This window comes from Amblyomma maculatum, chromosome 7 (genome assembly GCF_055883805.1).
Source record: "Amblyomma maculatum isolate TAMU_Amacu chromosome 7, ASM5588380v1, whole genome shotgun sequence".
NCBI classification, from domain to species: domain Eukaryota; kingdom Metazoa; phylum Arthropoda; class Arachnida; order Ixodida; family Ixodidae; genus Amblyomma; species Amblyomma maculatum.
Window position 1 is genome coordinate 118779324 of NC_139350.1, and position 72089 is coordinate 118851412.

The 72089-nt window shown below is 44.8% G+C and overlaps 2 protein-coding genes across 3 annotated transcripts; one reads left to right on the forward strand and one right to left on the reverse strand.

Annotated features, from left to right (window-relative positions):
- Window positions 1-21987: 21987 nt before the first annotated feature.
- Window positions 21988-25780, reverse strand: LOC146184549 (BEN domain-containing protein 5-like). The gene is made up of 9 exons (XM_084609421.1): window positions 25404-25780; window positions 24481-24584; window positions 24134-24386; window positions 23948-24040; window positions 23685-23854; window positions 23395-23533; window positions 23249-23323; window positions 22632-22752; window positions 21988-22380 (listed from the first exon to the last, which is right to left on the reverse strand). The coding sequence occupies exons 1-9, from the start codon at window positions 25579-25581 to the stop codon at window positions 22365-22367; spliced, it is 1149 nt and encodes a 382-aa protein (XP_084465547.1). The 5' UTR covers window positions 25582-25780; the 3' UTR covers window positions 21988-22364.
- Window positions 25781-25815: 35 nt separating this feature from the next.
- Window positions 25816-29883, forward strand: LOC146184550 (uncharacterized). 2 transcript variants are annotated; one of them, XM_084609419.1, is made up of 4 exons: window positions 25816-26267; window positions 26355-26534; window positions 26773-26934; window positions 27335-29883. In XM_084609419.1, exons 1-4 carry the CDS (start codon window positions 26157-26159, stop codon window positions 29513-29515), a joined length of 2634 nt encoding a protein of 877 aa, XP_084465545.1. In that variant the 5' UTR covers window positions 25816-26156; the 3' UTR covers window positions 29516-29883. The 2 variants fall into 2 exon arrangements, with proteins under 2 accessions (XP_084465545.1, XP_084465546.1); XM_084609420.1 differs by lacking the exon at window positions 25816-26267 and adding an exon at window positions 26279-26289.
- The last annotated feature ends 42206 nt before the right edge of the window (window positions 29884-72089 follow it).

The following is a 72089-nucleotide window of genomic DNA, read 5'->3' on the forward strand; positions in this document are numbered from 1 at the left end:
GATCCCTCACAAAAGCCGAAGTCAATTACTCGACGACCGAGAAGGAGTGCCTTGCGATCATCTGGGCTACTTCTAAGTTTCGTCCATACCTATACGGCCGACCATTCAAGGTGGTAAGCGACCATCACGCGCTCTGCTGGCTGGCTAATTTGAAAGATCCTTCCGGCCGCCTTGCCAGATGGAGCCTACGACTTCAAGAATTTGACATGACTGTAGTCTATAAGTCGGGCCGGAAGCATTCCGACGCAGACTGCTTATCCCGCGCTCCGGTCGATGCTCCCCCGAAGGACGATGACGACGACGCCTTTTTGGGACCGGTAAGCGCCAGCAGTTTCGCAGAACAACAGCGATCAGACCCTGAGCTGAAAGCGCTAGCCGATTACTTGGAAGGAAAGACCGCTTCCCCTCCTGGTGTGTTCAGGCGACATTTATCATCCTTCACGTTAAGCAATGGCCTCCTCGTGAAGAACTTCGCACCCAACAAGACCGCGCAGCTACTCGTAGTGCCTAAAAACCCTTCGGCAAGAAATTCTGCAGGCGTTGCACGATGAGCCCACAGCAGGCCACCTCGGATTTGCGCGCACGTTGCGTCGAATCCAGGAGAAGTATTACTGGCCGCGACTGCCTGCCGAAGTTGCCCACTACGTGAAGACGTGTCGTGAGTGCCAACGACGCAAGACGCCGCCGAACAGACCAGCAGGACTACTAAACCCGATTCCGCCCCCAATCCTGCCCTTTAGACAAATTGGGATGGATCTCCTCGGCCCCTTTCCATCTTCGTCTATGGGTAACAAGTGGATCATCGTGGCCACTGACTACCTTACCCGTTACGCCGAAGCAAGAGCACTACCAAATGGTACCGCGGCAGAAGTCGCCAAATTTTTTGTCGAACAAATTCTCTTGCGACACGGCGCCCCAGAAGTGCTCATCACGGACAGGGGAACGGCGTTTACGGCAGAGTTGACGCAAGCCATCCTGGAATACAGTCACACAAGCCATCGACGAACAACTGCGTACCAGCCCCAGACCAATGGCCTTACGGAGCGCCTGAACAAAACGATCGCGGACATGATCGCTATGTACGTCGACGCTGAACACAAGACATGGGACGCCATCTTGCCATACGTGATCTTCGCGTATAACACGGCAGTCCAGGAGACGACCAGAGCGACCCCGTTTAAGCTTGTGTACGGCAGGGAGCCCACGACGACGCTCGACGCAATGCTGCCGCACGTAACCAGCGAAGACAACCTTGACGTCGCCGCCTACCTGCAGCGTGCAGAGGAAGCCCGACGACTCGCACGGCTGCGTATTAAAGACCAACAGCGCACCGACAGCCGACGATACAATTTACGACGACGCCACGCAGAGTACAATCCAGGAGACCAAGTGTGGGTTTGGACACCAATTCGCCGTCGCGGATTAAGTGAAAAGTTGTTGCGTCGATACTTTGGGCCATACAAAATCCTTCGCCGCGTCGGACCACTGGACTATGAAGTCATTCCCGACGGAACGTCAGCATCACAACGGCGACGTGCACGCCCAGAAATTGTACATGTTGTACGACTGAAGCCATATTACGCGCGTTAAATAATCTGTGGTGTTTAAACTTTGCAGTGTTGATGCTTAAGTTTCTTTGTTTTGGAACATCGAGGCGATGTTTTTTTAAGGGGGGAGTAATGCCGCGAAACCTTCAAAACAGTATTTGTTGTTTTTGAACAGCCGCCGGCATACAAGCTTATCACTATGATTCTGGACCGCGTATCAGTTCCGTAAACTTTGTTTGTTACTGCTCGATGTCGCGAGTCACAACTTTATCAGTTTTTGTTGTAGCGCAAGACGCACCGAGATCTGTCTCGAAGGTTCCGGCCACTCGGGTGTCTTTCCACAATGTTCCAGCCCGTGCTGGTAGCTGTTTGCGACGTTATCTAGATTGTTCTGTGCAGCCTTTAAATTGAGCGTTGCCGAGTGTGACGAGCATTCTTTGTTCGACGACCGACGAGCGCGTTTTGTTGCTATCGCCGCCGCCGAGTTGCTTAGTTCTTTTGCGGGCGCAAGTCAGCCCAAATAAAAGGTTTCTTTAGTGCAATCATCGACCCCCCTTCATTTGTGTCGTCGACCTCGTCACCACTACGTGACATCTATAAATCTGATTTTATGAACACAGCCATTTGCACAAAGCACAAACACTTCGCAGTGATGTGAGTTGACTTTTCAAATTTCTTTTCGTTTCAGCCGAGCTCCTCCTCCTCTGAGTTCCTCGAAGCTTCCAATGTCAGCGCTTTCATATGAGATTACGGCTTCAAATGTTTACTTTATGTCAAAGGCAATAAACAAGAAATCGACATTTTAAAAATTTCAGTGAATTTCAGGTAGCTGTGAATTAGCGAACCATAGGGTGACTCGAAAAAAAACACAAAAGTGAAGCGCAAGCTTCGTTATTTTATCGGCTGCGCTGGCAGGTATAAAACCTGAGCTGCGCGCTCAGGACGTGGACCGATCGAAACGGGCTGCACGTGAGCATGTTACAACACACTAGTGGGATGTCATCTTTTCCTGCTTTTCTAGACGCCGCTGGTTTGGCAGCCGCTTGGTTTTGCAGCGTGAAACACGCATCTCGGGCGCACTAGACAACCGTATTGCTCTCTGCACTAAGCACTACCATTTCGTACGACTGTGAAAAGTAGTTTCGGTAATCATGTCCGTGTCTTAAATCCAATACACAATGGTAAATGCAACCTACGTACAAAATGTTTCAAAGAAAGTATTGGCACAATAGCGTTCGTTATGCATGCATTGCTCCTTCTCCCGTGTCCTCCATCGCAGCATAAGCTTATCCTTCAAGTTCACAAGGCTCCATAACGCGCAAAACAACCTTGCTGTTTTAGGTGATAGCACATTCTGTGAGCTAACTCCCAGTCAGAGAGACGTACAGTAATGCTTTACATAATGCAAATGACCCTTGTAAAGCCGATTAGGACTGCAAACGAACGGTCGCATACACGCGTATACCTTGATTCCGTGCGTGTCTACGACGGTACGCTGGCTGCAGAATAAGGCATGCAACAACATGCTGGCATCATTCCGAATAGAGCTTGGAGCTAACAGCGACTGCTGTGATGCTAAAAAACTGAAACAATCGCTTGTGAGTATTCCAATGCACCTTTCGGTGCATGCACGGGTTCTATGAAGGCGCACGTTGACAGCGTACTCGATGGGAGGCGCGGGCGGACTGAGCAAAACATGGCCGCCGCACCCAGTTTCTGTTTCTTTCACTAGATGGCGCTAACTTTTGTAAAGCCTCTATTGCAGATTGGAATGACTCGCTGTTGCCTGTTTCCATTGATTGATGTATTGTTCATTTGTAATATCGTTGTATTTTACCACCCTGCTTGGACCTGAGCAAGGTCTGCAGTATCTAATAAATAATAAATAAATAAATAAATTGTTCATTACAACGATATTTCAAAATACCTAATGATTTTTGCGGTCCCGCGGGAATCGTTATATCGAGATCTGACTGTAGCTTCTTGTTTGCTGTGTTGCTCTTTTAAATTTCACAGCCTTTCAGTGTTGTAATACTTGTTTGGAGTTACCTTCAAAACGTTCCTGCATTTACAAATAAACAAACAAACAAACAAAAGATTCCTGCAAGCAAACGCGAATATTTGTCACAAAAAGTGAGCTTCGGACCTGGTGCTAAACCAGGCGAGGCATGGACACGTGCCTTGCGGCTTCTCCGTTGGTCGTAATATTTGGTAGCAATATGCTGGTCGTCGAACAAGGCAGTCAGCTACTGGGCGCGTATCGCGTAGTATGTTAGGCAGAGGATGCAAGGCTGAACGAAGAATGTGTGGGCTAGCTAAGACAGGAAACATCAGGTGGCGGCTACAGGGGCGTTTCTGAGAAAGCGCCGCTTAGCGTTGCGTTTAGCGACACCGACAGGTACGGGCGGCATCCTGCGATAGAATTTCGTCCGCTTCCCTTGCCACTCCGCTGAACAGGATGCCCAAAGCACGGGCGCATATACAGTGGCGCTGCCGAAGACCGGAACGATAATCTTTGTTCTTGGATTGTGTCCGTATGTTCATTTTTGATGGAGACAGAGTAAACGTCGGATCAGGAGGGGATGGTAGCAACGTACAGGACTGCTCATATGTTCAGTGGTGCCAGAGATTGAGTTCGAAGACGAGTTCTATTCATGCGAAGTGTTTGCAAACTGCCAAGCTATCAGCAATGCTCAAACCACGAAATGAACAATGCGCGCCTGTATTCAATATATCTTCCACTCGATATTAATAAGCTAATTTTTTGCCGCAAATAGTCTGTTTTGAATTGTTGTAAAAGGAGTGGGGCTATATTTTGGTTCTCTTGGCACTCACGATTGCCTACGAACGAGGCACCCTTCCATGCCAGAATCTGGCAACCAGGTAAAATATGCAACTCTTCACATAAGTATTGGCCATATTCAGTGTTCCTTTGCCGTCACAGAAGATCAATACATGTGTTGGCAATGTCATCGATGGCGTTCCTTAATTCTCCTCGCACCCCCGATCCAGGTAAAAAGGAGGGTGATTAAAAAAGAAATAAAAAATAGTAAAAGGGCAGGGATGGGAGCGAAGTAGGTGGCGGCGCGAGCATAGTGAAAGGAGAGACGTGCCGCAGCTACTACGTCGACACTCCCCCTCCCCTTCCTCTTCTCTCCTTTCACTACTCGCGCGCCGCCACCGCCCCGCTCCCATCCCTGCCCTTTTACTATTCTTTTATTTCTTTCTTAACCACACTCTTTTTACCCGGATCATCCCCTTGCCAGCTTCGTCTTTCCCTTTTAATTTTTTTCGGCGGCGGGTCAGCGTGGTACGCCTCTGCGCTTGCACTCACGATCTGGAAGGCCGCAGGTCGTTTGGCCTGGTAGGCTTTCCATAATAGTGTAAGCGAAACTGCGCGCACGCACGAGCTTTATACTGCTTCTAAATTTAAAGAAGACCTCTGCGAGGTGATTTTGAATCTCGGATAGTCTTCTACAACGCGTCGCTTTATGCAGGAAAGAAGACTTCGGTATTCGCATTTGTACTACCTTCTCCAAAAGCTTCCCGTGCCCGGCGTAATTGCAAGGTTGGCCACAAATTATTGATGTTCTCCTCCTTTGCATGCTTGCGTCTAAAACTGACATCTGCTGTCTTCCACAACCTAAGTAACTGTCCACTTCACCAGTACTCCTTAATGTATGGCATGTTCAAGCACTTGCCGATTAAGAATATTTATTTTTGTATTTAGTTATTCGTTTATGTAGACATAATTCTAAGTCCATTAAAGATTGTAGCAGATGGTAAGCATATAAACAGCATGTTAGGAACGCATAATGATATGACCATGTATGCAAAGCACTTCGATAATATAAAACGCATAAACTGCAAAACTGGTGACCACTACTAAATAAATAATAAAATATGAAGCGATTGTTTTTTTTATAACTGGCACAGAAAGGAATTGTACAGATATTACAAAAAACAAACATGGATGTACTGTTATCATATTGTGCGCTTAAGTTACTAAGACTAGGAGCAACAGAACCCAACGGGTGACATATTGGCGGAACATGACCATAGAAGAAATCATATCATGCAAGACATTCTATAATAACAAAAAGACGCCCTCACGTTAACTTCCCTCCCACGGCTAGCAAGTAGGAGTTTATGAAGACAGTAAAAACGTACTATTCTGATCAGACTGTTGATTAAAGGAGCACATTTTAACGCATTTGTAAGGGTAGTAACCCCCCCCCCTCATATTGTCGCACTTCAACATTGAATTTGTAAGGACGAAGATGATAGCGCCGAAGCTAACGACGACGTAGATGCCGAACAGCTGGCGCGCGAACTGAGAGCTAGTTATTATTATTATTATGAGAAGCATATTGCTAGAGGTAAACCACAGCCCTTCGTGACGGTTGCAAGCCGTGCAAAGAATGTGGAATGCTACGTCACACCACATGATACGCTGACGTCACGACAGAGGAGAGGCGGGGGTCCAGCTCGCGCCGTCGGCTGCGGTTGCACGCCGTGCGGACCACGTGGTATGGTGACGTCAAACCACGTGATACGCTGACGTCACGACAGGGGAGAGACGGGGGACCGGCTCGCGCCATCGACTGCGGTTGCAAGCCGTGCGGACCACGTGGTATGGTGACGTCACACCACGTGATACGCTGACGTCACGACAGAGGAGAGACGGGGGACCGGTTCGCGCTGTCGGCTGCGGTTGCACGCCGTGTGTACCACGTGGTATGTTGACGTCAAACCACGTGATACGCTGACGTCACGAAAGAGGAGAGACGGGGGACCGCCTCGCGCCATCGGCAGCGGTTGCAAGCCGTGCGGACCACGTGGTATGGTGACGTCACACCACGTGATACGCTTACGTCACGACAGAGGAGAGACGGGGACCGGCTCGCGCCGTCGGCTGCGGTTGCACCCTGTGCGGACCACGTGGTATAGCGCAGGCTCATATATAAATGGGAGACGACTGCGCTCGCCTCATGTAGACCCTCACAAAAGATGACGATGCCTCCAGGGAGTGCAGCCGAGCGGTGGAATGAAAAGCGAAGGCTGCGGAGTGCTGCAGAGAGCCCAGAAGAGCAGGAAGAACGTTTGGCCAAGGAGCGTGCTCGGCATGCGGCTCGGCGACAACGATGCTCCACTGATACGAGCAACGTAAAAGCACGTGTAACCAAGGAAAGAAAAGTTTAGCCAAGTGTAACCTTATAAAGCCGAGTTTAGCAATCAATATGCTTCGCATCTGACCAGGCTTAACCAAGCTAAGCCTCAGCCATTTTATTATTATTATTATTATTATTATTATTATTATTATTATTATTATTATTATTATTATTATTATTATTATTATTATTATTATTATTAATAATCAATCAATCTTTAAATAATATGCGCAGGAACAACCATGTGGTCTTCGTGCTGTAGCACAAAAAAGTGCACACACAAGCTTTACACACCAAGATAGAGCACAAAACAACTAACAAATACCGCACAAAATGAAATTGAGACGAAATGAGTCACGGAGAGCAAGAAATCAATGAATAGCATGTCTTGTATACACGGTGAGAGTATTGTAGAGCACATCACGAAAAAAGAAAATCGATAGATAGAAGGGAAAAAAAGAAATAAATGCCATTGACTATAGTAATAAAGAAGTATACATAAAAAAACACTGGAGGCGCAACAAGTGTTTGGTATCTAAAACACAGGCTAGCAATAGAGGAAAGTACAATAAAGGAATTAAATTGAACGCGGAACAGTAAGATTCGAATATACAGATTAAACCTAAAATATAAATAGGAAACGGATAAAAAGCAGTTCAAGATACTGACAGCATTGAACAGGATAAAAAGCAAGTGAAGTAAATACAATTATTAGGCTAGAAAGCGGAAGTTATATGTGATAAAGTACTCTTTAGAATACAACGCTACGAACATCCAATATAAATAAACAGATCGAGTTTTGGTAGATGTCAAGGTGAGGACAAAAAGAGTTAAACAACCACGGCATTCTGTCCAGGGAGCAATGGGAATGAAGAGACGGAAACCAAAGCTGGAGCCGTGCCTATGCCACCGCCGGTCTCGAGGGAGAGCGCGCGCTCTTTCTTATGGCCTTCTCAATCGCCGCGGGAACAATGGGAACGTTTCTTCTTGAGTTACGCTCTCCGCCGCCGCAAGTGGCGCGACCTGCTCACTGTTCGCTCCGCGTCTGCTTCAGCGTCGGCGGGTGGCTTTTGCCTGGTTTCGCGCTGTCGCTCGCGAGTTTCGTGACCAGTGCAGCCCCGAAATGAAAGAACACAGAAGTTAGATGCTGCAGCGGCATGTCGTCAACGTACTACACACGTGAACGGATGTAAAAAACGTTCGACAAGCATGACATACATTGCGGCATGGTAGCTACTTTTCTCCATTTTAATCCGAATTTCTCCGAAGCCTGTACAAGAATAGGAACAAAAAAAAACTGAATGAGCAGTGATCACATCAAAGCTTCTTCAAGGCTTACATGACAGCAACTCGTCTGCAACAGCGAAACCGCCTTCCAGCGCTAGATGCGAAACCACCCATGTAGCACCCAAGAGGAAAAGAATTTCATAAAAATGTAATGTAAATTGCAAAATGCTTGCATGATATAAAGTATTAGTAAAACAGTCAAAGTAAATGTTTTAGGGTTGAGTTTTAAGAGTTATTACAATTCATATATTAGCCAATGTGTTGTATTTTAAACATTATTTTAATTTCGCAGATAAAAACAGTTTTAATTAAATTTTTACATGCTATTAAGCTTATTATGAAAACAATCAGAATGGTTTGATATTCATGACACCACTTGTGCTCAAAGCGGTAACAAAAGGCCAATAAATGATGAAGCTGATACTCGATGCAGTGACTTACAAATGAGTTCACCCCGCTGCTATATCGAAAGTATGCAAGAAACTTCTAAAGCGTTAAAGAAGGACACTCTCACAGAAGACTCATTTCAAGCCCTATATAGCGACCCATTAAGACTCTCTTCGGGCAAGTAAGGTTAATGAGCGGAAGGGAATGACATATGCTAGACGCGGCGGCTGTAACAGCTAGCGGCACATGACTACACTGTCAAGACGGACGTTTCATCTGAGAGCAAAATCAAGGCACTGAAGAAAGTGATAGCATTTCCTACCATCCCATTTCCCACTGTGATATTCCGGTTTACCTTACGCCGCTGGATATATAGTTTAGTTAATCAACTTCGGGTGTGATGCTTGCGCTATTCTTGAAACTAGCGAAAGAAGCAGCCCCATATAGCACACTCTTCGAGGACAATATTCTAGTGGACTGCATTATCCGAAACCAGAGCTTATTGCCCTATTGGACAAGCTTTTTTTTTCGAAAAAGCTGCCGTGCATCTACTACACAAATGTTCTCAAAGTACTTAAGATCCTGATTCAGTCAGCATTTCAGAATTCAACTCTGAGTTGCCCGAAAGGAATTGACAACAGCTATGTTATTATGTCCGCTTCTTTGATATTTGAAAAATTTCTCAGAATTCTTCTCAATTATACCAGGAATGTGACAGAGAAGACCGAGAGGCCAACTCCTTGTGTGCACACGCCGTGCAGGAAAATTTTGAGACTGAATTTTCTAGACGCAGGTCGCATTTTGATGAATTAATGAATATGTAGTGCAATGTGTAACTCTAAAGGACAACTTTTTTATTGTTTGCCGCTCTTTTCGATTCTGCTTAATTGTTTTTGCCCGTTTACTTGAATAAAAGTAGTCGCGAGACTATATATACATCTTCGGTCTTTCAACCGACTGATATGTTTTGAACGAAGCTAGAACAGCCCACTCCACTAGAGAAGTGAACTTTTTACTATATGAGTAAATGTTTGTTCTTGACTCTGAATCTGAGACGCGCCATGAATTTTTGCCGGTGCCTCCTCTGATCTAAACGGAAACGGTAGCGGTTGACAGAATCTCCACCCAACACTTCACCATGTACTCACGTCAGGTCGCGCTACACCTGCTTAAAACATTCAAAGGCACATTGCATAGCCTGTTAAATTTGTTTTTGTGCAAAACATAGGGGTAAAAAATGTTGAAGTGTACCCGAAACTTCATTCGACCGTGCACGGCCGCACTGACGAAGGTGCGCGCTCGCGTGAGCGGATTGTTGACTGTATTTTATTCCTCATACACGATAAATGTTCGATGTTGATGACGGACTTTGTATAAACCATAAGAGGCGAAATGTCAGGACCCGCCGGTTGCAACTGACGCGGGCGAAGCTAAAAGCGAGCGCGCGTTTCCCTTGCGCGTGAACGGCTGTAGCGGAGGAGCAGCAGTGGGGCTGTGGCGACCCCACCGAGGCGCGGCGGGCGGTGGAAACAGACCCCATTGGAGAGGCCGTAAGACTAGTCTCTTGATAATCAAGGGGCTGTACGTAAGAGAAGAGAAGCGCGCTCTCCCTCGAGACCGGCAGTGCCTATGCGCATCCGCGCTGCGCACGGCTGTCTACGAAGTCTGCGCAGCCCGCTCGCTCGGGAGCTCGTGCTACAGGCAGCCGCACGTGCACGCGGAGCGGGAGAAGGAGAGTGAGGACGAGGGGAATGGTCGCGCGTCTGCGCGCTCAAAGCCGGCGCTCTTTGCCAGTGGGGTTTCTTATTTTTACTTTTTTCTGTGCCCTGGCTGACATGGAGGCTGCCTGGAGGCACGTTTTTTATCGGTGCTTTCGAAAGTGAGAAATTATTATTAATCGCCGCGGACATTGTTTTCGGAGAGTGCTTGTTGGCAGGCTCAGACATTTAAAAAAAGAACATGAACGCGAATTCGCTACTCGAAGGCAGAAGCAAGCGACAGGTATTTTGAAGGACTTGAGGCGGCACCTCTTGATTCTGTTCATGTTGTTCAGAGTATGAAGGGTCCAGCCTTCTCGTTGAGAAATGATACGCGTGTACACAGCGACAAGTCTCCGGCCGCTGGTTGGGGAGCTTCCTTTCTATTTGTGACTGCTCACTTCCAAAAGGCCTATTCAACTCTTTGGGGACAGACTTTTTAGGCGGTGCTACCGGCGCCGTGGTACCTGTTTTCGGCACGTTTAGGACGCGTTCCCTACAAAGACACAAAGCATGCTGCCTTACCCTTTGGTTCCTGCTGACAGCGGTCAGGTGGCGTTCACTCTTGCGGCGCTGCCATCCGAAATCAATGACCTATCTACGTTTAAGGATGAGGGGTTTCTTAACGACCTAGGTAACTGACGAGAAGCCGAGGCATGCCATTTTTGTGGCAGTTTTCTCTCTCCACGAGACGAAGAGCCAGGAAAAGCCTGACGACTTTCCATGTAGGCGGGGGCATCTCTCCATGGAAACCTTTGTCGTCTTAATTTCACAGCTACGCTGTGCAATTCCTAGTTCAGTTATCTCCTCTAGCGAATGCGTAGTTTTGAGCTCCCGAAGCAGGATCGCGTATGAGGATAGAATGATTGACGTATGTGTTTTTCCTTTATAAGCTCCAAGTGATGGCATTAATGACGTATATCTATTTCTTGAGGCCGACTTGGTTCCACGATGGTTGCTGCGACACCACCAGTTACAAACAGAGGTGCGAGATACGAACCTAAAAAAAAAGCCGCCAACCATCCCGTTACCGTTTCAACACGCGTTTTATATAAAGCGCGCCGTCACTTTTCATTCCAGTTCTTTTCGTCTTCTTTTTTTTTTTTTTTTTTGCCCCGTTTGTTGGAGCGCGACGGCGTCCAGAACGCGGCCGGAGAAGGGGAGAAACTATTGAGCGCGCGCGCGCAAACACATTTTGGAAAGCAGCTCGGAGCAGACGACAGCATGCTTTTCGATGCGGCGGGTAGTAGTCGACGCGGCCGCGCTGCGCGGAGGTTTTGACGGGGTCTCCATGGAGGGCGCTGACGCACTGTAAAATCTAAAGTCCCTTGGGGCTTTAGTAAAATCTTGGGTGCCTCGATGCGCGCCCGCTCTCCGGAGAGCGGGCGCGCATCGAGGCACCCTAGTAAAATCCCTTGATAATACGAAAGTAGCGACTTTCTGTGAACTTTGCCGCCGCTCCGCGCCCCCTCACAGATCCTCCTCTCTCAACTCACCCATCGGCGCTCTTCTCAACGGTGATTGGCTCCGCGGGCCGTCGCCGGGAGAAGCGCGCGAAAAGTTTGCTCATTTTGTGTTTTCATTTTTAGCCGGCGCCATTTTTTAGGCAGCCGCCGTTTGTAGGAGTGAGCTCTAGCATTCCGTGCTTGCACTTCGCGCTATTCGCGCTGTTTTAATGCAGGGCTATGCCCAGCTGCTGCATATTTAATTACACAAGCTGTCGTGAAAAAGGCTTCATTCTTTTCGCAATTCCGAGCGGGAAGAAGGACACCATTCGAATAAAAAAGTGGTTCAACAAAATCGGCCACAAGAACATCACCGCGACGAAGACAAGTCACCTCTGCTGCCTCTGCGACGCACTGTGCATTTGTTCCAAGCGACATGAAACTGCTTGCAAGCGCATCACAAAACTGTTAATTACACTTAATTCACTGATCATTTTGCGCCGTTATGCGCGTTATTGTTTTGACTTCATGATTCCGCTCAACGTGCAATATAATAGCGGCTGCTGATGCATATAATGCGCATACAACAGCCGCTTTAATTTCTGAACTAAAGGTCTCGCTTTTCAACGCTAACGCGTGCAATGAGGGAGATTGTTAATTCATTAATAGGCTTATGTCGCAGGAGCGTGTAGAGGACTCTTCCGCAGAACTTGTCCACAGAGTGTATATATATCCGCACATCAAAATTTTGTCTCTTTAGACCCTCGAAATTAGACCTCGTCCTAATCTGGCAAAAATTGGTGTCCAACCTAATTTTAATATTGCGAATTTACTGGTTATGTCCAAATTTCGGTGGGCCTCCCACAGAATGTAGCCGAAACCCCTTAAATTTGACCTCATACAAAGGTGGCAAAATTGGTGACCAACCTCATTTGCGTATGGCGAATTCAAGGGTTAGCTCCAAACCTAGGTGGGCCATTGTCAAAATTTAGCTCTCTGGACCCCTGAAATTTGACCTTGTCCGAATTTGACCAACGTTGGTATCCAATCTAATTTGCGTATTGCGAATGGAGTGGTGACCTCCAAACCTAGGTTGCCTATTCCCAAAAGTTAGCTCTCTAGACCCGCGAAATTCGTCCTCGTCCAAATTTGACCAAAATTGATGTCCGACCTATTTGATTATGGGGAATTCTGGGGTAATCTCCAAATTTAAGAGGACCACCCCCGAAATGTGGCCCTCTGAATCCCCAAAATTTGACCTGGTCCGAGTTTGACTGGAAATTGGTGTCTATAACCTAATTTGGGTATGGGCAACGCCGTATTCTCAAACGGGCCTCATACTTAGGCCACAAGTGGCACTTTCATAAGTGTACGTAAGTAAAAGATTTAGGCAAAGATGAAGTGCGTTTCGAAAACCCGCCTTTACGTACCAAAAGAAACCCATATGAAAGTTCCACTTATCGTGGTGGAAAATAGGCCTGGGAACGAGGGTACAACAAATTTTCACGCTACGTACATTGCAAGTTTTTTGATAAATAAACAACTTCTAGCAACTGTAAACATGAAAGAAGTTTTGAATCTCGCGTTTATGGAAGTTTGACGCAAAATTTCGAAGCACTATTGCTATTTTTAGCCAATCGTCATTTTCAGTCTGGACACATTGTTGCTTCTGTTCTTTCCCGTTTCTGTATAGTTTCTGTTCTTGCTTTTTGACTTCGCGCATGTTTTTGCTGCTCTCCTTTTGTTTTTCTTCCTCCTCGAAGTCAGCTGATTTCGCCGAGTATTTGTTTTTTTTCTGCAATGGCATTAAAAAGAAGAAAGATTAACTTTACTGTAGAAGAGCGAGCGCTATTAATTGATCTGGCGACACAAAAGAAAGACATAATTGAGAACAAGCACACCGACGCGATTTCTGTGCACAAGAAAAAAAAAGTGGGAGGAGATCGCCCTTCACTTCAACAGCCGGCACGGTGTGCAGTCTCGCAGCAGCCAGCAGCTCCGGAAATGCTCGGAGAACCTCAAATAAAAGTGGCGTAGAGCTAAGGCCAAGGACACAAAGGAGTTGTTCCGTACAGGTAAGCTGCCTTCTCATCACATGCTAATAACGCCACAGTTAACTTGCTTCTCTCTAGTGTGTCCATATATCTTAACGGCTACGCATTCGAGTGCAGTTGTCAGAAAAAATGTATCCAGCTGACCTGACGTTAATGAAATTTGTTCTTGATTTTTCAGGTGGTGGCTCAGTGGTACCGTCATCTCTGACGGAGGAGTTAGAAAGGGTTGGCGCGGTGGCGTCGCATATGTCTGTGAGGATGGAAAATATTTTTTACAGCGACCGCGCGCGACACGCCGGTGCCGGCGGTACCATGTGGAGCCGACAGAGCCGAAGCAGCCTCCGCGGACGAATGTACGGCAGCTGTGGCAAGGCTGTTGGCTCCAATGCAAACCGCAGCAATCGCTGCATTCAATGGAAGCGAAGCTTGTGAGGGTTTGCTCGTGCATTGTGTATTATGCGCACTTACCCATATATGTTCTGCATTGGGTACGTCTGGCTGACAAAATTAAAGCATTATAATAAATCAGGGCAGGATAAAAACCTGCACTGTTTCTGTATATTCCCTATACTTGGTCTTCCGAGACTGCAGTATCTTCAAATATATAAAATAAAAAAATAACGTCTAGCCTTCTGTAAATTCTGCACCACTGTTGCAGAGCGTGCGAGTGAGGCGAGAAGTGGCTCCTAAATTAGTGTAGTGATAGCAGTTGCTGGCAAAGCTGGTCTCGCTCTTTTGGCCTAGGTTCAAAACCGACTGGATTTTTTTTTCTTGAAGGAACCATCCAGGCAAAATTCCAAGAATGCAGATAGTACTGCTTCTCAATGAAAAGATCAGGTAGCATAAACACATTTTTATTTAAGGATACCATGTGTAACCCACACCAAGCAGGCACTGCAGAGCAATAAAATCATTTCAGGCAGCAACCGAAGAGTCGGTTTTGATTCATCAACCGTGCAGGGAACATAGCAACTGCATCCAGTTGTAAATGAGGATCAATTCTAAATGTTCAGTTTCTTATACATTGACTTGAGTATCAAAATGAGCAAAATCAAATACCACACTGTGGCATTATTTGCATATGCACTGGCAATGCATCTACTGACAGCGTGTGGGTGTTCTATACTAGACCCAACACCCTGCACTACTTGACTGAGAACAAATTTCTCGGCAGTTTCCTAAAGTATTAAAACCAGAAATACCTAAAAAGGCTACCATACACCACACCAACTTGTTCTCTATCTTTGTCATTCTGCATATCAGCATAAATAGACTTTTAATGGGATGGTGTTGCATATAGCTGCTAATACAATTTCTAGGAAAATGTAACTCATGTTTCAAAAATTTCACAGGCATGGCCTCGTGCTCGTTAGCCAAAAGGTAACAAATTGAAGTGTATTAGGCTGAAGTAAATAGTGCATTTGCATTAAAATACCTTTATAATGCTGTTATCTGCATGAAAGATAAGCATGTGACTGGCCTTTGAAACACATATGCAGCTCCAGTATTGAAAAAAATGGAAATGACGAATGCTGCAGTGCAAGTTGCTGCACAGCTATCATTCTGTCATGGCATTACACTGTGTTGTTTTTGTGTTATATATCATGTAAAATTATCCCTAAAAAAAAGACTGCTCATGGCACCATGCTTTATTATGCACTATCCACAGCAAGGAGCAAGAACAAAAAAGTCCTCATAGCAAGATATTCTTTTCCAGATGCTGATGAAGCAGGCTTCCTCTATGAGGGAAATACAGAGATATGCCTCAACAACAAAAACCCAACAGACGGACCGGGACTGCAACCAACACGGCATTCCTCTCCACAACCGATTGCTCCGACCACGGCGTTACGACAAAATGCTGGCTCCAGCATCCCGAGCGCTAGCACAGCCCCACCCAGCAAAGCCAACAGATGCTGAACAGCTCTCGAAGAAGAGCTTGAAGCATGGCTGCAAGCTCTTTCGGATGAAAAGCAGCAAAGGCAAAAAGAGCACCTTCTTCGCATGCAGATGATGCGTGCCGAAAAGAAGGAAAAAAAGCAATCAACAAACAAAAGTTGGTTAATGCACAAACAAAAGCTGCCATTTTGCAGCTCCAGTTGCAGTTGCAGCAAAATAAAATAGAATAAATGACTGGCTAAGCAAAAAGTCAAGTTCAGGTTATTTGATCTGAGTACATCTTGATTTTGCGGCAGCAAGCAAAGATCCGTCTGTTTTAATCCAACCTCATTCTTTGCAGGAGCCTTCGTCACGAGAAACTTGCAATAACATACATTATACAATGAAACCCTGTGATACTTCAAGACGTTGGGTATGGTAACTTTTTGTCAATCAAGGATCAAACAAATCCAAAGAATCACTAAATGAAAAAGTTTACTGTAAGCTTGTCTCACCCTAGATCGATGATATTGAAAACCAAATTACCGTCCTTTACAACATGTTGCATCCGAAGGGTTACAATATATATTCTGAGTTTTTTGTGAGGATGTCTTCCCATAAAGTGTTTGACTAATAAGTGAATAGAGATGGTATGTAGCAAGCAATATTCCTTGCCATACATATACCCTGGCCCTCTATGGAAATAGACACACAAACTTCAGATGACCCTTATGGGGACGAAAGGTGCTGCCGAACAATCCGGTCATAGACTCTGAATCCAATTTGGGTGTCCTGTGGCTGTGGCTATGCAGCTGTCCCCACAGTTGGCCCAGCAGGATGCAGAGCAGGAAAGGGCAGTGTGATAGTGGATGACTGGACATTGGGATGGATTGGATCCTCCAGGTGCAGGCTCGAGTTGTGGAGAGCGGCACATGATGTTATTACCAGCGCAGAAGTGGATGTTTTGATCTGATATTTCATATCACGGCATGAAAAGCACCTTTTCCAAGTACTGAAAACCCTCTCTACACTGTTTCGGATCCTCTTCTGAGAGGTGTTGTACTTAAAAAAATATGCGTTGTCTGAAATACTACAGTGGTCAATATAGCATCAATGTTCCACACAATGCTATTTAGTTGCAGCTTACCTTTGCTCTGCACTGTTCTTAGGTGCCTTAATTGGAGTCATAAGATAGTGGCGACACGCATATCCAGAGTCTCCTAGCAAGATTCCTGGCCCAGTACCATCTTCGAGCAGGGCTCTAGCATGGCTGTTGTCAAAAATGCGGCTGTCGTGGGCTGAGCCAGGCCAGCTAGCGACGTCTAGGAATTGTAACCGAGGCCCTGTAATTGCCTGTAACATGGAAAGTGCCAATGTGGTCAGTCTTTTTCTAGCCTAGAACAAGGGCAAGCAGCCCACCTCAACACTGCTACAAGCAACAAGCCACTCTCAAACAGGCAATATATGACAACGTCTTTATCAATACCATTCACAATAGTACTACGTGATCTGAACACTTGTTTGCAAGCTAGTTAACCCAAGTCGAGCTATAATTTCTGAAGTTATACAAATGTCTGACGCTAGGTTTCCCAAAAACAAAGTGAAGGAACTGTTGTCAGTGTCCAGTGGCTGCTTATGAAACAAAGATGCCCTTGCTGTTGGCCTGTTTCTAGCCTTTATTTAGGTTAGGAGACACATCTCGACACGGCTAAAAGCAACAAGACACTCTCAACACAGACAATATATGACATCTTATCACTAGCATTCGCAATAGTACTGCGTGATCTGAACACTTGTTTGCAAGCTGGCTAACCCCCGTCGAGTTATCATTTCTAAAGTTATACAAATGTCTGACACTTAGTTTGCCAAAAACAACGTGAAGGAACTGTTGTCGATGCCCAGTGGCTGCTTGTGAAACAAAGATGCCCTTGCTGTTGACCTGTTTCTAGCCTTTATTTAGGTTAAAAGACACATGTCAACACAGCTTAAAGCAAAAAAACACCCTCAACACAGACAATATATGACAACATCTTTATCAATAGCATTCAGAATAGTACTGCATGATCTGAACACTTGTTTGCAAGCTGGCTAACCCCCGTCGAGTTATAATTTCTAAAGTTATACGAACGTCTAACGCTTGGTTTGCCAAAAACAAAGCGAAGGAACTGTTGTCGATGCCCAGTGGCTGCTTGTGAAACAAAGATGCCCTTGCTGTTGGCCTGTTTCTAGCCTTTATTTAAGTTGAGATAAAGCTCGACATGGCTAAAAGCAACAAGACACTCTCAACACAGACAATATATGACAACATCTTTATCAATAGCATTCACAATAGTACTGCGTGATCTGAACACTTGTTTAAAGCTGGCTAACCCCCGTCGAGTTATAATTTCTAAAGTTATACAAATGTCTGACTCTAGGTTTGCCAAAAACAAAGTGAAGGAACTGTTGTCAATGTCCAATGGCTGCTTATGAAACAAAGATGTCCTTGCTGTTGGCCTGTTTCTAGCCTTTATTTAGGTTAAGAGACACATCTCGACACGGCTAAAAGCAACAAGACACTCCCAACACAGACAATATATGACAACTTCTTTATCACTAGCATTCACAATAGTACTGTGTGATCTGAACACTTGTTTGCAAGCTGGCTAACCCCCATCGAGTTATAGTTTCTAAAGTTATACAAATGTCTGATGCTTGGTTTACCAAAAACAAAGTGAAGGATCTGTTATCGATGCCCAGTGGCTGCTTGTGAAACAAAGATGCCCTTGCTGTTGGCCTGTTTCTAGCCATTATTTAAGTTAAGAGACACATCTCGACACGGCTAAAAGCATCAAAACACGCTCAACACAGACAATATATGACAACATCTTTATCAATAGCATTCACAATAGTACTGCGTGATTCGAACACTTGTTTGCAAGCTGGCTAACCCCCGTCGGGTTATAATGTCTAAAGTTATATAAATGTCTGACGCTTGTTTTGCAAAAAACAAAGTGAAGGAACTGTTGTCGACGCCCAGTGGCTGCTTGTGAAACAAAGATGCCCTTGCTGTCGGCCTGTTTCTAGCCTTTATTTAGGTTAAGAGACACATCTCGACACGGCTAAAAGCAACAAGACACTCTCAACACAGACAATATATGACATCTTTATCAATAGCATTCACAATTCTACTGTGTGACGTGAACACTTGTTTGCAACCTGGTTAGCCCACGTCGAGCTATAGTTTTTGAAGTTATACAAATGTCTGGCTCCTGGCTCTAGGTTTTCCAAAAACAAAGTGGTCATACTGCGGTTGACGTCCAGTGGTTGCTTGTGAAACAAAGATGCCCTTGCTGTTGACCTGTTTCTAGCCTTTATTTAAGTTAAAAGACACATGTCAACACAGCTAAAAGCAACAAAACACTCTCAACACAGACAATATATGACAACATCTTTATCAATAGCATTCAGAATAGTACTGCATGATCTGAACACTTGTTTGCAGCTGGCTAACCCCCGTCGAGTTATAATTTCTAAAGTTATACGAATGTCTAACGCTTGGTTTGCCAAAAACAAAGCGAAGGAACTGTTGTCGATGCCCAGTGGCTGCTTGTGAAACAAAGATGCCCTTGCTGTTGGCCTGTTTCTAGCCTTTATTTAAGTTGAGATAAAGCTCGACATGGCTAAAAGCAACAAGACACTCTCAACACAGACAAAATATGACAACATCTTTATCAATAGCATTCACAATAGTAGTGCGTCATCTGAACACTTGTTTAAAGCTGGCTAACCCCCGTCGAGTTATAATTTCTAAAGTTATACAAATGACTGACGCTAGGTTTGCCAAAAACAAAGTGAAGGAACTGTTGTCAATGTCCAGTGGCTGCTTATGAAACAAAGATGTCCTTGCTGTTGGCCTGTTTCTAGCCTTTATTTAGGTTAAGAGACACATCTCGACACGGCTAAAAGCAACAGGACACTCCCAACAAAGACAATATATGACAACTTCTTTATCATTAGCATTCACAATGGTACTGCGTGATCTGAACACTTGTTTGCAAGCTGGCTAACCCCCGTTGAGTTATAGTTTCTAAAGTTATACAAATGTCTGATGCTTGGTTTACCAAAAACAAAGTGAAGGATCTGTTGTCGACGCCCAGTGGCTGCTTGTGAAACAAAGATGCCCTTGCTGTTGGCCTGTTTCTAGCCGTTATTTAGGTTAAGAGACACATCTCGACACGGCTAAAAGCAACAAGACACTCTCAACACAGACAATATATGACATCTTTATCAATAGCATTCACAATTGTACTGCGTGATCTGAACACTTGTTTAAAGCTGGCTAACCCCCGTCGAGTTATAATTTCTAAAGTTATACAAATGTCTGACGCTAGGTTTGCCAAAAGCAAAGTGAAGGAACTGTTGTCAATGTCCAGTGGCTGCTTATGAAGCAAAGATGTCCTTGCTGTTGGCCTGTTTCTAGCCTTTATTTAGGTTAAGACACACATCTCGACACGGCTAAAAGCAACAAGACACTCCCAACACAGACAATATATGACAACTTCTTTATCACTAGCATTCACAATAGTACTGCATGATCTGAACACTTGTTTGCAAGCTGACTAACCCCGTCGAGTTATAATTTCTAAAGTTATACGAATGTCTAACGCTTGGTTTGCCAAAAACAAAGCGAAGGAACTGTTGTCGATGCCCAGTGGCTGCTTGTGAAACAAAGATGCCCTTGCTGTTGGCCTGTTTCTAGCCTTTATTTAAGTTGAGATGAAGCTCGACATGGCTAAAAGCAACAAGACACTCTCAACACAGACAATATATGACAACATCTTTATCAATAGCATTCACAATAGTACTGCGTGATTTGAACACTTGTCTGCAAGCTGGCTAACCCCCGTCGAGTTATAATTTCTAAAGTTATACAAATGTCTGACGCTAGGTTTGCCAAAAACAAAGTGAAGGAACTATTGTCGACGCCCAGTGGCTGCTTGTGAAACAAAGATGCCCTTGCTGTTGGCCTGTTTCTAGCCTTTATTTAGGTTAAGAGACACATCTCGACACGGCTAAAAGCAACAAGACACTCTCAACACAGACAATATATGACATCTTTATCAATAGCATTCAGAATTGTACTGTGTGATGTGAACACTTGTTTGCAACCTGGTTAACCCACATCGAGCTATAATTTCTGAAGTTATACAAATGTCTGGCTCTAGGTTTTCCAAAAACAAAGTGGTCATACTGCTGTTGACGTCCAGTGGTTGCTTGTGAAAAAAAGATGCCCTTGCTGTTGACCTGTTTCTAGCCTTTATTTAAGTTAAAAGACACATGTCAACACAGCTAAAAGCAACAAAACACTCTCAACACAGACAATATATGACAACATCTTTATCAATAGCATTCAGAATAGTACTGCATGATCTGAACACTTGTTTGCAAGCTGGCTAACCCCCGTCGAGTTATAATTTCTAAAGTTATACAAATGTCTGACGCTTGGTTTGCCAAAGACAAAGCGAAGGAACTGTTGTCAACGCCCAGTGGCTGCTTGTGAAACAAAGATGCCCTTGCTGTTGGCCTGTTTCTAGCCTTTATTTAAGTTGAGATAAAGCTCGACATGGCTAAAAGCAACCAGATACTCTCAACACAGACAAAATATGACATCTTTATCAATAGCATTCACAATAGTACTGCGTGATCTGAACACTTGTTTAAAGCTGGCTAACCCCCGTCGAGTTATAATTTCTAAGGTATACAAATGACTGACGCTAGGTTTGCCAAAAACAAAGTGAAGGAACTGTTGTCAATGTCCAGTGGCTGCTTATGAAACAAAGATGTCCTTGCTGTTGGCCTGTTTCTAGCCTTTATTTAGGTTAAGAGACACATCTCGACACGGCTAAAAGCAACAAGACACTCCCAACACAGACAATATATGACAACTTCTTTATCATTAGCATTCACAATGGTACTGCTTGATCTGAAAACTTGTTTGCAAGCTGGCTAACACCCGTCGAGTTATAATTTCTAAAGTTATACAAATGACTGACGCTAGGTTTGCCAAAAACAAAGTGAAGGAACTGTTGTCAATGTCCAGTGGCTGCTTATGAAACAAAGATGTCCTTGCTGTTGGCCTGTTTCTAGCCTTTATTTAGGTTAAGAGACACATCTCGACACGGCTAAAAGCAACAAGACACTCCCAACACAGACAATATATGACAACTTCTTTATCATTAGCATTCACAATGGTACTGCTTGATCTGAAAACTTGTTTGCAAGCTGGCTAACCCCCGTCGAGTTATCATTTCTAAAGTTATACAAACGTCTGACACTTAGTTTGCCAAAAACAACGTGAAGGAACTGTTGTCGATGCCCAGTGGCTGCTTGTGAAACAAAGATGCCCTTGCTGTTGACCTGTTTCTAGCCTTTATTTAGGTTAAAAGACACATGTCAACACAGCTAAAAGCAACCCCAGTCAAAAAAAACAATTGCAAAATTCCCAATTGGAAACGATTGAATTTTCCAATTGGAAATTGGCCCCCATTTGGAAAATATCCAATTGGCCCAATTGGGAAATATCCATTTGGCCCAATTGGGAATTATCCATTTGGCCCAATTGGGGATATCCAATTGGCCCAATGGGAAAAATACCCAGTTGGAAATTCGTGCTGCAATTAGTAGGTTGCCGTGACCCTGCCAAACCAGAATGAAAAGGATTGAGTTTGACCCAACAGGACTAACCCAGACAAGGCTATCTGAAGGGGGCATGTAGGCAGTAAAAAAATACTAGTTGCTTGATTGAGGTATATGCAGATTTTATTGCATAAATGTGAGCAAAAAATCTCAGCTGGCTTTACTTGTTTTCTGCCCTGGAAAGATAAGAAAAGATACATGTGATGACACAAGGAAAGATAGCTCTGTCAGGTCTTTTGGTGCAACTGTTTAACAAACAGAATAGTAGTAGCAAACAGCTACAACTGCTGAAACAAATGAAAATTTCTTAGTTCAACAGTCTGCACTGACAATACATATGACTATAGCTTTAATTACATTATGCTACAGTTACAGAGTTGTGTTAGCTTAAGTTTATTCCTACAGGTATGTGAATTCAAATACATACTTCTTGTACATCCTGTCGATGTCTGCCAGCTTCTCTACCACATAATGGTTGAACTGCTGAAGCGATGACTCCAACATGAAGGAAGGAACACCTCTCTTCCTGAGGCGCTCCTTGAAGCACTCTGTAAAAGGCAGGAGAATAAAGGGAAAGCAGTGGAACATGACAATATATTTTGGCAGGACTGCATAATAGCTGAGATGATGCTAAATATATCCTAGGCTCGCAATCACCCAGCATAGGTGAAGTGTTTAGGAAGTATGCCTTCGGGCATTTCACTTGAAAGCTGTTAATTCTAAACCACTGAAATTATTAACAAATCAAACTCAGATTTTACATGACAGCTGGTTACTGATAATCGCAGCTTTAGCATGCATGTACTCTGTAGCAGTAAAGCTAACAAACAGTTCTTATTAATTCAGCATGAGCGTCATTATTTCACATAATTTCCAATATAAATGTAAACTTTTTCAGAGGTCATACATGGGTTTATTTTAGCACCCCGTATTTAAATAACTGAGCACTTGGCAACAAAAGCAGCAACAACATAAAACAAATCTGGATCAATGTAGTTGAGGCACTGTAGAACTAATGATCCTATCTGCAGTACAGTTACTTACCACGCACTGCTGCCACTTTCTCAGGCGTCAGTGGCAGCTTCCTTGGTCGGTCGGGAAACCTGGGGCAGTGCTTTCCTGTAAATGATTACAAGGACGCAATAGTTTTAAAGGAATACTGAAAGGAATAAAACACAAGTTTTATTTACCCTGCAGTGACCGGCCTTGTAAGCTCGCTGTGCCCCACACAGCTACCAGCAGGTCTTTAACAAACATGCTGTCCTTTGGGCGCAGCTGTATCCGCTTCCAAGTTTCAAGTGCGATGAATAGGCCATTGCCCACATCCACCTTAATAGAAAGGCATAAGTACATAACAAAATTTACATTCAGCTTTATTTGACAAAATACTTTTGCAGGTAGTTGATTTTCTCTCATTTCTGATAAATGCCAGGTATATTTTTCTGCACAAAATTCTTTATACGAACTGAAGGTGGCTTACTTTCTCAACATTCTCGGCTGCAGGAAGAGGAACAGACTGCTGTCCCAAAGGGTGTACATCTGGTAGGCAGACCTCTGCCACAGCTGGGGGCGGTGTACTTGTGTCCGAGACAGCTTGTGCCACTGACGAAATCTCTGCAGGCTGCAGCGGTTTCACTGGCATGGCTCGATCTGCAGATGCACAAGATAGTTTGAGACCAACCTCAAAACAGTCAAAACATTATACATGATAGCAAAAAAAAAAAAAAAAAGATCCATCCATACCTTTTGCACTTGACACCTTTGTGGCTGAGAGAGTGGCTTGTGCCACTGACGAAATCTCTGCAGGCTGCAGCGGATGCACTGGCATGGCTCCATCTGCAGATGCACAAGATAGTTTCAAAGACCAGCCTCAAAAACAGTCAAAACATTATATATGATAGCAAAAAAAAAAAAAAAATCCATCCCTACCTTTTGCACTTGACACCTGTTGGATGAGGAGTGCTTGAATATTTCTGTTTAGTTTTCGAAGCTCTTGCAGCTCCTCCTCCTGCGCTGCAACTTTTTTTTTTAATTCTTTGATTTGCTGCAATGCATTTTGAAGTGCGTTTTCTTCACTGTCTTGCTGTGCTGATGCATCTGATGCTTTAAGTGCATTTTTTTTCTTCGTCAATATCGACAGGAGATGGTCATGTGCATGCTCCTTCTTTTTTTTCTTTGGCGGCTGAAATGCAGTATACATAAGAGAAGGGATTTTAGGCTAACATCTTAAAGGAAAATGAACAGGAGGCACATGCACACGAAAATGATCGACACACCTCTACGGGAACGTCCTCTTCACTTCCTGACTCATCAGAGTCGAAAATGCGTCGCACCCTGATACGGCGAGACTTTTTTTTTCTTTGGATGTCTTCTTCTGAGTCTGAAATGCAAATTCAGTTGAAGTTCAAGAGGTTAGTTCATATAAGCATTGCCCTGTAAGGAAATCATGCATAACAGGCCAAGGATGCATGGCAAAAACCCAATTATCATGCAAGGAACTACATGAACACTATACAACTCATTAAGTCTTCCATATTTTTCCTGCAGGTTAGCTAAACAGCCTGAAATATTCAGGTAGTTCATAAAGGCCAACCACATTCATTAATAAAGATTGCGCAAAATATTTTTACATACACACCTCCAAGGAAAAGCTGGCTGACAAAAACTGATGTCTAGCTAGTCAAAATTTGGCAGTTACAACAGTTGAGTATAATATATGAAATGCGCGGAGTGCCACGACATCGCAGGGGATACACAGACACAACTGCGCTGACGTGGAGCACGCTTCTTTCAAGAGTTCCATAAAAAAAAAAAAAAAAAAAAAAAAAATGATGGTTCTTCACATAAGCGACCCGTGGCATTTTTTGCTGTTAACATATGTGGGACGTACGCGCGTACATGACACGATCGAGCTTATAATCATGTAAGTTTGCTCCGGATTATCGCGCGCGAGCCCTACTCGCGATATATTTTCATAATGCACGCAGGTACAGTACACGTTATAGGCATTTTATTGTACACATACGTAGCTGAAGTTCTAGAATGTTTACACGCGTGCGTGAATGTGCACAAATTAATTCTCACACAGTAGATCACACTTGCATGCATATGGGGACGGCACTAACAGCTAGCCCAATAGCTTTCATATACACATATCCAGCATTTGTAGCTACCAAAATATTCAATTTCGAGCACTTACCTCCCACAAGCAAAATGCGGGCGCGATAGTAGTCCGACCCACCGCTTTCGTCCGTCCACTTCACCATAAAAAACGCGGACGAGAAGTCCTCGTCGGGAGAAAAGTTTTTGATATCGCTCACTGAGACGATAGCATGCCTTTTATCGTCTTCATATCTGACGTAAGCATGAGTGATCATTGTTATTAGCTCACACGTGTCTGGCAGAGAGAGCGCGTCAAAAGTTCTCCAGCCACGTGCCACAAGGTCCTTGGCCACCAATCACACGCACGTGCTACACCCAAGACCGATTTATCACCATCTAAGGACGAGAGCCTGGACACAGTAGGTCGTGGCCAGGACTACACCCATAGAGTTAATACAAAGGACGGTCGTAAACGGTCGTGAGCTCGGCTTGGCTGCATTTGCGGCTTGGCCGGTCACATGACCGGAGCAGCCTGCGGCCTGCGCACTTTACGCCGCTGGAAATCTTCGCAAAGCCCGGGCGCGATACTTTTGACACAGCGTTTTACGTTTGGCCGCAATTTGTTAACAAATCGCACTAATTTTCTGGGACACACGTAGCGACGTGTCTTGCGCGCCGTCTTGCGCCCACGTTTCGCGCAGTCGTTCAAATCCACCGCCATCGCGCAAGATGATCGAAGCCAATCCATCTCTTCCTTTACCCAAGACTCCATCTTGCTAGTGTGTTTTGGTGGTCCCTGTTACTCCTCGATCGCCGAAAGCACGTCGTTTCCTGCAATCTTTCTACCACAATGGATAGTTCGAAAAAGAGAAAGAAACGAGGCTCATACAAGATGTATTTCGACCCCAGCTCGAAGGTTAAGATACCGCGGCGTACAGCGAGCAGACTAAGACAACTTGAGGTAAGCGCCGAATATCGTTTGTGTGTGGTATAGCTTGGTGCGGCCTTTTTTTTTTTTTTAATTTGCTAACCTAATGTTGTTTTATAGGAACCTGGAACAACAACTGAAGGACAAGCCACTGTAGAGATCACAGATCGAGACCAAACACCATCAATGCCGGCGCTGCCCAGCATGTGGGCAACTGACGGCAGTCAACCTGACTCGTCCGGCGATGTCCAGCAGCCTGGAATTAGTGCGCATCTGCAGGGGTTCCCAAACGCCGAACCAGTAAGAATGACTCCATGCACGCGCCTCGCAGCATCAACCGCAGCGGTGTTTCATTGAAATGGATGTGTCCTACACTCGTAAATATAGCTTAAAGATAAGAGAAGCAAAACTTTTTGACTATATAGTAATACATTTCGTGCGCGCAAATTGTGTTGGCGGCGAGAGTTAATTTATTTTCAGACTTGCTGATAGCTAGGTGCCTGTGCGGTGAGTAAATTGTGAATTTACTTAATTGTAGGTTGCTTGTGAAGACGTGGACTGCCTTCGTGATGCCTCACCGGAATGGTCACACACAGTTGGTGAAGGATCATTTACCCAGTGCGCCGAAATTGACGCTTCTGTGCAGCACCCAAGTCCCCAGCCTGGTGCACTTGAGAATAACACTGCAGACATTGGACTGGTAAGAATCGGTGCTTTAAGGAGATATTTAAAGGAGTAAATGTGGCAATTGTAAACAAAGTGCTGAAAACCTTATAATTAAAGGGTCAATTTCATGAGTACCAAGTTTATAAACTTGCAAGCTTAGTCTAAATATCTGGCAGTTTCTCAAGCTGCATCACTCCTGTCATGTATTTATGCTGAGCTAATTCTTCAGGTCGGCAAATGAACTGCCATAGCCGGTTGTGGTTAACAAAATGCTTTGGATTATTTAATATTACTCCTGTGTTAGGAGTGTACGTATGATACCTTAGCTCAGTTGTCAGAGATTGAGAGGAGGATATAGGGGCCTGGTAAAAGGAGAGAATGGTGATTTCTTCGAAGTGTCAGGCAAAAGTAATAAACACATATTTGTTATGCAGGACCATCGCTCCACTGGAGAAGCAGACACTGATGATGCAGGACTTGCCAGCATGTTTCAAGCCATCATATCTGAAACAGTAGTTGTGTCGAAAGGCGACATGCTGATGATGGTGCTGAAGTATGCACTTCGTGTAAACTTAACTTTCAGTGCCCTTGTCAGCCTCACTGAAATGATAAATTCTTTTTTTGTGTGCCCTGTTCTGCCTCACTCGAGGTACATGTTGAATAAGGTCTTTCAGGGTAGTGGTGCCTCAATGACATTTCATTTTTTTTGTCCAGAGTGTGAAGTGTACATTGGTACTGCTGCTCAAGGCAAATCTGTACAGTGTCCTAAGTGCCAGCAGGCATATGGGTCATCTGGGTTAGCAGATACATCTTTCTTTGCCCTCCTGGATGTACCCTCACAAGTAAGCAAAGTGCTGGAAGGATGTGAATTTCTTGATTTGACAGAGCCTTTGCCCCAGCCCAATGGCACCTTGTGCGACATTCAGGATGGCACAATGTACAGGAACTTTGTTGTTGCCACCGAAAAAGCTGGCCATAGGATCAGTTTTTCACTCAACGCAGATGGCACTCCCATCTTTAAGTCTAGTGGCACCTCGATCTGGCCGATTCAATTGATTATAAATGAGTTGCCCCCGAAAGAGAGAATGAAAAAGTTAATATTGGCCAGTCTCTGGTTTGGACGAGACAAGCCCCATATGGGCATCTTTCAAGGTGCCTTTGTGGAGGCTATGAATGAATTATCGGAAAAAGGTTTTCATCTTCATCATAAAGGCACAGAAAAAAACTTTAAAGCCTTCTGCATTTGCTCTGCTGTGGATTCTGTGGCCAGGGCACCCATGCAGGGTCTTACTCAATTTAATGGATATTATGGCTGCAATTGGTGCCTTCAGAAGGGGGAAAGAGTCGGCAAGGCAAATAAGTATCCGGTTGTGGCTGGGGATGTTATTGAGAGAAGCGAAGGACAAATGGTTTTAGACATGGAAGAGGCAATTATGAACGGCAAGCCTGTGAATGGCGTTAAGACTGTGTCCCCACTGATCAACATGCACCAGTTTAATATAGTCTGGAGTTTTGTACCAGATTATATGCATTGTGTACTGTTGGGTGTGGGACGCCAGTTCTTGGAAATGTGGTTAGGTTCAGCAGGTTCTCCATTCTACATAGGTCGGTGCCAACCTGCTATTGATCAGAAGTTGATGACCATTGCACCACCCAAAGATGTGAGGCGCATGCCTAGACCAACCAAGGAGAGGAAATTTTGGAAGGCAAAAGAATTTGAGAATTGGGTGCTTTTTTACAGCCTGCCAGTCCTGGATGGTATTCTGGAGAGAAGATACCTTCGGCATTGGGCATGCTTGGTAGAGGCTCTGCACATATTGCTCGAGTCCAAAGTGTCACTTCCTGACCTTTCTACTGCAGACAGCCTTCTTTTGGACTTCCATGTCCACGCTCAAATCCTTTATGGGAAAGATTGCATGACATTTAATATGCATCAGCTCCTTCATATTGGAAAGAGTGTGAGACACTGGGGTCCACTGTGGGCTCACTCAGCATTTCCCTTTGAGGCAGGAAATGGCACTTTGAAGGAAGCAGTGAAGGCTGCCAATGGCATCCCCTATCAAGTATGTCGCATGCTGCAGATTGACAGTGTTGTTAAAGAGGGTCTTAAGCATGCCACACTTCAAAGTGCCATCCAGTACTGTGCATCGCTGGATGCAGCAGCATGCACTCAAAAAAGTGTTACCAGCTCAGATGGGTTGCGTTTTTTCGGACGTGGCATACCATATGTGGTGGCACCCAACTCGGCAGGCAACCAGGAGCTGCTTACAGAAAGTTGTGTTGAATATGCACGCTTGTGCTACAACGGTAGCATATTTACTGGCAAGACATATGCTCTGAAACGTAAAGCCAACAACTCTGTTGTGCAGCTGTCAGATGGCACATTTGCAGTCATTTTGAAACTTATTAGCAGTGGCTCGGCATTTGCCCTTCTTCAACCTTTGCAGTGCACAGCTGTTAAATATGGCTCAGTAAAGCTCACTCATCTGTATAGAGTTATTTCTTTATCCCAAGAGCCTTTAGTTGTCCCCTTTCATCATGTCAGTAAGCTCTGTGTATTTATGAAGCTGGACAAAACATTTCTTTCACCTTTACCAAGTACATTTTCACTTTAAATGTACATTCATACGACAGTGCTGTGATGGTTTCATGTCTAGTTATTTACCTTTTTGTTTTAAATTCTCCATAAAATGCATGTGTGGAAGTACAAAAATAGTAAAAATAGTACTAGTTTCATTATCAAAGTGGCAACATGTAACACACCGAAAGGAAGGGAGGGAACTGGGCTTGCAGTCCAGCTGAGAAAAACAGTTTATCACAAGTGTCTGGTGGATTAAATTTTGGCATTTGATGTTGATTGATTTGATTTGTGGGGTTTAACGTCCCAAAGCAACTCAGGCTATGAGAGACGCCGTAGTGGCATTGATGTTGATTGATTTGATTTGTGGGGTTTAACGTCCCAAAGCAACTCAGGCTATGAGAGACGCCGGCACATTTGCAGTCATTTTGAAACTTATTAGCAGTGGCTCGGCATTTGCCCTTCTTCAACCTTTGCAGTGCACAGCTGTTAAATATGGCTCAGTAAAGCTCACTCATCTGTATAGAGTTATTTCTTTATCCCAAGAGCCTTTAGTTGTCCCCTTTCATCATGTCAGTAAGCTCTGTGTATTTATGAAGCTGGACAAAACATTTCTTTCACCTTTACCAAGTACATTTTCACTTTAAATGTACATTCATACGACAGTGCTGTGATGGTTTCATGTCTAGTTATTTACCTTTTTGTTTTAAATTCTCCATAAAATGCATGTGTGGAAGTACAAAAATAGTAAAAATAGTACTAGTTTCATTATCAAAGTGGCAACATGTAACACACCGAAAGGAAGGGAGGGAACTGGGCTTGCAGTCCAGCTGAGAAAAACAGTTTATCACAAGTGTCTGGTGGATTAAATTTTGGCATTTGATGTTGATTGATTTGATTTGTGGGGTTTAACGTCCCAAAGCAACTCAGGCTATGAGAGACGCCGTAGTGGCATTGATGTTGATTGATTTGATTTGTGGGGTTTAACGTCCCAAAGCAACTCAGGCTATGAGAGACGCCGTAGTGGCGGACTCCGGAAATTCCGACCACCTGGGGTTCTTTAATGTGCGCTGACATCGCACAGCACACGGGCGCCTTGCTTTTCGCCTCCACCGAAAAGCTGCCGCCGAGGCCGGGATTCGATCCCGCATCCTTGGGAACAGTAGTCGAGCGCCGTAACCACTGCGCCACCCCGGCGGGGTATGCATTTGATGTCCTGAGCAGACTGTGAGAGGTGGTATAGCGGAGGGCTTGAAATTACTGTTGGCCATTAGACACATGTCGACATAGCACAGCACACGGGCATGTCTGCATTTCACCTCCATCGCAAGATGCCTTCCAAAAACATTTAGATCAGGTGTTGAATGCAGGAGTCACCGCAGTGTCCAGGCAGCATCAATTTGGAAATGCACTGAATTCATCATTCACAGGCAGCCTTAGGTTAGTTCTAAAAATGCATTCTTTCTGTCAATAAACAAATCTGTTTTGTTATAGCTTATATGGTTAACGTCTCATAAAGACTTATGCTATGAAGGGTGCCATAGTGGAGGTATCAGACAGTTTCAACCATCTGGAGTTATTTAACATGCACTGACATCACACTGTAATCATGCTTCTCGCCTCCACTGAAAGTTGGCCACTGCAGCCGGGATTGATCTCGCATCCTTGTAATTGCCGAGACATTGCGGTCAGGTGCCATGGTTATATGAAGCCACAGCAGAAGACCCAAGATTAATTTTGACTGCCTAGGTTTTTTAACTGCACATTCTGCAAAGCGCATGGGCTCCTTTTGCATTCTGCCTCCATTAAAATGCACCTGCTGCAGCCCACATTTGATTCTGGCATCAGAATGCTACACAGCTATTGGGTCGGTTCAGTGGATTGTATGAGTAGCTACATGTGAGCAAATGCACGTATGAAACAAGCCAGGCATATAGTAACAGTCTCATATTGTATATAGGTCTGTCAATTTCACCGGTCCACTGTCAACAGTTAAATACCATAGCCACTGCAGTGCAGTAGGTGATTGTGTGTGTTTCATATCCTGCAGCACTTTGCTTAAAGTAGTAACCAGTGTAGTATGTAACTCGGCTGATCTTGTACATTGAAGGTGAGCTACATCATTGGGTGGGGTTGCTTATTTCACATTGTGCATTTTGTTATAAACCAAGAGATCAAGTACTAAATGTCTGTTTTGTATCCTGATGCACTGACCGATGTGGATGTCAATTACATATATATCAGTGTTTTGGTTTGCATATTCTGGGCATTTTAATGAGGCTGAAAATAATAGCTTGATATGGATTATGTGGTAATTGTGATGGTGACATGAAGTGCCTAACAGTAAGGAATTAATCTCAGGTTGTTTAATGCAGCCACCAAGAGTGTTATAATACCATACCTGCCAACTCTCCCGAATTGTCTGGGAGTCTACTGAATTTTGATTACATGTCCCGATTGTACTGTCGCAACCTCAAATCTCCCTAAAAGTGCTTGCCACAGCCCAGCATATTTTAATTTTTTAAATGCTTTTTTTGTGCACTATCCTATCATAGCCATGCCAGAAAGCAGCGCAGAAGCAATTAGTCACCAGCATGCACCTTGAATCCAGGTTGCGGCCCCCGCACTGCCACGAACGGTCGCTGCCATTTTGAATTTTCCAAATTGGCTCGTCTAAGTCTGGCTCTTGCGTTTAGCAATCCAGTCGTTATATGATTGTGAGTGCGCTAGCCGCGCTAGGCTTCAGTTGGCTTTCTCAGGTCGTCGAGTGAAGTGTGGAACACCGAACTTCTCTCTGTGCTTCCTCGAGTTGGAACGATCGATAGCACTTTCGAAAGCCAAGAAGTAGTACTTGCAAATATTTCGGTAATCGTACATGGGAGGAACTTAGTTTCCATGCTTTGATAGTTTGCAAGAATATGACTAGTATGGATTCTGTACCACATACGCCTGTGATATGAGAGTTTTGCACAGCGGCAAGAATGACATCAAGATACACATCGCTTCACAAAGGCATAGGTTCATGCTGCAGACATGCAGGGCACAATCTGCAGTTTCTTCCAACACAGAGTTCCTCTTCACTAAGTTTGAGTGAAGGCAAAAAAAAAAATGCGCAGAAAACAAATATCTGCTCTAACCAAGAGTGCCAACGACGGTAGTCACTGCACAAGAATTCTCAGCCTAGGAAGACATCTTCGCACTTGCTAAAAATTAATGCCATCCTCACAGTCAAATTTGTTTGCTCTACTACGTTCAAGGGAACAAGCGAACGATGCTGCTTCCGCCGGGGCTATGCGAAGGCGCTCAGCATCTGTCAGGCTCCTCACAGTCCTCTGCTCTTGCAGAGGAATCCTATTACTTGTCAGTGACCGCTTGCATCTGACTGGTTGTGTGGCAGCTTAAGTTGTTTTCTTTTTTTCATAGCAGCAGCAATGCTGCAGCCAGTGCGCGTCATCGTAGCAGTCGCCAACTTCGATAAATGATTCGGTGAAGCACTTTTTTGCTGAATGAGTCTGTCTAATACCTCAACATAAGCTTATACTGGCCCAGACCAAGGTGTATAGGAAAGCATCCTACACCAGCAGTTCAATGTGTGTTATCCCACTTAGTTCGTCATGTGGGCACAATTCCGAGAGGTGGTGCCACAGTATGTCCTCGCGCCCAATACTTGGAAGAGTTTCTGATGATGCAACATAGAGATAGTTCAAAATAAACTAGTGGGTGGCCACTCTCGCCTCTTTTCAGTGTGGTCAGCCTCAATAATTTCCGAATTGCTAAATTACCCCCCCCCCCCCCCCCCACAGCAGTCTCCCAAATTTTCATGTGGCTAGATTGGCAGGTATGTTATACAAATTACATAATAAGGAAGAACAAGTAGCCAATGTTTGTAGTCAACAAGTAGTCACTGATGTCAGAGAATATAATGTTTGCTATAATATATTGGTATGTATGTTCAGAACCGTTCAATAAGGCTGACTTGCAAGGTCTATTTTCGTCGGGCTTCAAGCACTTTCTTGGTGACATAGGGCACTAAACTAAAGAAGTATTCTTGTATGAATCAGCAACTTTGTGTTCAGTGCAACCTCCACAATTGTTATTGTAGATCATTCAATATGTAGCTAGACACATTCTTTTTTATGCTTGTGATCAATCTTGAATAAGTTGTGACGAAAGTTTGAAGATGTAAATTATGCTTTTGTTTCTTTTGCTTTTTGTCATTTCTTACCAAACTGAAACTTAGTATTTTTTCTCACAGACACATTGTTCTTTAGTTTGCATACTGTGCATCTGATGGGTATATGCAAGCTTTAATATTCAAATGGGTTTTTTACAAATAGTTTTCTTTTGCATTGTTGTGTACCTGATTTGATGTGCAGATATGATTCATCATGCAAATAAATCTCGAATGTGGTCGATATGTAGTTTGCTTGGATTAATTCCTTAACCCTGCTACAGCTGGCATGTGCACAGCTCTTTTACAAATAAAATTCAGTTTAGTGTTTACGGGCAATTCAATGTCTGAGGTTCATTTGAAATAAAAACCCACAAAATATGAAATATATGCTATCTTTAGTTGGGGCATCAGCAGGAAACTACTACTTGGCATTGAGAAACCAACAGGTCACTAAACACTCCAAAACAATCTGAGCTGGCACTACAAATGAGAAATGGCAAATTACAATTTCAACATGATACTGACCATCTTAATTTTAGATTCCAGTTAGAAATCAGACAATTTAGGTTTGGTACTTCAAATGGAAAGTAAACTGGAAAATGAAAGGTCCTCCATTTAGAACTGAAGCTTTTGGGAATGCCCATTCCACTGGGAAATTAATTTAGTACTTGAGAGTTACCAATTAATAATAATGCAGCCATATAAAATAGCCATTTACAACTTGTAGTGCCTATTGGCTTCTGAAAATCGCAAATTTTGTGACTATTTGGAATGTGAAATTCCATTTGGATTTTCAAAGTCCAAATGGCATGAACATTTGGAATTTGAAATTCCAATTGGATTTTCTTTTTTCCAATGGGTGTGACCAATTGGAATGTGAAATCCCAATTGGATTTGGAATTTCCAATTGGTGTTGCCATTTGGAATTTGAAATTCCAATTGGGTTTTCATGTTTCCCAATTGGAACCCATTGGCCCAATTGGAAATCCCAGTGAATCCCAATTGTTTTTTTCGAAAACACTCTCAACACAGACAATATATGACAACATCTTTATCAATAGCATTCAGAATAGTACTGCATGATCTGAACACTTGTTTGCAAGCTGGCTAACTCCCGTCGAGTTATAATTTCTAAAGTTATACAAATGTCTAATGCTTGGTTTGCCAAAAACAAAGCGAAGGAACTGTTGTCGATGCCCAGTGGCTGCTTGTGAAACAAAGATGCCCTTGCTGTTGGCCTGTTTCTAGCCTTTATTTAGGTTAAGAGACACATCTCGACACGGCTAAAAGCAACAAGACACTCTCAACACAGACAATATATGACATCTTTATCAATAGCATTCAGAATTGTACTGTGTGATGTGAACACTTGTTTGCAACCTGGTTAACCCACGTCGACCTATAATTTCTGAAGTTATACAAATGTCTGGCTCTAGGTTTTCCAAAAACAAAGTGGTCATACTGCTGTTGACGTCCAGTGGTTGCTTGTGAAACAAAGATGCCCTTGCTGTTGACCTGTTTCTAGCCTTTATTTAAGTTAAAAGACACATGTCAACACAGCTAAAAGCAACAAAACGCTCTCAACACAGACAATATATGACAACATCTTTATCAATAGCATTCAGAATAGTACTGCATGATCTGAACACTTGTTTGCAAGCTGGCTAACCCCCGTCGAGTTATAATTTCTAAAGTTATACAAATGTCTGACGCTTGGTTTGCCAAAGACAAAGCGAAAGAACTGTTGTCAATGCCCAGTGGCTGCTTGTGAAACAAAGATGCCCTTGCTGTTGGCCTGTTTCTAGCCTTTATTTAAGTTGAGATAAAGCTCGACATGGCTAAAAGCAACAAGACACTCTCAACACAGACAAAATATGACAACATCTTTATCAATAGCATTCACCATAGTACTGCGTGATCTGAACACTTGTTTAAAGCTGGCTTATCCCCGTCGAGTTATAATTTCTAAAGTCATACAAATGACTGACGCTAGGTTTGCCAAAAACAAAGTGAAGGAACTGTTGTCAATGTCCAGTGGCTGCTTATGAAACAAAGATGTCCTTGCTGTTGGGTTATTTCTAGCCTTTATTTAGGTTAAGAGACACATCTCGACACGGCTAAAAGCAACAAGACACTCCCAACACAGGCAATATATGACAACTTCTTTATCATTAGCATTCACAATGGTACTGCGTGATCTAAACACTTGTTTGCAAGCTGGCTAAGCCCCGTCGAGTTATCATTTCTAAAGTTATACAAATGTCTGACACTTAGTTTGCCAAAAACAACGTGAAGGAACTGTTGTCGATGCCCAGTGGCTGCTTGTGAAACAAAGATGCCCTTGCTGTTGACCTGTTTCTAGCCTTTATTTAGGTTAAAAGACACATGTCAACACAGCTAAAAGCAACAAAACACTCTCAACACAGACAATATATGACAACATCTTTATCAATAGCATTCAGAATAGTACTGCATGATCTGAACACTTGTTTGCAAGTTGGCTAACCCCCGTCGAGTTATAATTTCTAAAGTTATACAAATGTCTAACGCTTGGTTTGCCAAAAACAAAGCGAAGGAACTGTTGTCGATGCCCAGTGGCTGCTTGTGAAACAAAGATGCCCTTGCTCTTGGCCTGTTTCTAGCTTTTATTTAAGTTGAGATAAAGCTCGACATGGCTAAAAGCAACAAGACACTCTCAACACAGACAATATATGACAACATCTTTATCAATAGCATTCACAATAGTACTGCGTGATCTGAACACATGTTTAAAGCTGGCTAACACCCGTCGAGTTATAATTTCTAAAGTTATACAAATGTCTGACGCTAGGTTTGCCAAAAACAAAGTGAAGGAACTGTTGTCAATGTCCAGTGGCTGCTTATGAAACAAAGATGTCCTTGCTGTTGGCCTGTTTCTAGCCTTTATTTAGGTTAAGAGACACATCTCGACACGGCTAAAAGCAACAAGACACTCCCAACACAGACAATATATGACAACTTCTTTATCACTAGCATTCACAATAGTACTGCGTGATCTGAACACTTGTTTGCAAGCTGGCTAACCCCCATCGAGTTATAGTTTCTAAAGTTATACAAATGTCTGATGCTTGGTTTACCAAAAACAAAGTGAAGGATCTGTTATCGATGCCCAGTGGCTGCTTGTGAAACAAAGATGCCCTTGCTGTTGGCCTGTTTCTAGCCGTTATTTAAGTTAAGAGACACATCTCGACACGGCTAAAAGCAACAAAACACGCTCAACACAGACAATATATGACAACATCTTTATCAATAGCATTCACAATAGTACTGCGTGATTCGAACACTTGTTTGCAAGCTGGCTAACCCCCGTCGGGTTATAATGTCTAAAGTTATATAAATGTCTGACGCTTGTTTTGCAAAAAACAAAGTGAAGGAACTGTTGTCAACGCCCAGTGGCTGCTTGTGAAACAAAGATGCCCTTGCTGTTGGCCTGTTTCTAGCCTTTATTTAGGTTAAGAGACACATCTCGACACGGCTAAAAGCAACAAGACACTCTCAACACAGACAATATATGACATCTTTATCAATAGCATTCAGAATTGTACTGTGTGATGTGAACACTTGTTTGCAACCTGGTTAACCCACGTCGAGTTGTAATTTTTGAAGTTATACAAATGTCTGGCTCTAGGTTTTCCAAAAACAAAGTGGTCATACTGCTGTTGACGTCCAGTGGTTGCTTGTGAAACAAAGATGCCCTTGCTGTTGACCTGTTTCTAGCCTTTATTTAAGTTAAAAGACACATGTCAACACAGCTAAAAGCAACAAAACACTCTCAACACAGACAATATATGACAACATCTTTATCAATAGCATTCAGAATAGTACTGCATGATCTGAACACTTGTTTGCAGCTGGCTAACCCCCGTCGAGTTATAATTTCTAAAGTTATACGAATGTCTAACGCTTGGTTTGCCAAAAACAAAGCGAAGGAACTGTTGTCGATTCCCAGTGGCTGCTTGTGAAACAAAGATGCCCTTGCTGTTGGCCTGTTTCTAGCCTTTATTTAAGTTGAGATAAAGCTCGACATGGCTAAAAGCAACAAGACACTCTCAACACAGACAAAATATGACAACATCTTTATCAATAGCATTCACAATAGTACTGCGTCATCTGAACACTTGTTTAAAGCTGGCTAACCCCCGTCGAGTTATAATTTCTAAAGTTATACAAATGACTGACGCTAGGTTTGCCAAAAACAAAGTGAAGGAACTGTTGTCAATGTCCAGTGGCTGCTTATGAAACAAAGATGTCCTTGCTGTTGGCCTGTTTCTAGCCTTTATTTAGGTTAAGAGACACATCTCGACACGGCTAAAAGCAACAGGACACTCCCAACAAAGACAATACATGACAACTTCTTTATCATTAGCATTCACAATGGTACTGCGTGATCTGAACACTTGTTTGCAAGCTGGCTAACCCCCGTTGAGTTATAGTTTCTAAAATTATACAAATGTCTGATGCTTGGTTTACCAAAAACAAAGTGAAGGATCTGTTGTCGACGCCCAGTGGCTGCTTGTGAAACAAAGATGCCCTTGCTGTTGGCCTGTTTCTAGCCGTTATTTAAGTTAAGAGACACATCTCGACACGGCTAAAAGCAACAAGACACTCTCAACACAGACAATATATGACATCTTTATCAATAGCATTCACAATTGTACTGCGTGATCTGAACACTTGTTTAAAGCTGGCTAACCCCCGTCGAGTTATAATTTCTAAAGTTATACAAATGTCTGACGCTAGGTTTGCCAAAAGCAAAGTGAAGGAACTGTTGTCAATGTCCAGTGGCTGCTTATGAAGCAAAGATGTCCTTGCTGTTGGCCTGTTTCTAGCCTTTATTTAGGTTAAGACACACATCTCGACACGGCTAAAAGCAACAAGACACTCCCAACACAGACAATATATGACAACTTCTTTATCACTAGCATTCACAATAGTACTGCATGATCTGAACACTTGTTTGCAAGCTGACTAACCCCGTCGAGTTATAATTTCTAAAGTTATACGAATGTCTAACGCTTGGTTTGCCAAAAACAAAGCGAAGGAACTGTTGTCGATGCCCAGTGGCTGCTTGTGAAACAAAGATGCCCTTGCTGTTGGCCTGTTTCTAGCCTTTATTTAAGTTGAGATGAAGCTCGACATGGCTAAAAGCAACAAGACACTCTCAACACAGACAATATATGACAACATCTTTATCAATAGCATTCACAATAGTACTGCGTGATTTGAACACTTGTCTGCAAGCTGGCTAACCCCCGTCGAGTTATAATTTCTAAAGTTATACAAATGTCTGACGCTAGGTTTGCCAAAAACAAAGTGAAGGAACTATTGTCGACGCCCAGTGGCTGCTTGTGAAACAAAGATGCCCTTGCTGTTGGCCTGTTTCTAGCCTTTATTTAGGTTAAGAGACACATCTCGACACGGCTAAAAGCAACAAGACACTCTCAACACAGACAATATATGACATCTTTATCAATAGCATTCAGAATTGTACTGTGTGATGTGAACACTTGTTTGCAACCTGGTTAACCCACATCGAGCTATAATGTCTAAAGTTATATAAATGTCTGACGCTTGTTTTGCAAAAAACAAAGTGAAGGAACTGTTGTCGACGCCCAGTGGCTGCTTGTGAAACAAAGATGCCCTTGCTGTTGACCTGTTTCTAGCCTTTATTTAGGTTAAAAGACACATGTCAACACAGCTAAAAGCAACAAAACACTCTCAACACAGACAATATATGACAACATCTTTATCAATAGCATTCAGAATAGTACTGCATGATCTGAACACTTGTTTGCAAGTTGGCTAACCCCCGTCGAGTTATAATTTCTAAAGTTATACAAATGTCTAACGCTTGGTTTGCCAAAAACAAAGCGAAGGAACTGTTGTCGATGCCCAGTGGCTGCTTGTGAAACAAAGATGCCCTTGCTGTTGGCCTGTTTCTAGCTTTTATTTAAGTTGAGATAAAGCTCGACATGGCTAAAAGCAACAAGACACTCTCAACACAGACAATATATGACAACATCTTTATCAATAGCATTCACAATAGTACTGCGTGATCTGAACACATGTTTAAAGCTGGCTAACACCCGTCGAGTTATAATTTCTAAAGTTATACAAATGACTGACGCTAGGTTTGCCAAAAACAAAGTGAAGGAACTGTTGTCAATGTCCAGTGGCTGCTTATGAAACAAAGATGTCCTTGCTGTTGGCCTGTTTCTAGCCTTTATTTAGGTTAAGAGACACATCTCGACACGGCTAAAAGCAACAAGACACTCCCAACACAGACAATATATGACAACTTCTTTATCATTAGCATTCACAATGGTACTGCTTGATCTGAAAACTTGTTTGCAAGCTGGCTAACCCCCGTCGAGTTATCATTTCTAAAGTTATACAAACGTCTGACACTTAGTTTGCCAAAAACAACGTGAAGGAACTGTTGTCGATGCCCAGTGGCTGCTTGTGAAACAAAGATGCCCTTGCTGTTGACCTGTTTCTAGCCTTTATTTAGGTTAAAAGACACATGTCAACACAGCTAAAAGCAACAAAACACTCTCAACACAGACAATATATGACAACATCTTTATCAATAGCATTCAGAATAGTACTGCATGATCTGAACACTTGTTTGCAAGCTGGCTAACTCCCGTCGAGTTATAATTTCTAAAGTTATACAAATGTCTAATGCTTGGTTTGCCAAAAACAAAGCGAAGGAACTGTTGTCGATGCCCAGTGGCTGCTTGTGAAACAAAGATGCCCTTGCTGTTGGCCTGTTTCTAGCCTTTATTTAGGTTAAGAGACACATCTCGACACGGCTAAAAGCAACAAGACACTCTCAACACAGACAATATATGACATCTTTATCAATAGCATTCAGAATTGTACTGTGTGATGTGAACACTTGTTTGCAACCTGGTTAACCCACGTCGACCTATAATTTCTGAAGTTATACAAATGTCTGGCTCTAGGTTTTCCAAAAACAAAGTGGTCATACTGCTGTTGACGTCCAGTGGTTGCTTGTGAAACAAAGATGCCCTTGCTGTTGACCTGTTTCTAGCCTTTATTTAAGTTAAAAGACACATGTCAACACAGCTAAAAGCAACAAAACGCTCTCAACACAGACAATATATGACAACATCTTTATCAATAGCATTCAGAATAGTACTGCATGATCTGAACACTTGTTTGCAAGCTGGCTAACCCCCGTCGAGTTATAATTTCTAAAGTTATACAAATGTCTGACGCTTGGTTTGCCAAAGACAAAGCGAAAGAACTGTTGTCAATGCCCAGTGGCTGCTTGTGAAACAAAGATGCCCTTGCTGTTGGCCTGTTTCTAGCCTTTATTTAAGTTGAGATAAAGCTCGACATGGCTAAAAGCAACAAGACACTCTCAACACAGACAAAATATGACAACATCTTTATCAATAGCATTCACCATAGTACTGCGTGATCTGAACACTTGTTTAAAGCTGGCTTATCCCCGTCGAGTTATAATTTCTAAAGTCATACAAATGACTGACGCTAGGTTTGCCAAAAACAAAGTGAAGGAACTGTTGTCAATGTCCAGTGGCTGCTTATGAAACAAAGATGTCCTTGCTGTTGGGTTATTTCTAGCCTTTATTTAGGTTAAGAGACACATCTCGACACGGCTAAAAGCAACAAGACACTCCCAACACAGGCAATATATGACAACTTCTTTATCATTAGCATTCACAATGGTACTGCGTGATCTAAACACTTGTTTGCAAGCTGGCTAAGCCCCGTCGAGTTATCATTTCTAAAGTTATACAAATGTCTGATGCTTGGTTTACCAAAAACAAAGTGAAGGATCTGTTGTCGACGCCCAGTGGCTGCTTGTGAAACAAAGATGCCCTTGCTGTTGGCCTGTTTCTAGCCGTTATTTAAGTTAAGAGACACATCTCGACACGGCTAAAAGCAACAAGACACTCTCAACACAGACAATATATGACATCTTATCACTAGCATTCACAATAGTACTGCGTGATCTGAACACTTGTTTGCAAGCTGGCTAACCCCCATCGAGTTATAGTTTCTAAAGTTATACAAATGTCTGATGCTTGGTTTACCAAAAACAAAGTGAAGGATCTGTTATCGATGCCCAGTGGCTGCTTGTGAAACAAAGATGCCCTTGCTGTTGGCCTGTTTCTAGCCGTTATTTAAGTTAAGAGACACATCTCGACACGGCTAAAAGCAACAAAACACGCTCAACACAGACAATATATGACAACATCTTTATCAATAGCATTCACAATAGTACTGCGTGATTCGAACACTTGTTTGCAAGCTGGCTAACCCCCGTCGGGTTATAATGTCTAAAGTTATATAAATGTCTGACGCTTGTTTTGCAAAAAACAAAGTGAAGGAACTGTTGTCGACGCCCAGTGGCTGCTTGTGAAACAAAGATGCCCTTGCTGTTGGCCTGTTTCTAGCTTTTATTTAAGTTGAGATAAAGCTCGACATGGCTAAAAGCAACAAGACACTCTCAACACAGACAATATATGACATCTTTATCAATAGCATTCAGAATTGTACTGTGTGATGTGAACACTTGTTTGCAACCTGGTTAACCCACGTCGAGCTGTAATTTTTGAAGTTATACAAATGTCTGGCTCTAGGTTTTCCAAAAACAAAGTGGTCATACTGCTGTTGACGTCCAGTGGTTGCTTGTGAAACAAAGATGCCCTTGCTGTTGACCTGTTTCTAGCCTTTATTTAAGTTAAAAGACACATGTCAACACAGCTAAAAGCAACAAAACACTCTCAACACAGACAATATATGACAACATCTTTATCAATAGCATTCAGAATAGTACTGCATGATCTGAACACTTGTTTGCAAGCTGGCTAACCCCCGTCAAGTTATAATTTCTAAAGTTATATGAATGCCTAACGCTTGGTTTGCCAAAAACAAAGCGAAGGAACTGTTGTCGATGTCCAGAGGCTTTTTGTGAAACAAAGATGCCCTTGCTGTTGGCCTGTTTCTAGCCTTTATTTAAGTTGAGATAAAGCTCGACATGGCTAAAAGCAACAAGACACTCTCAACACAGACAAAATATGACAACATCTTTATCAATAGCATTCACAATGGTACTGCGTCATCTGAACACTTGTGTAAAGCTGGCTAACCCCCGTCGAGTTATAGTTTCTAAAGTTATACAAATGACTGACGCTAGGTTTGCCAAAAACAAAGTGAAGGAACTGTTGTCAATGTCCAGTGGCTGCTTATGAAACAAAGATGTCCTTGCTGTTGGCCTGTTTCTAGCCTTTATTTAGGTTAAGAGACACATCTCGACATGGCTAAAAGCAACAAGACACTCCCAACAAAGACAATATATGACAACTTCTTTATCATTAGCATTCACAATGGTACTGCGTGATCTGAACACTTGTTTGCAAGCTGGCTAACCCCCGTCGAGTTATAGTTTCTAAAGTTATACAAATGTCTGATGCTTGGTTTACCAAAAACAAAGTGAAGGATCTGTTGTTGACGCCCAGTGGCTGCTTGTGAAACAAAGATGCCCTTGCTGTTGGCCTGTTTCTAGCCGTTATTTAAGTTAAGAGACACATCTCGACACGGCTAAAAGCAACAAGACACGCTCAACACAGACAATATATGACAACATCTTTATCAATAGCATTCACAATTGTACTGCGTGATCTGAACACTTGTTTAAATCTGGCTAACCCCCGTCGAGTTATAATTTCTAAAGTTATACAAATGTCTGACGCTAGGTTTGCCAAAAACAAAGTGAAGGAACTGTTGTCAATGTCGAGTGGCTGCTTATGAAGCAAAGATGTCCTTGCTGTTGGCCTGGTTCTAGCCTTTATTTAGGTTAAGAGACACATCTCGACACGGCTAAAAGCAACAAGACACTCCCAACACAGACAATATATGACAACTTCTTTATCACTAGCATTCACAACAGTACTGCATGATCTGAACACTTGTTTGCAAGCTGGCTAACCCCGTCGAGTTATAATTTCTAAACTTATACGAATGTCTAACGCTTGGTTTGCCAAAAACAAAGCGAAGGAACTGTTGTCGATGCCCAGTGGCTGCTTGTGAAACAAAGATGCCCTTGCTGTTGGCCTGTTTCTAGCCTTTATTTAGGTTAAGAGACACATCTCGACACGGCTAAAAGCAACAAGACACTCTCAACACAGACAATATATGACATCTTTATCAATAGCATTCAGAATTGTACTGTGTAATGTGAACACTTGTTTGCAACCTGGTTAACCCACGTCGAGCTATAATTTCTGAAGTTATACAAATGTCTGGCTCTAGGTTTTCCAAAAACAAAGTGGTCATACTGCTGTTGACGTCCAGTGGTTGCTTGTGAAACAAAGATGCCCTTGCTGTTGACCGTTTCTAGCCTTTATTTAAGTTAAAAGACACATGTCAACACAGCTAAAAGCAACAAAACACTCTCAACACAGACAATATATGACATCTTTATCAATAGCATTCAGAATAGTACTGCATGATCTGAACACTTGTTTGCAAGCTGGCTAACCCCCGTCGAGTTATAATTTCTAAAGTTATACAAATGTCTGACGCTTGGTTTGCCAAAGACAAAGCGAAGGAACTGTTGTCAATGCCCAGTGGCTGCTTGTGAAACAAAGATGCCCTTGCTGTTGGCCTGTTTCTAGCCTTTATTTAAGTTGAGATAAAGCTCGACATGGCTAAAAGCAACAAGATACTCTCAACACAGACAAAATGTGACAACATCTTTATCAATAGCATTCACAATAGTACTGCGTGATCTGAACACTTGTTTAAAGCTGGCTAACCCCCGTCGAGTTATAATTTCTAAAGTTATACAAATGACTGACGCTAGGTTTGCCAAAAACAAAGTGAAGGAACTGTTGTCAATGTCCAGTGGCTGCTTATGAAACAAAGATGTCCTTGCTGTTGGCCTGTTTCTAGCCTTTATTTAGGTTAAGAGACACATCTCGACACGGCTAAAAGCAACAAGACACTCTCAACAAAGACAATATATGACATCTTTATCAATAGCATTCAGAATTGTACTGTGTGATGTGAACACTTGTTTGCAACCTGGTTAACCCACGTCGAGCTATAATTTCTGAAGTTATACAAATGTCTGGCTCTAGGTTTTCCAAAAACAAAGTGGTCATACTGCTGTTGACGTCCAGTGGTTGCTTGTGAAACAAAGATGCCCTTGCTGTTGACCTGTTTCTAGCCTTTATTTAAGTTAAAAGACACATGTCAACACAGCTAAAAGCAACAAAACACTCTCAACACAGACAATATATGACAACATCTTTATCAATAGCATTCAGAATAGTACTGCATGATCTGAACACTTGTTTGCAAGCTGGCTAACCCCCGTCGAGTTATAATTTCTAAAGTTATACAAATGTCTGACGCTTGGTTTGCCAAAGACAAAGCAAAAGAACTGTTGTCAATGCTCAGTGGCTGCTTGTGAAACAAAGATGCCCTTGCTGTTGGCCTGTTTCTAGCCTTTATTTAAGTTGAGATAAAGCTCGACATGGCTAAAAGCAACAAGACACTCTCAACACAGACAAAATCTGACAACATCTTTATCAATAGCATTCACAATAGTACTGCGTGATCTGAACACTTGTTTAAAGCTGGCTAACCCCCGTCGAGTTATAATTTCTAAAGTTATACAAATGACTGACGCTAGGTTTGCCAAAAACAAAGTGAAGGAACTGTTGTCAATGTCCAGTGGCTGCTTATGAAACAAAGATGTCCTTGCTGTTGGCCTGTTTCTAGCCTTTATTTAGGTTAAGAGACACATCTCGACACGGCTAAAAGCAACAAGACACTCCCAACACAGACAATATATGACAACTTCTTTATCATTAGCATTCACAATGGTACTGCGTGATCTGAACACTTGTTTGCAAGCTGGCTAACCCCCGTCGAGTTATAGTTTCTAAAGTTATACAAATGTCTGATGCTTGGTTTACCAAAAACAAAGTGAAGGATCTGTTGTCGACGCCCAGTGGCTGCTTGTGAAACAAAGATGCCCTTGCTCTTGGCCTGTTTCTAGCCATTATTTAGGTTAAGAGACACATCTCGACACGGCTAAAAGCAACAAGACACGCTCAACACAGACAATATATGACAACATCTTTATCAATAGCATTCACAATTGTACTGCGTGATCTGAACACTTGTTTGCAAGCTGGCTAACCCCCATCGGGTTATAATGTCTAAAGTTATATAAATGTCTGACGCTTGTTTTGCAAAAAGCAAAGTGAAGGAACTGTTGTCGACGCCCAGTGGCTGCTTGTGAAACAAAGATGCCCTTGCTGTTGGCCTGTTTCTAGCCTTTATTTAGGTTAAGAGACACATCTCGACACGGCTAAAAGCAACAAGACACTCTCAACACAGACAATATATGACATCTTTATCAATAGCATTCAGAATTGTACTGTGTGATGCGAACACTTGTTTGCAACCTGGTTTACCCACGTCCAGCTATAATTTCTGAAGTTATACAAATGTCTGGCTCTAGGTTTTCCAAAAACAAAGTGATCATACTGCTGTTGACGTCCTGGGGTCTTGTGAAACAAAGGTGCGCTTGCTGTCGGCCGATTTGCAACCTAATTTTAGGGCAACAAGCCTCTTTCAAATTATCACATGACTCTAAGCCATTGTCCCTGTCAGTTGTATTCATTGTCTAGCTGTGATAACAAGTGTGCATAAAAATTGTAGGCAAGGGACTTTGCGGCTACTAACGGTAAAGAAAAGAGATTGTATTCTATACAGCCAATTTGCTAGCTTTTATATAACTGGGACACTTTGATATGACTTGATAGCAAACTGGTCACAATGCATAACATCAGTTTCAAAGTACTTTTAATTACATCACTTAACACCAATTAGAAGGCCGAATATTAGATATAGCAACTGAAAATTTGTATTATAAGTTGTACTGTTTTCAAATTACATTTCACTGCATCTTGAGTTATAAGAACAAGCGTTTAAGTTTTTCCGAGTAATGTAAACTGAACTGAAATCGAAAATGAAAAACAAACGCAATATTGTTCAAGTTTTCCCAGTCACGAACACGTAGGAAATTAGCACATATCTGAACGTTGAAAGAAAAGCATCCTTTTCTGTTCCTGAACATTTTTGGCATCGTCGCCTCCGGGACTCTTGATGCGGACGTGGGTACAATCCAGACACTCTGCCACTCCTGGAAAACCTCCCATCCTGTAAAATTCCTGCATAACTTGCGGGCCTTTCGTGCAGTCTGGGAGCTTTACGAGTGCCGGAAACTGTCTGGCCGCTATCATTGTTGTGACGCGCTCAACAATTCGAGATACCATGGGCTGTGAAATGTTGACCACGTCTCTACTGACTACCTGGAGGGTCCTGGCGCCGTAAAAGCGCAATGTCACCAGCACTTGCAGGAGCGGCGGCACGGGGCAGCCACGGTCATCTGTGTTCGCTTGAAGCGGCAGCATTGGCAGCAGCTGCACAATGGCCTCTTTTGAGAATCGGTACCGGGAGAGGAACTCGCCATTGTCGTACTCTTCCATTGGGTTGGTGCGGTCCCTCAGTATGCGCCGTGATGCTGTCACATATGGGCGACGTTTGCGGCTTTCGATTTCTCTTGCGAGGTCTACAAAGTCGACGAACGCCGAGAAACTTTCAGAGTGGGTAGCCATCTTGGATCTCATAAGGGGCGCGCGTTAAGATAGCTCCTAAGCTAGCTTGAAAATGGCAACTTTTCGTTAAGTTTAAGATCGCCGAAAGGTTCGGTTTAAGTAGAAGTTCGGTTTCTGAAACACGTTAAGCCGCTGTTAAGTGCATGGAGTGAAAAGATAAGTGTAAGGCCATTTTGTGAATACAGCGAGGACTTCCAAATTTAGGTGGGCCTCCTTAATTGTTTGTCTAGTTGACGGGCGTCATGTCCATTTTCATAGTGTAGAGCAGCAGTCAGCCTTGGACCCGAGAGGTCTAGTGTGTACAAAGAAAACAATGCTGTTTGGTCTTCAGTTGATACAGGAGTATTTTGTACGTGCGCACCCTGTCGCAGTTATCGACATAAGACCTGTACTTCTTCCACATTTTGCCACTAAAAGAGTTGAAAGCGTTCTGGGTCGCGTTTCTTTAGTCTAGTGAAAGCAAAAGAAAAAGAATATTGGTCATACTAAAATTAGGGTTGACACCAATGTGGATGAGCTTCCGACAAGGTCAAGTATCGGTGGTCGACAGGCTAAAATTTTGGGGTACGGACAACGGAAAATCGGTGCCCTGATCTTGGCTCTCGGCTCTCGATGTCACTTCAAGGCCGCCTACATGCTTAACAGAAAAAAGTTGATATTCGATCGTTTTCAAGCAGCCGCGAAAATTCTTAACTACGAAAAAACAACTAAGCTGCTGCATGTGCACTGTGCGGTACCAAACTCAGTCTAAACCTTATTGACAAATTTTAGGATGACCATCAAAGCATTTGTTCTAGCCTGTTGCTAGCAACCGTCGTATTAATGAAACTCCGCTCGTTAACAACTGCATATACTTTACTTCCGCTAAAATTAGTTTGAGGCGAATCTACATTTAACTGAGCATCGGTATGCTGAGAATATTCAGAAATCTTCAAATATATAGTAAATATTATGCCTAATATATTATGCCGTGTTGAGACACACGGTAATGAAAAGTCAAAAGGAATGTGAGGTCTATGCAGCAAGCGGTTTTTGTTCGTGCGACAAGCGCTCGTAATTTGCCCTTTCGTTGAGCGTACGAGACGCTAATTTATGTGGCTCGCGGTACAGTCAAGTGAGTCGCATGTCTTACTCGTGTCTTTATTCGATAACAGAGCGTGGAAAAAGCGCAAACTTAAGAGCGCGCGCGCGTGCCAGCCAATTTCCCGGACGGCGAAGGAGCGCTGCCCCAAAAAGCGTACCGTGTGCAGCTGGTGCAGCGCGCGCAGCCGGCGGGCGAGGCTATTCGAGGAGGAAAGTGCCGGAGTGGAGGAGAGTGTCGCTACTTTCGAATTATGGAAGGGTTTTAATGCACAGAACAGCGCAGCCCCCCATGGCCCAGGTTTTCTCCCCTATAGTCTGAATTCCTTCATGCTCTCTCGCGGACGCGTAGTAGGATGTACCTATGAGCTGAGGACATATAATGTGGCCATGAAGGAGTTTGTACAGAAAGATCATATCTACTCTGACACGACGGCCGTTGAGAGAAGGAAGATTCATTTGGATGCTCCTGGTGGAGAGAGAGGAGGAAGTTGCTCAAGGAAAGCGATATTGAAATATCTGTAAAACTTTTTTCTGGCTGTACTCTGTCAATCTAGTCCAAGTTCAATTTGCAAGTGCCATTCCAAACAACCGACGCTTATTCTAAGAGCGGCAAGCATATGAACAGGTACAGCTTTAAGAACGGAAGTGCAGTATGGAACTCTCTCGAAAGTCTGCAAACGAATCCGAGTATGTGCATAGCCCGCTGAGCAATGCGTTTAGTATGAGAGGAGAAGCTGAGCGTGCGTTCAAAAAGTACACCAAGGTACAGCAGAAGTAGTAGTAGTAGTATATGCCGTGCACCCCTTAGGTCATAAAAATGAGAATTACCATACGCATATAGCTCGCAGGCGCGCTCATATCTCGCTTGGCGTGAGCTGCACATACGAAGCAATAACACTGCATTTCAACGGATGCATTTCCAGTAAGGTTCTGCGCATGCTGGACGACTCTTCAGCCGCCTATTTTGCCGGGATGACATGCCAAAATAGAACGAGGAGATCGGTCCATGTTTTTTTTCCACAAAACGACGTCCCTCACTTCATCATTGCGACGAGCTAGTGAAGAATAATTACGTGCGGTGCTAGCCTATTCTAGGCCCTCGGACGGATGGATGGCTGGCTGGCTGGGATGGATGGATGGATGGATGGATGGATGGATGGATGGATGGATGGATGGATGGATGGATGGACGGACGGACGGACGGACGGACGGATGGATGGATGGATGGATGGATGGATGGATGGATGGATGGATGGATGGATGGATGGATGGATGGATGAATGGATGGATGGATGGATGGATGGATGGATGGATGGATGGATGGATGGATGGATGGATGGATGGATGGATGCACGCATTTTATTACCCCTCCTGGCCTCCAGCGCGAAAACACGTCCGGGTTTGTCAGTGTCTTGTTGTTGGCAAAAGTTAGCAGTGGGGGAGGTGTGTCCCCAGATGACTGACGTGTCTGTAGGCGGAACCAGAATTCATCCCGACATTGGGAACAAATTTGTGCATAAAATATCCGAGGGAGCCCTGGTTACCCTTCGCGCCAAATGTGGTCAGCCTGATGGCCGCAGGGCTGGGCCAGAAAAAGGTCAAATGCTTAAAGCGCGAACTACGCATTAAGAGTACTTCGATTGGGACAAGAGAGCAAGAGCAAGGGGTGAATTGCATTTGGGGAAGTCAAAATAACTTTAGTGCAAAAATATAAATGCAGATCAGTTACTTTAAGAAGGATAGAGAGATTTCAATAAATTTCGCAAGGCCAAAAGTGAGCGACTTTATCTACATTTAGAATAATCCAACCACTGCCATGTCCTATTCGAGGCGGTTCGCCCACAGTGCGCAAAGCGCTGCGGAGAACTCGTGGATACAGCAGAGTACACTCGTTCTATAAATTTCATTGCAACCGACAATATGAATTCGGGAAAAAAAGTTAGTTGGAAAGCAAAAGTAAAAGAAGCTAGCAGCTAGGCCATTTGGCTACCAAAGCTGAGTTCGCGAATCAGCGTAAAGTTGACGGTTTCAACATTGAAGAGTGCTTGTAATTCCAAACGGCTTCATCGGATCAGCAAACAGTGGACTTCGTGTAGAGAGAGGGATAGGGGTGACAGAGACATGATGGCAAACGTCATGCCTGCGCTGCCAAAGTTCGTTTGGTAACCCCAAGAGGGACCGTAAAAAAAAGTTGCAAACCAGCTTTAAGCCTTCGATTGAAGTTTCAGTGGAAGAAGCGGCTGGCTGAAGATGGAGCACGTACGTACACTTCACATCAGGTAGTGCCGTGCGATGGCCTCGATAAGCCGCAGGAAAGGGTCGCTGCAACGCTATCGCCCGTTAATTAACAAATACCACATCCACGTGAGGTACTAGTCCGTGAGGCCATCCGTCATCTGCCACCTGCTTCGTTTCAGCCGGTTATTCACTTTTTGCATGCACGCTCAATATTCTGTGTGTGCGCGCTAGTAAAGGGTTTACAAAAACCGTGTATGGTTCACAGTTTTGTGAATCAAGTTTAAGTTTACCCCATTTCCGTCCGCCAATCCCGGCACACACTGCTAGGCCGCCCACTCGTCGCTGAGGATGTTGGTCCCCGGACGGACGTTTGCGGCGATGATGGCTTCAAGTGTCGCTGAGTGCCGCCGGTTGACCTTACGAGTCGCCGCTCCTTTGTGGCCACCCATACAATGCCAAATTTCATGGGCTGCGATCGACCACACCGCCGTAATTGTTCTGCCTGTGTGCCGGAACGTTATCGCCTGCCAATTAAAAGGCGGCCTCTTGCCCCGCATGAGGCACTCATCGACGTGTGCACCTTTACCGGGACCGCCCATTGGCGGCTGCAGTTGGAGCTCGGCGCAGCAGGCTTTGCGGACGTAATTGCACCAGTCGATGCACGTTTAATTCGAGAGATCGTTGTCTTCCACAGCCCTGGTGCTGGTGATTGACACGTCCTTTGTCATGCAGTAGGTAATATAAAGGGCATGCGATCACGACAACTTCACATTTAGACAGCCGAGGCTGTCCTTTCTGCCTAAAAAACTTGCGGAGGTGCCAGCAGTCGCCTGAAGAGCTGCGGGCCTGTGCAGTGCAGCAGTGCCATGCAGCTGCGAAAGCTGCTTCCGGCATCTGTTGCACCGAAATTGAGCCCGTCGTCCGTTCGTCGACTTCCGATAGAAGACTTGTCCGTCGCAGGTCGGGCGAGCGCTGTTGAACCCCATTTAGCCCCACACTCCCCCAAAACTCCGCCGTCACCGGACGACCGACAGGGGCCGTCGAAGCTTTGGGTCGCACCGCAGATGACTGTGGTGCCAGTCGCAAGCTTCTCACCAAGTCTTCCTGGATACTTGCGTCATCCATGATTGGGCCAATTCCACAGAACTTGGGATCCTTCCAGGGGGTAGCCATCACGAAGATAGAGCAGTCGCAAAAAATCCAGAGAGATTGAAGGGAACGACTGGAAGACCAAGCTTTTTAGACCCTCGTGGCCAGGCTGTTTACGATTTCCTTGCCCTCACTTTCCAATTGGTGAGCCTCCCTCATTGTCACCCTCAATTTAAAAAAACATTTCCTGGCCCTCCCTCGGCCTCACCCAAACTTAGCAAACTGCTGGGCCTCACACACCCTCATCCTCATTTCAACTCTGCCCTCCCTCACCGTCAACCTCATGTTCAGCACCTTTATTAGTGTACTTATTTTTCATTACTTTCGATGTATGACACTGTTCTTGAGCCGAAGTAGGCGCAAACTATTCTTCTCTGCATCCGGTTTCGGCGGTGTCAAGCGATCATTTATGGTTAGCAATCTGAATTATTCAAAGCTAGCAATGTACTTAAAATAATCACAGCTGTGGCGAGTCACTCGTAATAGCCATTGGGTAATTGTTCCGAGAGCTGCTGACAGTGAGATATGCACTGCACGGGAAAACCAAGGGCCGTGAAACGTGCAAAAAACAATTCATTTCGACAGTGCCCTAAGAATCCAATCAAAGGCGAAACTGCAAGGAGGAAGGAAAATAGCCACTGCTGTAGTTCACCGTGCAAACCTGCCCACTGATTCACACTTCATATGTTTGAAGGAAATAGAGCGACGAAATACTCCACAGTTCACACTGCACGAAGAAGGAAATGATACGAACTTCTAACCAGCCTCTTGCGGAAGACATGAGGCGCATACGGCATACTAGACAACAGAACAACGCAATATAGTTCAAGTAACAGCAAAACCCTATCCCACTGAAGCCTAAATTTGTAGGCGTCCTTTCTCGATTGCTTCGATTTTAGGAAAAGGAGACACATCATGCAAGCCTGGGGCCACGTGCAACAGTTTCAGATGTGTACATGTAATGTCATTTGGCAGACGGTTGTTTGGGCATGGCGCCGCAAGTGCCACCTACGATCTGCTCCAATCGCGTCTCGGACGACTTCCTCCAGGAACAAACAGAAGGCACAAAGTCAAACACGTAATCTTGTTGCGCTTCTGATTATCACGAATGTCGCCGCACCTAAGACCGTTTTTCGTTTATTTTCAATTACTATTAAAGTTACATGAAAACAGAACGGGACAGCGTCTAACTAGAGCATTACGACGGGCAAGGTGAACAGGCCCCCGTTTCGTGCATAAGGCTTCATTATGCTTCCTAGAGAGCGTGCTTAAATCTAGGTTCAGTTATGAAAAAAATAATAAAAAAGCAGCGCTTTGCACTGGGGCAGAAATACAATACATATGCACTACGTAGCCCGAATCCGCACTCTTCATCAGTGCACATATGTTCACATCTCCTGACCGGCTCATTCAGGGCAGTATATCAGCATATTCAAAAGGCGGAAACCAGATCGCCTGCGCTATGAAGGCAAAAGCCGCAGAAGAATGAAACTCACCTCGAACCTGCATGACGTTGTGCAAACATTTTGCTTGGATCACGCATTTCCCGAAAATATCGTGGGAAACTACCACAATGGAAACTTATTCGCGCACATTGTGCACTGACATTCTGGAGCATATAGAATTTGCAACAGCGCACCAAAGTATTGATTTCAACATAAACGTCAACAACGTTAGTGGTCCGATCGAAAGCTGCACAGCAACACAGACACAAACTGAAGAGCTTGCCCACCCCTTCCTGCCGTTCGCTGTTCTAGTTATTTTTTTTTTAATTTTTGACGAGGTGAAAGGTGGGAGGAAGACCCCTCGTTTATACAGATAAAGTGGGAAATGAATGAATGGCGGTGGACTGAGAGCAATGCTGCCATGCGCACCCTTGTCTCCGCCCGGCGCCTCAGGGAGATCTGGTAAGACAACCACAGCTGGCACTTGAGTCTGACCGTGGACCGGCGTTTCTAGGAGTGTGTGGTCTGCCCGCGGCGCGGAAGAGTTTTTTTTTTTTTTTTCAAACAGCATTCCTAATGACAGCTGCCCTCGCTGTGGGGGGAGTGTAGCTTGTCCTCTGCGCATTGCAACAGGGAGCACAGCCCAGCGCACACTTGCTTGCTTCGTGCTTTATCTGTCGCCTGTCATGCGGTGTGGCTCTGTCCTTGCACCGAGTCAGTCTTTAAACGAAGCGCCTCCAGACAAGGCTCTCAGGAGTGCGGCTGAGGCGCGCCTCGGCTACCAACTTTCCGGCTACAACCTTCTGATCAGTGTACCCCGCCCCATGGAACTTCTTACCGGCCTAGTACGAGTAGTGAGTGGCTTTTTTTGCTTCGTTTCCAGTTTGTTCAGCAATACACACATGGGGTATGCGTGTGCTTGGCACAAGGCAGAAAAAGGGACAGGACACTATCTTAAAGCACGCACCTCGCTCCCACGAGAAGCAACACGGGGAATCCGCGGAAGAGAGGAGACCTCTTTCCTTCCACAGAAATGGCTAAGCGCAATCGAAAAGCAGTCATGTCATAACTTCAATCTCGCATATAGAGATTCAAGAGGACACGCAACATAACCAGGCGGGATTGGGTTTAATTTATACTTAACTATCTGCTTTATTAAGTCAGTCTTAGAGTGAGTACAAGGCACTAAAGGGTAGTGTTGCGCGTTCGAAAGTACGTATCACACAAACCCTCGTAGTTTTCTTTCCCGAAATCTTTTTGGTGCGACCTAGCAGACTCTTTAACAGTATGCGAGACATGTTATCTCTGGTACGACTCTCGCCTTGGCGTCATGCACAAAAGTACTTCATCTCCTGGTCATATGGATCTTAAGAATATGCAAGGATACTTCTAAATTCTCATAAAGTCGGAAGCTATCATTCTGCAGCCCGTTTTGACCAAACCCAACGAATGTGTCTGCATCGCTTGGAATCGAGGTCCAAGCGCCATGGAGGGCTAAACTTCGAGTCACCCTCCCATCTCAATAGGTGCAAAAACATTCCACAGCGGGTCGGGCCTGGGCAGTTCAGGCCTTTATCACCGAGTGTGAAGTGATGTTTCGTATGTTTCCACGAATCTAAACACGGCTTTGTGTTAGTTAAAAATTTCTGTTCAGCAGCTACGCTATTTCAGCAGAATTGAACCAGCATCACATTTTCGTTTAATATCGTGACGTACCAAGCACAGAAATCCATGCTTTCAATAGGGAGCCCTTGAAAACCGACATAAATGGGGTCCACCTCTACAGTGAAGCTGCTATTCGCAGCGTAATGGAAAAAAAGAACACTGCACGCAGGCGTGTGTGAGAAAACTTTCTTTCAAGATAATTAATCTTATTAAGTTATCAGGTAAGGCGACCGAGGTTTCAATTGCTAACACAAGAGGGTAATTCCATCATAAGGCGGTATGCTTCCTATACCTTTTCTAGCGAGTCTAGATACGAATTTCTTCCAGCTCGTCGCTTCACGTAACCGAGGCGCACGCCTCGGTTCTCTGAAACAGACCCACGGCAATAGGAAACACGCACTAGCGGGGGGAGCCAGTTGCTCACCCCCCGCTAGTGCACGTAGTCCTGCGTTGTGGCTCTGAAGTGTGACGTTTCTGCAATACCCAATATGTCCTATGTAGCTTTTGACCCAGGACAGCGGTATCCAGTACACGTCAGTAGACTCCAATGGGATGAACCTGCATATGTGCTTGATGTTGCATTCCTGCTTGTGCTTTCCCTGAACCATATTGCGCACTCTAGACAGTTTCGTTTCTTCTCTTTTGGTGCAGTAAAGAATACCTAGGCATGACCTTTCTGAACCAAAATTTTAAGTGGGTGGATCGATTCGATGGCAATATGAAATTGCAACCTTGCTCTTCACTGTGATGGTGCCCCTCTATGGTATCACTGGCAAGCGTCTCTAAAACAGAGGTGACCACCTTATGGGGAAATCTTGCACTGATCAGTGTTTGCAGCACAGAAACCCACGCTATGTGTCATTTTGTGTAGGCAGGATTTGTCGAATGCGGCATGCAGGTAATTGTAATAAATTTTGTAAGACGCTTGGAATGTGCTGACTGGTGATTTAAAATACCTTTTTTAGCGAGGCTAATACCTCCAATATGCTTGAAGTTTGCGGCCAGCAATAAATATGGACACCGTGCAAGAAAGGAGGCAGCACTCACGGTTAGGGAGCCTGGGTGTTACGCCGCCGCGCCCGGCCCAGCTTATGGGCTGCTATCTTGGTCCCTAGCTTTCGTGTGGCGCACTTCGTATACAGTCAAAATCTGAATTAACGAAACATAATTTAACGAAAATCCCGATTTAACGAAGATATCACGATTCCCCCTCTGACGCCTATATGGTCTAACGCTTTGAGTGACTTGAAATAATGAAACTAATTTCGCTATCCATCCCAGTTTAACGAACCTTTTGCTGAGAAATGCAGGCGAAAAATTCTAATTTTGGTATATTTTGTTCAAAATGCTCAAGGATGTATTGACAAGCAAATTGTTTAGGATTGATAATCAACATAGCAGGTAAAATATGGTTAAAGAATGAGTCCTTGGCGCTTTTTAGCGCAGCTTTGTACTCTGCTGCCACGAGGAAATAGGATTCCCATCGTTGCTTAGAATTCGACAACTTGGCAGAGCGAAACAAACGCTTCTTTTTATTGGAAAGTCTTTTTAAAAGATTATTAAACCAAGGAGATTCCCTGTTGCATCTCAAGGACCTAAGCGGCACGAAAGGTTTAGTGAGACGTTCGACGGTGTACTTAAATAATTTCCAGTTAGTGTGAACAGAACGCAGCGAGAACCCAGGTAAATATTCGTTCAGAAAAAGAGCTAGTTCGCGGTTAATGGCGTCAAAGTCGGCCCGTTTATAATCTCTAATGCGTTTAATCTGTTTGAGGTGGCTACAAGCAGGAATTTGCATATCAAAGTGCAGCAAGGAATGATCACTGAGGCCAGGCAGGTACAAAACCGAAGAGATAAAATGTGGTATGTTAGTTAGAACACGATCTAAAACGCTAGATGTGGATGAAGTAGTTCGAGTAGGTTTAGAGACTAACTGTGACAGGTTGAATTCCAAACACGTCATCAAAAACTTGTTACATTCAGTGGAGGAAGGGTTCAGATAAGGCGAAGTATCAGTCCACACGATACTGAGGTACTTAAAGTCTCCAGCTAAGAGAATAGGCATGCTAGGAAAACGTACAGTGATTAGGTTAAGGGCGTCATGTAATTCGCCAACAAAAGTCTGGCTCGAAGACGGGGGACGGTAACATATGCCCAAAATCATCCTCTTAAAGTGTGCACAAAGTTCTACCCAAACCAACTCCAAGCTATTAGAAAAATTAATAGGTGATGCAACAAAATTATCCGCGGCAGCTATTAAAATTCCTCCGCCACATTTCTGACCTCTATCTAATCTAAACACATTATAACGCTTTCTACAATCAAACAGTTCCTTGTTGGCTATCATGGAACAAAGCCATTTTTCCCTTAATAACACAACGTCAGCATCACACGAATCAATGACAGAATTAAGTTCATCGCGCTTAGGTAATAAGCTTCTTATATTGGTAAAAAGAACAGAAAGCGAGTTTACAGTACCAGGCGCCGACCCACCGCCCCTCGCACATCCCTACGACGCGAAACCTGTCAGGTCAGGTGTATCGATACTTGAATGCTGATTGTGGTCCGGCGAAGAATCCAAGCGATCAGCATGCTTAGTATGCGACGAGCCAGATGTGACGTCACTAGTTTCACCATCAAGAAATGGTGTGGGTTCCCGAAGATTACTTTCAATGAAAACGCAATCGCGAAAAGGGTTATAGCTGTAGCACATTGGCCATTAATATGCAGTTTGTTGTACCTAAGTTTGTAATACCCGTCCTGTCCCTTAGTGAACTGGAGCCACTTTTTCCTGGCCTGGCGTGTTTGAAACGATTAATCTTCATTTACGGTGATACTTTTATCTTTTAGTATGGTAGACGGAAATAGAACCTGTTGCTTTGTTTTAAATGAGCGGAACTTCACGATAACAGGGCGGCATTTTTCGTCTGAGAATGCACTAATTCTATGAGGTTTAAACTCATCCTTTGTAAGCACTGGACTGAATCAGCTGGAAATCATGTCTAACAGCTTTTATTCGGTTTCTTCCCATGTTTCCGATGGATTGTCAGGCAATCCAAAAAATATTAAGTTGTCTCTTCGCTGCCTGTCTTCCAGCTGAGATTGAGAAACTCGCAGACTGGCATTTTCACGAACCAGGTCGTCCGCGTGTTCACGCAGGGTTAGCAACGCTTGTCGAGCTATGTCAGCGGATGATGTTTTGGTTTCAACCGCAGACAGCCTCGCATCAATACCAGAAATGCTCTTCTTCATAGTTTCCTGGCATTCTTTAATCTCAGTAATGGAAGTAACTAGACGTGACGGTTCCATTTCCAGTCTAGCAGTGCGTGCGTTAACACTTTGTAACAAAGTCAACAGATCATTCAGCTTTCCCTGTAGTGTTTAATCTCTTTCATTGTCTCTAGACCGCGTAACAACACCAGAACCACCGGAACCAGGACCAGGGTTAAGCTCTACGTCTCCCGATTGCAAGAGCAGCTGACAATACACATCAAATGACTGCACAAGCAAACCTAGTAGCACTCGTGGGCGTGGGAACAGCAGAAGACAGGCATTACTGGACTTCTTAGCAAACATGGAAGAGTCATTACTGACCTGCATGAACAAACGCATCGTGTCAAAACAACCGTAGAATGATGCTGTTCGCACGCCCACTGGAAGGCGCGGGTCGCTGGCGTCCGTTTATATTCAGGGGAAATGGTGATGCTGTTGGTGATGAGCTGTACTTGTGTGAGGGAGCAATGGTCCAGGATGGTTGCCAGAACTTGTTATATCCAGCGAAGTCATCATTACGGCCGAAAACTGCAGGCTGGGATGACACCTGGGGCGTCCGATGCCGTGTAGATTTGAAGACATCCCACTATCTGCATGAACAAACGCATCGTGTCAAACAACCGTAGAATGATGCTGTTCACACGTCCACAAGACTTCATGAATGTTAATATTCAGACTACCACTGATAACAAGATAAAAAATATTGCCTACTTTATATTCATGCAGCCTTTAAATGCGAGCGAGGAAGCCCTCAGATCTCATCAAATATTACTGGGAGGTCTAAGACCTCCGAGCCCTGACTTAGATTTAAGCCCTTACAGGCACAGGCAAGCACTCCGTAATTAACGCATTAAAGATATAAATCAGTTGCTATCGACCTACGTTTAATGGTCAAGCTTAAATTTACAACGGTACAACTTTATCACATAGTAAGTTTCAGCGACGGGAATAAAGCGCGGGACGAGCAGACACAAGGCCGTCTGTCGCACGTACGAACTCTGATTTTCAACTCGTTTATTTCCCAGTAGCGAATTACGAGAAATGGGAAAAGCTAGCCTGAGAGGCCTCCTTTGAAGGTCATCTCTAATTCGTTCTTGTGCTCTATTCGACCGTGGGAACAAAACAATTAAGTTAAAGTAAGAAATGAAAGCGGGTATAAAAAACGCGCTCTGTTGTGCAGCTTCACTGCTCCAGGTGTTTTTCACTCTTCATTCATTTCAGCGACGCACCGTAACCTTTGGCGATAGCAATGCTTCCGCGTGGTGTCCAGTTCAGGCTGCTTATTCGCGGCTTCCCTTCTGTTGAGTGGTGCCACATGTGTGAGGGAATCCCCGTGTTCTCGCCCCCATGCATAATCCTAACTATTTTATATTTAACTTTTTTTGCACCTCAACCGGACTACCAGCTGAATTCGTCACTTTTTCCAACGTAAGCGCGCGAACTCGCTGCGATGCGCCTCGCTTCTACGCCGCGCAGCGAAGCAGACGGCCAACTTTTCTCCTCCAGTATTCGAAGACAGCGCCACACATGGCTTACTGCTTTTTTTTTTTTTGCCTCAGCGCCTCCCAGTGAAACGCGCCCCGCTTTTGCCACTGCAAAGCCTTCTTGAACACTGCAGACTAGCCAATTACCGCTCTGGGCCAACTGGGTCTCGCATTCACAACATAGCGCCGGTTACCAATTGCAAGCGGCTGCAGTGGAGGCCGAGGCTTTTCAAGCTTAAAATGAGCTTAGCATCGTGTGTGCGCTCAACCTACGCAAACGGAGGAATAATAGAAGAATTTGGGTTTGCCAATTTCTTCTTCGATAGAGCATGCCGGTCCGCATGACCCGACAGTTTCCGTCCCGGGCTGATGCCGCCTAACCGCAACACTCGGTCAAAAGAGCGAGGCAGCACTTTTTTTTTCTACCCTCGCTCGCACGCAGTTTCAGCATGCGGGCCGCCTGCATCCTTGCTTGCGATATCCAGTTTACCAGTGACCCAGAGCGATCTTGGAGAGGGTTCAAGACGGTGACTCAAAAGGTCGTTCTACTCACTCCCAACAAATAAGCCTTGGCGACAGACATGGAAGCGTCGGCGTAACCGCCTCCCTCCTCAGGCCCGTTTCACATGCTGCGACTGGACCGAAAATAATCGCTCTAGTCGGTGACGCCGCAGTGCGATTTTCGGTCAGTGCTTTCACATACAACGCGTTCACAGCGGATTCGGTCGGGCTGACATGCAGGGTTGCTTGATGCATGTACATCCAACCATTTGTTAAATGCGACATTAACACAGCAAAACGTGTATCGATGTTGCTAGCTTTATGCGCGTTTTTAGTCACGACAGAATATTTCGTATGCTGTTATTGGAATAAATCAGTTTGCATTATTGAACTACGTTGCTGCGCTGCTTCCGTTCCGACGGTAGCACGTGACGGCAAGTGACGCGCTCATGACGCGCCGTCAGAATGCTCCCCATTGGTCAGTCCACGGTCAGTCGCAGACCGATCACACCGACGCTGCGATCGAATTCCAACAAGTTGCAAACCCGTCGCAAGCTGTCCGCGGCTTAACCGGTGGCCCTTTCCAGTTGCAGACCGACAGAATTCGCAGTTGGTTGGTTGGTTGGTTGGTTCACAGGAAGGGAAAGGCGCAGTATCTGTCACACTTGCTCTGTGGACACCTGAACCGCGCCTTAAGGGAAGGGATGAAGGTGGGAGTGAAAGTGGATAGAGAGAAAGGGGGGTCGTAGTGGAGGGCTACGGAGTAATTTCGACCACCTGGGGATCTTTAACGTGCGCTGACATCGCACAGCACACGGACGCCACTTCGGATGAAGGCGGAAATCGCATGCATGTGAAACGGGCCTCAGGAGACGTTTTTTTTTCTCTTTCACGGTGAGCTTCTTTCAAGCTTCGATGGGTCCGCGCCAGCTCCGTTCTACGGCCCGACCGTAAAGTCGGCCCGCATCAGCCTTTCGCTGCAGGCCAATTGTTCCCTCCCCAAGTAGCACACATTACGTGGACCACCTGGGGTCCGTTTGAGCAAGTTGGGCTTAGGCAAACACAATAAAACCTATGACGGCTCTCTTTAAGGATCAAGCGGGCTTGCCCCTGCTTTTTCCATCTGGGCATCATACAGGCGCGGAAAGGGATCACCGAGTACATATTTCCACATCTGGCCCTCAAGGGTCCCGCTTGGGGAAATTTAGAGCCGATACAAAGAAAATTTGGGCTTTGTATAGGAAAAACCTGGGCTATTCTAATTGCGGCTGCCCACTCAAAAGCCGAATAGGTTCCGCATGGGCCGCGGCGGGGCTAAATACGAATATGCCCGCCCGCACATTCTCTACACGGGACCCTTGAGGGGTATCTGAGGGAAAGTCAGACGAAAATGTGTGATTCATGCAGAAAAATCCTGCGCTGCCACAAATATAGCTGCCCACCAAAAACCTAGATAATTTTCGCATGGCCGTTAGCGGGGCAGGCTAGTGCTCCTTCCCCCTTTTGCCCGCATCGTTCGCTTGCGGGGCAATTTAGGGCAGATCAGATGCAAATGTGGGCCTAAAGCAAATAGAAGACGGGCTAGCCCGATTGGGGCTGCCCACGCAAAAGCAGAATAGGTCCTGCCTGGTTTGCGGCCGGGCTGGAAAGCGAGCACGCCCCCACGCTGCCCACACGGGTATTTCTTGGGGTACTTGCGGGAAAATGCAACATATATTCGTAGTCCATGCCGTAAAAATAAGGCCAGCCCAATTGGAGCGGCCCATGAATGCCTAAGTGGACTCCACATTTGCCATAGGCGGGCTTACTGCTCTGAAACGTCTCCACCATATTTTTAAGGCACAATTTTATTTATGTAGATTATGTTATACCGGCCGCTAATTGCCTCTTCTCGAGGTTTTACATAACGGCCCTAAGCATATCCATGCCATGAATAAAGACTATTTTCATCCTGAACACCATGTTAGTAATGCAGAATTGACAGAAAATATGCAACAGTAACTGTTCCGCTATACGAGTATGTACTGAATGACCTACAAATATTTCCTGCGGCATTACTTTTCTACACACACCACCGAAATAAATATTCAGGCCATGTTGGGGGTGATGTGGGCCAGCCCACATTACTGTAATGTTGGGAATAAATTTCTCTCATGTTACTGAGTGTCGCATACAAGGCAAAAAAAAAATAGTGCTTAATGTTTCACACTTGATGATTATTGGAACTTGGGCAGCCCCGAAAACGCCATATTCAACCCATGTGGGTAGCACGTGGGTCAACCCGAAACGGACTGGCCTCCGCAAATCCCGCCCCTGTACAATTCATGTACTCGAGGGATTAATCGACTTAAAAGTTGAAACCTTGATCAATGGGACGGCAGTGCCTGCACAAAAGTAGGACCGATTAATATTTCTGCGTTGCTGCCCACAATTGGCTACCTGGGCTGAATGCGGGCAGGCCTTTTTGGGCTGCCCACAAAAATACAGATTGGGACCGATCGCGGCAAAATTGGGCAGCTCACGCGGGGCACCTCTGGGTGCGTGTTGCAAATCACGCATGGAGCCTGTATGGGCTGTCCCCACGGGCCCAACGCGGGCCCCCACCTCATAGGCCACTTTGTGCTAGTTGGGTCACTTGTGAACGGAGCCGATGGGCGGCGAGAATGCACTGGAATGAAACAGGTATCCTCTGCTTCCATAACATCAATTTTCTAAACTAGAAGAAGTATTTGCTTGTTGAGAGCATGTTCGCACATGAAAAGAGGAATTGAAAAAGCACTTATGTTTTGATTCAGCGCACTTGCAATTTCCAGCCAGGCATGATTTTACACTTCTCTCTGCGCCATTTCAGCTACCAATAGTAGAGAACCGGCCTCTGCCGAACTTTTTTTTATGACAGGCAGATAATTCCAAAGCGGAAAAGATTCCTCACTGCGTATGATCAATCTGCGGACAAACACAATCACTGACACAACCCCAATAACACTGGCGAGCCGAGACACTGCAGCAGGTTACTAGCTGGTTTGAGCGCGAAATCTGGGAGGACCGGATGCCCCGTGACCGGAAAGGGAAAATCGAAACGGCTATGCGCATAGGTCGCGCGTAACAGACTTATCTGTGCTAGTCGTAAAGTCGCGGGGCCTCCGATATTGACGCCCAGGATGGCTGCCGAAATCTTACGCTCAATGCGACAGCAGTCTGAACAGACACATTGCATTTCTGGCGCTTATGCTTACGATCCTTACGAACCATGCCTTCGTTGCGTACGTAGTGTGAACGCTGTTTAATGCAACGCTGAACCCGTGTCGTAAAATCATCATCAACCTTACTGCACCCACTGCAGGACAACAGCCTCATTCATACCATTTCAGCTTACCCGCCCTTGTACCAGCTGCGCCCAGTTCATCGCTGGATTCTCTCTAAACTCATGCCCCACTTAGCTTCCTGCAGGCATCCACTACTCTTTCCTTCCCTTCGAATCCTGTTGGTCACCCTTAGAGACTGTCAAATAGCGCATCCGCAATGTCGAACCCCCTATCCCCTTTGCGCTTCTATCGATGGTCAGAAAGACAGCAATTCGGCGCTTCACTCCCTCTCACCCCCCCTTACCACCAAATACTATACGTTGGCCTGTGCTTCGAAGATAAACTGGGGCCGAATTACAGACGGCTCACACTCACAATCTTCCTATTGGCGAGAGGCAGCACGGCGGGAGTGGCCTTGCTTTACATCATCGACGTCTGCTGTTTATATCATAAACACACTTGAAGTGATGACGTTCGCTGCGGGCCAATTGTGAGCGGGGGTTGTGAGCGACGCGAGCCGCTCACAACTCGTTTGTGAGCGCTCACAAAGGGAAAAGGCGGCGATCTATGCGGCGGCCGGCGTTCTCGTGAGGCGGTAGCGGCAGCGCCTCGACGCAATCATCGGCAAAGGACGGTGTACGAAGACTGACGTGCCGGGCGAGACGTTTCGACGCATGTTGCTACTCGAGAAGGATATAGCACAGTGACTGTGCGACGCGATGAACTGAGATAGGTATGTGCGGCCGAGTGAGCTTTCTGTGCGGCAACAGATAATGCGTGCGCTGCGGTTTTTCCGAACTACTAGTGGCTTCCAAGTTGCTATTGTCAACGAGGCGAACATCGGCCTCGCGCAGCCGACAGTTCGAAAGCGTTTGCGGCGTGCAGCTAAGGCGGCGGCGAAGAAAGGCTTCCTTCGTCACAGCAGCGTATCTGGCGTCGTCGGGTTTGTCGACGGCACATCGAGCGTCTACGAGTAGCCTTGTGATGGCCCTGTTTTCAGATATGAGATGCCAACATGATTTGGGCCATGAACCTCCCTACCTGGGATCTTGGCATGATGCTTTCTTCTGGTGGCATTATCGGCTACACACAGGCATGACACACGTCGAGGCAGGCCTGCTGCGAGGCGTCAAATCCACGACGGTGAGCCACGCTGTTTTTTGCAAGATATGTTAGGGTGGGCTCCACATGCCTCACGTGTATTGCCGTTCTTGGGCTTTTATAAAAGCTGGAACATAAGGCACGTCGTACATTGTTGAAATATTTGCCTACGTAAGAAACAAAGATGGGAATGCGTGTGTTTGATGCCTGTAATAAGTAGGAATGGGGCATCAATTATACCGATATGAAGTGCAAGGCTGTCCTTACAGCAGTGTTGCTGAAACTTTCTATCATTCATTGTCTGCACGCCCATGAATGTCATCGTGAGCCAAACCTGGCAATGAGCTACTTGATACGACTCTTCCATTGTGTCAGTAAGGCTGTTAAAGTTTATGAGGCTGTTAAGGTCGGCAACGACGAAGAATGTGCTTGACAGCGTGCCATTTTCGGTTATGATGGTGAAAGGGGCACCTGTTGGAGACATGGCTGCCAGTGCCATGGAATCCCGGTCGGACTCTCCATAACGGTTATAGAACAAGGCATACACCTTCACAAGGTTAATGGGGGATAACTGCACCTGGTGCTTGAAAAAATACTAGACACTCCTCTACCAGCCAGAGCGTGTAGCATGTGCCGTGTTGCATAACTTCTTTGGATCTCTTCCTGCCTGCAGACGAGGAGGGTGCTGCTGGCTTGGACAAGAAAGGGTCACAACTGTGTACCGGCTACTTGGAAGTGGGATCACTATTGCCATGCATACCTGTAGGGAAAAGCCATACAGAATCATGTTGTGAGCCTGTTTGAGTACATAATTAAAGTGTTTCACAAAGAGACAGCAATTGTGATGCCTATTGAAATGGGAAAGTCTCACAGAAGGTTTTTAGAAGCACGTGTATCCACTGTGCACCTTTATTTTCCAGCAGCTTTTCACACACTTGAGTGTGTTGCAGCAAAACCAACTGCCTGCAATAGCAAAGGCAGTTATTTGCACGTGCTGCACAATTGTGCTACACAAAGAAGACACAGAAGAATAATTGTTTAGAGCCTGTAAGCTGGCACAGTACTCATCGCAGGTCTAAAACACTTCAGAAACAAGAAATGAAATTATTGTGCATAAAACGGCGGCTCAGAGGCAAGACACAAAAGAATAGTTGCTTAAAGATTACAGGCTTGGATAGTAGTTGTCATAGGTTTGGCCCATTTCAGAAGCAGGAAACAAAGTATGGCACTTAACAGTGCATACACATTACACAAGTAGTGCTATGTACAATGTTTGCATAGGGTAGTCTCCATAAGTGAGCCTTTCAGGACTACAGGCCTGTATATACTGTTAGGACGCATAGAAAGCAGTTGAATAATGCTAAACAGTGTAAAGCTGACAAATTGAATACATAATATTGCGAGTTTTAGTGCTCACAGTGATTGTAGCATACGTATAAAATCCCATAGGTATGCAAACTGGTGAAAAAACCTCACATATGCATCAAGAAAATAGTGTGAGGGCAAAAAGTTTCGCTCAAAAGCAAAGCAACCCAGTCAAGGAGAACAATTAAAAAAAATACAGCACACACTGCAATGAACGCTACATCAAAAGCCCTGTCACGGTGGTACTGCAGTGAATGAAGGCTTCGGGTTCAGTCTCGGCAAAGGTGGAAGCATTCCCATAATAATGTTCTTTCCTAAACTATCCAGCTACATACAAACAGATTATCATGCAAGGACAGAGCTTCATTTTGGCCTACACTACATGCTTCACAATCGTCTTGTATTTCCAAAAGAGAAACAAATAGAACCACAGAGCCTGCCATTGCACTTCCAACACTTTTCTCATCGATACATGTAGGCGCCGAACGAAAACACCTCCGCAAGTTCTCTTTGTCCATTTCCATGTCAAGCGCTCCATGAAATTTTATCGCTGCAGGCCCTCAACCTCGACTGCATTCTATTAGATTTTGAGCATGCTCGTGGCACCCGCAGGGTACTTCAATTTCCGAAGACGCTAAAAAAAAGCAGCACCTTCTCTGGGAATCAGCTGTTTGCTTGCAGGCCGCCATGTGCACGCCATGACGCCGCCGGCGCACCCTCGCGGCAACCAAAGTTACCTATTAGCAAGTATAACTACAAAACTAAGAACGCTTCCACTTTAGCCTAATGTTATTCAATATTAAAAATAGTACCTTGCCAAAATAAACCTATGTCTGTTTTTATTGCGTATTAATTGCGTCGTGTTACAAAAAGTTAGGAGACGGTCCCTGCTCAATTCTGTGCCACATTGTGGCAACAGCGTTTCCTGAGGATTCGGAACTACCGGGGCGGAGCCGCGCTAAAACTGACTGGTCATGGGACGATTTTGTATTTGCGTCACGATTGACGTCTCAAGGCTGCGTCACAGCTCCGTAAATTTGATGTCACGCTAACAGACTTGTGAGCGGAGTCCGTAATTCGGCCCCTGTTCATTCCCCGCCAGTCGTGCCTGCTTACCTACGACTGAGTGCTGGTATTACAAGAGGGTCGACTGGTCAACTTCAATTCGCATTACATGACCTGTTCATATTCATTTCCTCTCGAGTTCAACTAAAATGTCATTAATTAGATTTTGCTCTCTGAACCACTCTGCATTCTTCCGGTCCCTTAACGGTACACCTATAAACCTGCTTTTCATAGCTCCCAATCTCGTTCTCAATTCGTGTTCAGCTCTCTTCCACGTGTCCAAGTGCTGTTGCATTATACGAGCAGCTTCGACATGATGCAGACAGGAGGCCCGCCGACATGCTCCTATTACGCTCCCCAGCACGCTATAGGTATGCTGAACGTATGAAATGGTAGGACTATGGCCACAATCCTAGTGGCGACACGGCGGATTGAAATTATTTTACTATGCCCGCACTACTACATTTAAACAAAGAAAACTATCACAAACATATATTCTCTATTTCATCACCTAGCCTATGCTTTTATGTTTTTCGTGAAATGTATAACGCCAATACCAATGACAGCAGTGAGCTTATCCTTAACGCAATCATACGTACGCCTCATCAGAGATTGCCCATATATATATCTAGCGTGCGTAGTGTTTGGATAGAGTAAGATGCCTTTGCCAGTATTCACCGTTGCGGTTAAGCATTTGGCACGAAATTCTAAACCGCGCCAGCTGATATGACATAAATATCAGTCCTACTGGCTGTATTTCTGCTTTATCTCATAATATGACGTTTGAAACATAATTCTTTCGAAAATTCGTTCCGGGATGTCCTTTGTCGCAATCCTTAACAGCAAGAACGAAATTGCCTTCATTGTGCCATATTCCACCCATGGTGGACAGGAAAAACCACAAAGTGCGAGGAGAGAATGTTTATTTAGTATATAAAGTTTAGAAACGTCACATTCGAATTGCTGACCCGTTTTACAGGTAACGAGCCGTCACTTAGGCCCAACTCTGCCCGGGCGAAGGCCGGTCGCTTCTTTATTGCAACGAATTCTCTGGGATGGGTCATCAAAGTGCATCCTCGTGCGGTGGACTGACAAGGCGCGCGAAGTAGCGAACTCTTGGTCACAGAGGTTGCAACGCAGAGACTGGGGGGTCGGCTTGTGACACTTCCTCGGGTGACTCACCATCTGGCGCCTCAGCTTGTAGCCCCTGCCGTACAGCAAACAGCGCTGGGGACTGCGCTCCGTCAACTCGGCGGCGTCGAGGCGAAGCAAGTTATCATCGCTATTATCAGGGTCGCCGTGCATCCTCGTGGAGTGGGCTGACAAGGCGCTCGAAGAAGGGAGCTGCTGGTCACTGAGACGGCCGCGCTGACACGGTGGCGTCTTGTGAAACACCACCAGGTGAGTCACCAACTGGCTCCGCAGCTTGTAGCCCCTTCCACACAGCAAGCAGCGGTCAGGACTGCGCGCCGCCAACTCCTCGGCGTCGAGCGGTTGCAAGCAGTCATTCTGATTTCCACGGTCTGGGAAAAGAAACAGTCCCGCACGTGTCACATAGAAAGAGCCGCGATCGGCGTATAAATGCGGTGCAGTCAGAGCTGACAAGAAGGGCGCAAACGTCGCCTTTGATCCGGACAGGCAGAAACGTGTGCCTCTACATTCGCACTTTTGTAAGTACCGCAGTGCACTAAAATTATATAGTACACTTAAGGTCTACCTTTCAAAGTATGACGCCATTGCGTTCAGAGCTAACGTAGTTTTCTAGCGAAAGCTACACAGCGGTAGGCCTTGAAGCCGTCGGCGTAGCACCGCTTTACTGTGGAAGACAAAGAAGACGAATAAGAAGAAAAATGAGAAAAGAGGAAGAAGAAGAAAAAGAAGGAAACGAAGACAAAGGAGCAAAAGAAGGAGAAAAAAAGAAGTACAAAAATAAAAGGAAGAAAAAAAGAAGAAAAAGACGAAGTAAATGAAGAAGACAGATAACTCGGTATTTTGTAGTGGCGAACGACAACTCTGAGTTGCTGGGACAGAGTTCGTTCGAACGTTGTAACGGCCGTGTGACCCGGAGTTCCATGCAGAGACGATGTCATACCGCTAGAAGTCACCTACACCCGAATGAGAATGGTCAACGTCGAGAGGCAAGGGGTGCTCATACGGGAAGTGATTCCCCTATGGCATAAATAAAGCTAAAACGGAGTATACTACTATGCGCAAATCCATGTCGTTACTTTAAAGCCGAACCTAGGTGTAGCCAAGCAGATTGCTTTAGCGTAACTACAGTATGACCACATGCTATACCGCAGCTATTTTTTTCTCGCTTGTTTACATATAACTTAATTTGTGCCATCAAATAAATCGCACACACTTCGTGCTAAGCTGCCATGCCCGGTTGTAGACGACCACCAGACATATAATGCCCCGAGCCGTACGAACGTGCTTGCTTGGCCCAGGAGTAGAGTGCCTTCCTCGGCCTCCAAAACCACTGGAACGTTTATTCTAATTTCACTCGCCCGTCATAAGGGAAGGAAAGAAGGTGGGAGTGAAAGTGGATCTGGTTACAATGAAAAGGCGCAGTATCTGTCACACTTATTTCTGTGGACACCTGAATCCTGCCGTAAGGGAAGGAAGGTGGGAGTTAAAGTGGAGTTGGTTACGAAGGATAACGCCGACGACGCGAGACTCAGGAACGGGAGGGCGCCAAAGAGCTGCGCTATAAAACAACTGAACAATATAGTGCCACATGCATGGCGCCAATTTCTGGTGTGGGGCTATCGTTTCACCCCGAAAGCGGGTGGCCGCTGCGCAATGGCGCCGGTCATAGGGAAAGTTGTCCCATTCGAGAGCCTAGCTTCGAAGGTCGTGAAATCATACCATATAATTCGTAACTCGAGTTACGTATTGAGATAAATAAGTATATAACCGTGTATAGCTCAAAAACGGAATGGAAAATCGGCTTAAAGAAAATGTCGCGCAATTCATTCTATTTTTCTATCTTTCGTCTTCTCTTCCTTTTGTCACTAGCGACGGCTACTTGGAGTGATGCTCCGAAGCTCAAATATGAAACTGGGTCAAGCAAGTAACTGAGTCCAAATACTTGTACGACGGTTAATTCAAAAGTGTTTTGGTGTGCTATAGTTTCGGCAAGTACAACCACGGTCTCTAATAAAAATAATGGGTTTCATTGCTTTATCCATCACCAGTAATGCGAATCCCTAAGGCAGTGTGGAAAGGTGGGACTAAAAGCTAGAAGCGCCCTACTTTGGGAAAATGCAACTATTAGTAACCTGGTCTGCACGTTGGGCTGTGACAGGGGAAGTCGGGAAGAAAGCTAAAGCTTGAAAAGCAAGGAGAGGGATGAGGTGAAGCGGACGGGGCCCCTGCGGCTAGAACCAAAGAAAAAAAAAGAGGGAATGGCGGTAATTTTGCTGTCGCAAAACTGGACCGTGAGAAATTATATTAAAACAAAGAAAAGCCGGTGAAGCAGCGGGAAGAAACTAGCTTGAAGAAACGATTAGGAAGAAAACAAAACAACAAAACAATTAGTGTAAACCGAGCCATCAGTTCAAACCCACTCATGTGGACAACACATGATCCCTGAAACTGTCGCTGCTACCGCAAAGCTTTTTTTTCTGAACCTGTTTTAACCGTTTCGACCCGGAACGGAACATGTCCGAGGAGGCGAACCCGAAAGGCGTGAACCCGGGCTGAACCAGAAAAAACAACGTTTACGGGCAGAGAAGCAGCCCCGGCGAGAAAGAAAGCTGACGCGTTCGCAGAGCAGGTGTCTGGCGTCCTCTTTCAGCACCCAGAGGGCGTTGCCTCTTTGCGTGCTCTCTTTCGCAGCGGAAAGAGCCGCTGCTTTTTACACGCTCGGCAGGTAAGATGGAAAAAGGAAAAGAATTCATGTCCGAGCAAGCTCTGATGATTCATTATCCATGGCGTGACAGCAATCTCCTCCACCTCCTAATAAAGGGCGAGGACGACGCTCTCTCACTCGAGCGCAGGGCTTGGCCAGCGTTTGCACACACACGCACACACATTACGGGACGAGTAAACTCGACACCCAGGTTCATGTCCGCGGGAGGAAGCGTTAGGCGGACGACTGCAGGGTACTAACATGACCGAAATGCTCCAGCTTGGCACTGAAATGATGGCGTAGGTCTCAAAGACTGGACCAGCTGGGTAACGACATTACTAAAAGAATTAGACAAACAGCCACAGTTCTGCGAGTTGCTCGACGACGTGACCGCCCGGCGACAAAAATAACACAAACCTCTTATCGACTACATGTACAGCCTACTGCAACGCATAAAACGCGTCAAGTACGCAATAAGTGACGACGACATCGTGGGATGGGTAATTCAAGGTGTACAATCGGATAACGCGAGACCCGTGCTAGCGGTATTTCATCACCTGCGAAAAGGAAGCGCGTCTGAATTCATCAACTACGCCCGACAATTCGATAGGCGTACGATTGCGGTGAAAAGCGTAGGCACAAGCACGAAGCCATTCTGATGGAACGAGCAACCGAAGAACGCAGTGAAAGATGATCACGGACCGCGCAAGCCCACGAGACTTCCAGCGGACTCCTGCGCTCGCTGCCTGCAAAACGGGCACCACGCTCGGGATTGCACGAAACCCGACGCACGCATCGTAGAGAAAGCAACCGCCGAGCGTCGGGAAGAAGACTGCGCGAGGGCATCAACGAACTGCATCGTGACATCGCGCTCAGAGAGTAACATGGTCCTTGTACCAATGAAAATCAACGGCATAGAGACGCTGACTTGGTGAGACACAGGTTAGACTACGTCTCTACTATTGCCGGCTTTCGCACAACAATTTCAATATTGTGCCGGACATGGACTGTGTACTCGAAGGGCCATTCGGGGATTTAACGGCACCATTTGGAGTAACACAAGGACATATCACCATCGGGGATGCCAGCGCAACTGTGGATGTGAAAGTGGTCAAAGACTTGCCGCATGAAGCCTTCATGAGCACAGACTGGCGACAGTGCATCAAGTTCGACTGCA

Excerpts from the sequence above, each read along its gene's own strand:
- LOC146184549 (XM_084609421.1), bottom strand. The coding sequence starts at position 25,581 with ATGATCACTCATGCTTACGTCAGATATGAAGACGATAAAAGGCATGCT. Across the intron at positions 24,041-24,133 it reads ACAGGTGTCAAGTGCAAAAG|ATGGAGCCATGCCAGTGCAT; the intron begins GTAGGGATGGAT and ends GTGCATCTGCAG. Across the intron at positions 23,324-23,394 it reads ACAAGGCCGGTCACTGCAGG|GAAAGCACTGCCCCAGGTTT; the intron begins GTAAATAAAACT and ends AATCATTTACAG.
- LOC146184550 (XM_084609419.1), top strand. The coding sequence starts at position 26,157 with ATGGATAGTTCGAAAAAGAGAAAGAAACGAGGCTCATACAAGATGTAT. Across the intron at positions 26,268-26,354 it reads GCAGACTAAGACAACTTGAG|GAACCTGGAACAACAACTGA; the intron begins GTAAGCGCCGAA and ends GTTGTTTTATAG. Across the intron at positions 26,535-26,772 it reads GGTTCCCAAACGCCGAACCA|GTTGCTTGTGAAGACGTGGA; the intron begins GTAAGAATGACT and ends ACTTAATTGTAG.